Source organism: Triticum urartu, chromosome 7A, assembly GCF_056163025.1.
Source record: "Triticum urartu cultivar PI428250 chromosome 7A, HENAU_Tu73, whole genome shotgun sequence".
Taxonomy (NCBI): domain Eukaryota; kingdom Viridiplantae; phylum Streptophyta; class Magnoliopsida; order Poales; family Poaceae; genus Triticum; species Triticum urartu.
In genome coordinates, this window is record NC_141879.1 from 719,253,511 (window position 1) to 719,318,076 (window position 64,566).

The 64,566-nt window shown below is 44.6% G+C and overlaps 3 protein-coding genes and 2 pseudogenes across 3 annotated transcripts; 3 read left to right on the forward strand and 2 right to left on the reverse strand.

Annotated features, from left to right (window-relative positions):
* The first annotated feature begins 13,508 nt into the window (after positions 1-13,508).
* Positions 13,509-14,688, forward strand: LOC147962181 (uncharacterized; annotated as a pseudogene).
* A 10,157-nt stretch (positions 14,689-24,845) lies between these two features.
* Positions 24,846-32,073, reverse strand: LOC147962182 (uncharacterized; annotated as a pseudogene).
* Positions 32,074-34,742: 2,669 nt separating this feature from the next.
* On the reverse strand, positions 34,743-42,041 carry LOC147962183 (putative UPF0481 protein At3g02645). Its single transcript, XM_087534076.1, has 2 exons — positions 41,647-42,041; positions 34,743-36,063 (listed from the first exon to the last, which is right to left on the reverse strand). Exons 1-2 carry the CDS (start codon positions 42,039-42,041, stop codon positions 34,743-34,745), a joined length of 1,716 nt encoding a protein of 571 aa, XP_087390202.1.
* Positions 42,042-47,817: 5,776 nt separating this feature from the next.
* LOC147962184 (pentatricopeptide repeat-containing protein At4g15720-like) lies at positions 47,818-52,938 on the forward strand. Its single transcript, XM_087534077.1, is given in 4 exon segments — positions 47,818-48,016; positions 51,996-52,463; positions 52,466-52,595; positions 52,683-52,938. Coding segments are annotated over 4 exon segments (1,053 nt in total).
* Positions 52,939-55,487: 2,549 nt separating this feature from the next.
* On the forward strand, positions 55,488-63,124 carry LOC125517461 (putative UPF0481 protein At3g02645). Its single transcript, XM_087536672.1, has 2 exons — positions 55,488-55,870; positions 61,758-63,124. Exons 1-2 carry the CDS (start codon positions 55,488-55,490, stop codon positions 63,073-63,075), a joined length of 1,701 nt encoding a protein of 566 aa, XP_087392798.1. The 3' UTR covers positions 63,076-63,124.
* Positions 63,125-64,566: the final 1,442 nt, after the last annotated feature.

Below are 64,566 nucleotides of genomic sequence, written 5' to 3' on the forward strand. Positions count from 1 at the left end.
CACCTACTATGTGTTATGATCCGGCAACCCCGAAGTGACAATAATTGGGACCACTCCCGGTGATGACCATAGTTTGAGGAGTTCATGTATTCACTATGTGCTAATGCTTTGTTCCGGTTCTCTATTAAAAGGAGGCCCTAATATCCCTTAGTTTCCATTAGGACCCCGCTGCCACCGGAGGGTAGGACAAAAGATGTCATGCAAGTTATTTTCCATAAGCACGTATGACTATATTCAGAATACATGCCTACATTACATTGATGAATTGGAGCTAGTTCTGTGTCACCCTATGTTATGACGGTTACATGATGAACCGCATCCAGCATAATTATCCATCACCGATCCGATGCCTACGAGCTTTCCATATAGTGGTCTTCGCTTATTTACTTCCCCGTTGCTACTGTTACAATCACTACAAAACACCAAAAATATTGCTTTTACTTTCATTACTCTTTTGTTACCGTTACCACTACTATCATATTACTTTGCTACTAAATACTTTGCTGCAGATATTAAGTTATCCAGGTGTGGTTGAATTGACAACTCAACTACTAACACTTGAGAATATTCTTTGGCTCCCCTTGTGTCGAATCAATAAATTTGGGTTGAATACTCTACCCTCGAAAGTTGTTGCGATCCCCTACACTTGTGGGTTATCAGTTGTCATTCTGGTCGCGAACGTGTACGTAGTCGATGTAGAGGCACGCACGTGTCGTAGTAGAGGCGCGCACGTAGCATGTACATGTACGTACATCGGCCAGGGTGCAAGAAAGAAAATATGGCCACGTACATACATACGGGCGGGGTCTCAAATGCCTACCCGCACATACGTACGGCCAGGGCTCGTGTACATGGCTGGGTCAGAACAGAGAAGCTGCGCCGTCGTCGTGTTCATGGGGAGGCAACCGGCTGGGTCGGAACAGAATGCGTTGTCGTGTTCATCGTTAGCCAACCGGCTTGGACGGAACAACCATTGGAAACGAGGCCTGGCGTACCGTAGAACGGAGGAAACGGCCTTGTGTTCGACCGGCCACGATGGAAACGGGATCCTGTTCATCGGGAGGGGTCTGCTATACCGCAAAACGGAGGACACGGACCTCCTACGGTCGAAACGGGGTCCTATTGATCGGGAGGGGTGTGGCGTACCGCAAAACGGAGGAAACGGACTTGTGTTGGAGCGCTACGGTCGAAACGGGGGTCCTGTTCATCGGGAGGGGTGTGGCGTACCGCAAAATGAGACTCCACGGGATATTGTTCATCTCCACCGTCGACCTCCTCCAGCCTCCACGGGCTACTGTTCATCAACCGTCGACCTCCTCCAGCCTCCACCTGTGACTGCTCATCCACAGGCTCCTGTTCATCCAGCCTCCACCGCGCGCTCCTCCACCGGCTACTGTTCAACCAGCCCTCTCCACCGGTCCTGTTCAACCACCCCTCCCCGGGCTACTATTCATCCAACCCTCCACTGGCTACTGTTCAACCAGCCCTCTGCCGACTACTCTTCAACCAGCCCTCCACGGGTTCCTATTCATCCAGCCCTCCACGGGGTCATGTTCATCCATCGGCTCGATCGATCGGGGTACTGTTCATCCAGAGGCAACGACCGCTACTACCACTGGGTCCTATTCATCCAACCCCCCACCGGGAACTGTTCATCCAAGCCCCCTCAACAACGCTCACTGTTCATCAAGGAAAGGAGGCAGCAGTGTTAGATCGGCTTCAGTTAGCAGCAGTAGCGAAGAAATCACTCGGGTTCAGTTAAAAGCAAGGGATCGATCGATCGCTCGGGTTCAGTAACGCGTAGCCTGCAGTGCAATCGCTCGGGGTCAGTTAGAGCCCAACGCCTCGCACACACGCGCGTACGTACGAGAGAAACGCGCATCGCTCGGCCCCCGACCACCCACCGTAATCGGGAACTCCCTGATATTTTCCTCGCCCTCGCTTCTACCACGGTTTTTTTCTTCATGGATGGCCCAAAGAATGTCATGCAGCTGCGTCTCCGGCCCGCCCAAGACGAAAAGCCCATTTTATGTCATGATTTTTTGTCATAGAAGTAGGACCCCGCCACATCTATGATGATAGCGGGTTTTATCACAATTATCATCATAGAAGTGTCATAAGTATGACAAAGAAAAATTCCGTTCGGCCCAAAATGTCACGGATGTGTCTTTTTTTTGCAGTGTGGGGAAGGGGCTCCATGGCATCAATTGCACCATACTCAGCAAGCATCTCGCCATCCGCGTCTGCCATATCTTTGGAATAGGCCGCCACGAGGTAGGCGTGGGCGGCCGCGATCTGGGCTCTGGCAGGCTCCGTCGTGGCAAGGTATGCCACGCAGGAACGGACGGCTGCTCGAACTCTCTCGGTGATTGCCAACTCTTCGGCCGTGGGTTGCCGACCGTTGTCGAAGAAGTTTCGTTCGATTTGTGCGGTGACCGCCACGAGCTGGGCTTGGACGACCTCGACATGGTAGTGGGGGGCCTCCATTAGGGCTAAGGCCGCCGCTGCAGAACGGACAACTGTTGTGCCGCTCTCGCAAGTTGCTATCCCCGAGGCAGATGCTGCTACTGCCGCCTAAGAAGCAACAACGGTCGTTTGGGCTGCCTTGGCCGCCCGGACGCAGACTGCGGTCGCCCTCACGAAGCTTGTTAGCACGCGCCTGGCGGCTGCGGACGCGCTCTCGCCGGAGTGGGCCGCCGAAGTTGCCCTCACGACGTGGGTCCACGTCCCCATCTTTCACCGGCGATGAATGAACAGTGGAATTATATTTGGGGAGTGAGCTAGTGTGCTTGACACGCTGGCTGTGGGCTGTAGCCGATGCACCTTCTCGCGTAAACCATAGGTGTACTATACACCCACGGTGCTCCAAAATATTTTGTGTTGCATCTCACACGGTTGGTGATAATAAACTGTGTGCAATCTACTTGATTTATCATCTTGATTTGAATTGCGTAATGGGGTCACAGCTACAAAGGATGGTGTTTGAATTGCTAGAACTTTTATTTGCAGTGAACATGCAACTACAGGTGTGTCGCCAAAAAATTGGAATTATTCAGGGTTCGTTTGGACATTTTTATACATTAACTTGGTTTTGTAGGCATTTCAGGTGTATAATTCTAATATGAACTACATGCACATGCTCCAGTGCATATAAAACCGGTTGAAAAAACAAATCTGTGTCCTTGGTTGCATGATTAGGTCCCATGCAAGAAATGGGAATGAATGTCCCACACCCTGCCACCATCACTCAGCCGCACATATTGGGATACCTGGTTTTTAAATTCTATTAATCCAAAACTCATTTGAAATTCATGAAGCTTGCCATGCTATCATGGAGCGGCATCAACATATCGTGGTAAAATTTTTGTCCCATTTTGGGCAGGTTTGGGTACAAACTTCTCACAAACTAGAGCTTCTCACATCAAGCGTGATGGTTTCGGTTGGGAACGTGCCACCTTTGGGGACGAAACGATATCCATTGCCTCTTATTGCTTTCAAAAAATTTCGAGTGTCAACATAGAACAAAAGGAGTGTTGTGTTTAATTTTGGAATTTTTGGGGTTCGTTTGGACATTTTTATACATTAACTGGGTTTCCCAAGCATTTTATGCGCATAATTCAAATTTGAACTACATGCACATTCTCTAGTGCATATAAACTGGTTTGAAAATCAAATCTGTGTCCTTGGTTGCATGCTTAGGTACCATGCAAGAAATGGGAGTGAATTTCAAACACCCTACCACCGTCACTCGGCTGCAAACATTGATATACCTGGTTTTTAAATTCTAATAAATCCAATACTGGTTTGGAATTCATGAAACTTGGCATGCTATCATGGAGCGGCATCAACATGCCGTGGTAAAATTTTTGTCCCATTTGGTGCAGGTTTGGGTATAAGCTTCTCACAACAAGCGTGATGGTTTCGGTAGGGAACGTGCCACCTTTGGGGACGAAACGATATCCGTTGCCTCTTATTGCTTTTTAAAAAATTCGAGTGTCAACATAGAACAACAGGTCTGTTGTGTTTAATTTTGGAATTTTTCGGGGTTCGTTAGGACATTTTTATATATTAACTGGGTTCCCCAGGCATTTTATGCGCATAATTCAAATTTGAACTACATGCACATTCTCCAGTGCATATAAACTGGTTGAAAAATCAAATATGTGTCCTTGGTTGCATGCTTAGGCCCCATGCAAGAAATGGGATGAATTTCAAACACCCTGCCACCGTTACTCGGCCGCAAACATTGAGATACCTGGTTTTTAAATTCTAGTAAATCCAAAACTCGTCTATAATTCATGAAACTTGGCATGCTATCATGGAGCGACATCAACATGTCATGGTAAAAAATTTGTCCCATTTGGGGCAGGTTTGGGTATAAGCTTCTCACAAGCCAGAGCTTCTCACAATAAGCGTGATGGCTTCGGTAGGGAACGTGGCACCTTAGGGGATGAAAAGATATCCGTTGCCTCTTATTGCTTTCAAAAACTTTCGAGTGTCATCATAGAACAGGAGTGTTGTGTTTAATTTTGGAATTTTTTGGGGTTCATTTGGAAATTTTTATGCATTAACTGGGTTTCCCAGGCATTTTATGTGCATAATTCAAATTTGAACTACATGCACATTCTCTAGTGCATATAAACTGGTTGAAAAAACAAATATGTGTCCTTGGTTGCATGCTCAGGTCCCATGCAAGAAATGGGAATGAGTTTCAAATAGCCTGCCACCGTCACTCGGCCGCAAACATTGAGATACCTGGTTTTTAAATTCTAGTAAATCCAAAACTCGTATGAAATTCATGAAACTTGGCATGCTATCATGGAGCGGCATCAACATGCCGTTGTAAATTTTTTGTCCCATTTGAGGCAGGTTTGGGTATAAACTTCTCGCAAACCAGAGCTTCTCACAACAAGCGTGATGGTTTCGATAGGGAACGTGCCACCTTTGGGGACGAAACGATATCCATTGCCTCTTATTGCTTTCAAAAAAATTCGAGTGTCAACATAGAACAAAAGGAGTGTTGTGTTTAATTTTGGAATTTTTTGGGGTTCGTTTGGACATTTTTATACATTAACTGGGTTTCCCAGGCATTTTATGCGCATAATTCAAATTTGAACTACATGCACATTCTCCAGTGCATATAAACTGGTTGAAAAATCAAATATGTGTCCTTGGTTGCATGCTCAGGTCCCATGCAAGAAATGGGAATGAGTTTCAAATAGCCTGCCACCGTCACTCGGCCGCAAACATTGAGATACCTGGTTTTTAAATTCTAGTAAATTCAAAACTCGTCTGAAATTCATGAAACTTGGCATGCTATCATGGAGCGGCATCAACATGCCGTTGTAAATTTTTTGTCCCATTTGGTGCAGGTTTGGGTATAAGCTTCTCGCAAACCAGAGCTTCTCACAACAAGCGTGATGGTTTCGGTAGGGAACGTGTCACCTTTGGGGACGAAACGATATCCATTGCCTCTTATTGCTTTCAAAAAAATTCGAGTGTCAACATAGAACAAAAGGAGTGTTGTGTTTAATTTTGGAATTTTTCGGGGTTCGTTTGGACATTTTTATACATTAACTGGGTTTCCTAGGCATTTTATGCGCATAATTCGAATTTGCAACTACATGCACATTCTCCAATGCATATAAACTGGTAGAAAAATCAAATATGTGTCCTTGGTTGCATGCTTAGGTCGCATGCAAGAAATAAGAATGAATTTCAAACACCCTGCCACCGTCACTCGGCCGCAAACATTGAGATACCTAGTTTTTAAGTTCTAGTAAATCCAAAACTTGTCTGAAATTCATGAAACTTAGCATGCTATCATGGAGCAGCATCAACATGCCGTTGTAAATTTTTTATCCCATATGAGGCAAATTTGGGTATAAGCTTCTCGCAAACCAGAGTTTCTCACAACAAGCGTGATGGTTTCGGTAGGGAACGTGCCACCTTTTGGGACGAAACGATATCTGTTGCCTCTTATTGCTTTCAAAAATTTCGAGTGTTAACATAGAACAACAGGAGTGTTGTGTTTATTTTTGAAATTTTTCGGGGTTCGTTTGGACATATTTATACATTAACTGGGTTTCCCAGGCATTTTATGCGCATAATTCAAATTAGAACTACATGTACATTCTCTAGTGCATATAAACTGGTTGAAAAATCAACACCTCTCTTATAGTTGGATCATAAATCTTCAATCCTATTCTAGGTCTGGATGAACTGTAACTAGGAAAAGGAGGTCGCAAATGGGTGTTCGCAAGTATCAAAATGGGGAATGGTATATACTATTTGGAAGAAAAATATGAGACTATTTCTTGCCGTCTAGTGAACCTCAACTTCTTGCATTGATGACGTTCCTCGTATTTGCATTGCAGCTGCTCATTGCTTCGTGAATGTCAACTTATTTAAAGCAGGTAAAATCAAATGTATGGACAGAGAAATTAGAGATAGAATTATTATGATGTTTTACAGTAAGTCAATGAAAAAATCCCACTGAAATAGAAAGAAAATTATCATCTACTCCCTCCGTCCCATAATATAAGAACTTTTTGACACTACACTAGTCTAAAAAACGCTCTTATATTATGGGACAGAGGGAGTATTATATAATTAAGACAAGAGTCAAACAAGCCATCATGTTCATCCAAATATGCTAATATTATTACCACCGTTCGATGAGAATAATAACGGCTGAGATTTATAAGATTTTACGTAACATGTTAACATGTGCGTGCCAGCTTATTAAAATGTCACATCTGTATGCCTATGCATATGCATAAGATGGGAAACACCGGTTGACATTGACAGATTAAGAAAGTTACGTGACAATTATCAAACATGTGCAACCACCCATACGTACTCAGCTCAAAGGAAGAAAACCGTGTGCATTAATTAGGAAGGACGTCGATAACTGCCACACGTGTGGCAGGAAGGGAGACGCACCACACGTCTCTAATGCAAACAGATTGCCACGTCATCGCATGCATGCATGTAGGAATCTTTTTGGATTTTCAGTTTTTAAAATGTTTTATCTCTTAAACGAAAAATCCAATTGAAGATCCGTTTTCACCATTAAATCCCTCGCGATGAGATCTTCGAAACTAGATCCCATGTTGATATGTTTTGATGAATTTTTTTTTTGGATTAAAAGTTGCCATGTCTATTGCATATGAATTGCCATGGTGTTTACACTGAAGTTGCCATGATATGTTTCAGCTATTTTCTTCTACATTTAAAAGTAAATTTTGACATTTATAAAACAGAGAATTAAGACACTAGACTTGCCATGAACCATAAACTAAAATTGCCATGATACATGCACGTAAAATTGCCATGGTTCATACAAAAAATAATTTTTATGGTCAAAGTACTGGAGTTGCCATCTTCAAAATACTAAAATTGCCATGATCACAAACTAAAATTGCCACGTGGCAACTTTAGTTTAAGCCCTATGGCAACTGCAGTGTAAACATCATGGCAACTTTTGGGCAAAAAAAAATCGTCGAAACATATCAACATGGGATCTAGTTTTGAAGATCTCGTCGAGACGGATTTAATGGTGAAAACGGATTTTTACTTCGCTTTTTTATTTAGGAGATACAACATTTTTAAGCCGAAAACCAAAAAGATTCCTACTGGTGTCATCTATTCATACGTGGCAAAATGAGTGGTGATTGAGGTGTGTGGGCGATGTGCAAATGCCCACACATGTAGGCGTTAGCTTTTTTCATTAGGAAACAAACAACCATAATCTATCACGTCTCTATATCTACCCAGGACACTAAAAGTCTACACCCCCCACGACTTAACTTGGACAAAGACGCCAAGAGAACAAGCGGCCGGCGGCCAACACTCTAAGCACGTTGATGACTCTTGATGCATAAAGAGATGCTCCAGGGCTCTTCTTTCTTTAAAGAAAAACTGCGGACATGCCAGACTTACAAACTAGGTACAGAACTAAAAAATCTGTATATACTCTCCATGAAAAAAGTACTTACACGGCTTTACCTTTAAATATTTTTATATTTCCGAATGTAAATGTTGGACACAAACATACAGAAGTATATGCTGTGCATTGAAAATAATACTCCCTCGGTTCACTTTTATAAGACGTTGTATAAAATTCAGATAACGCCCAAAACAGTTCAATATCAGCTGTCTGAAACGTCTTATAAAAAAGAACGAAGGGAGTAATATACTTTTGAATATATGTTTCTTTTTACTAGGAACATACAGTCGTATTATGTCTTACAAAGAGAATGCAAGATCTCTTTGCATATCAAGAACTAGAAAATATGGCAACATGTACAGCACACAATTGATGCTGCGGGCTGTGAATTCCACAAGGATTTTATAACACACAAGGTTTGAAAGAGATGACTTAATTTGAACAGTGCACATGAAGTAAACACAAGTATTTTAGAGCGTTAGTGTGGAGAGTATAGAGAGAGTGCGTGCATGTGCATTACGCATCTAAAAGGAAACATAAAATGAAATTTTGGTTCATGGCGACATTCCTATGGAATGGATGGCAAAGAAATGTATTCCATAAGAATCTGGTAAGCGTAATTCTATCACCGAAAGGATTAGATGAATGACATTGTTTGTGGAAATTCAAAGTAAATAGAACTTTTATTTGGTGCACAAGGAGTACACTGTATGCTAGAAAATCCATAGTAGCAGATGAACATTCAAAATCTACATCTCTATTTTTCTAAAAATCCTTATACAAAATACACTATAAATAAAAAATAGCACTTGGATGTTTATGATAGGTATATCTCTACATTCCAAAATAAGTTCGAAGGAAATTAGGTGTTGTATATGTACATACAAACTGATACATAAATATGAAATGTGAAAACCTTAACAATATTAGGTAGAAACCTTGAATACACAGACTAATGATGATCATGGTGCAGTTGAGGTCATAAGACGAGTCAATATACGATGTCTAGGTAGTAGAAGATCATGTGTGAAAGGATATTTTGCATGTAATTTAGCAAGGCCGGACTAGCGGATGGTATAAGTATAGATGCCATGATCAGAGGGGTAGCTTCATTATGAGGCAGTAACGAACCACTTAGGTTTATATCACAGAGGCACTTAATTAGTAGTATCCTCACTGGGGTCATAAATACATAATCAAAGAACAATCTGGAATTGGAATTCAGGATGTATGCCCTGCCATTGCCAATGATAAGTGGCGTGGAAAATTTCTCAAGAAACTATTTAAAAGGATAAACAATAGATGACTTGGAGCAATATCCATAAAGTTAAGATTATCACATAATTAAATCTAAGATTTGCAATATAGCTCAAAAATTCATTAAATACTAATGCCATCATTAGAATATAGTAAAATAGCAACTTTAAAAAAAATCTCGAGCCGACCCATGTTTTCTTTAGTGAATTAGGGATGAATAAAATTTCATAAATGTTAAAAATCAAGGAAGAACTAAGTGCCAATAGAAGCCTTATGTAATACTAGCCGCGCATTGCGCGGGTCACTCAGCTAGTTTAGGCTAAAACAACATTACATGAAAATTATCGATAGTTATAGTTGTATCCAACCCATTCGTACGAAAATTCTGAGAACTAATTGAAACTCCACAAGTATTGTGTGTGTATGAAAACAATCATTGCACGTATGCATATGATCAATCGAGAAGGCATATTTTTTTTCTAATGATACTAAGCAATGTTAGTTGTATAAAAACATTGAGAGACAATATAAATAAAGTTTTACACAGTTTATAGATTTGAATGATGATCACTTAAGGATTTGGTGATGAAATTCGAGAGTTAGATTCAGACATTCAGTACTAGCTAGTTGAAGTTGTAACTAGGAGGAGATCAAACGTTGCCAAGTTTCGAATTTTGTGAGGCATGGTTTATACTAGCTAGTTTAACTTTCATAAAACAATGTGATTATAGCACTGTTGCAGCTAGATTTTATTGAGCTACTTTGCTTCTTAAGGGTTCATCTTAATTTCTTGCAAAAGTAAGGCAATTCTGCCTGTTTATATGAGCATATGATTATAGCTTTGTGGTGATGTACTGTGAGTTTAGAAATCCAAGATCAATTGTAGGCGGGCCCTTTTGAGTCAGTGTGTGTTGTGGGTTGAGTTTCGCCTAAAAAGGGTATTTTGTTTCTATTTTAATTTGTGTTGTGACTTAGTTATTATTTAAATATATGAATTTTACAAGTATACATTTTAATGTATGCAACTTTGGTACCTACAAAAAATTGTGTAACTGGAGTATGTAGGTAGCTTACAAACAATTTCTTGCGTTTTTATATGGCATATAGTTATTTCTTCTGTTTATAAAGCTTGAAATTATAGGTTCTGGTTTTCCCTCTTAACAAAAAAAGAAGGTAGAATCAATATGAAATAATTGTTATGTTTGAATTGTCATTGTTAGAAAGCAACTTAACTTTATTGAAGGCCCAAGGGGCATATATATATTACACATGACTTGAGGTGTAAGAAAACTAAACATAGACTAATAAGGACTCCTAGACCAATACTAATACTCCTTAACACCCCCCTCAAATGCAAAGCGTATACAATAGCATTGCATTTGAAGAAGCGTAATACTAGAAAAAAATGATAATCCAAATCCGTGTGTTGAGAGTGTCGTTGTAGCATGAAGAGTCTTCAAAACCTGTCGAGTTGCCAAAGGGGATACGAAGAGTTGGCACATTAGAGAAAGACCCCGCATCAATAGAAGATACAAGAGAAGTATCAAGAGAAGATGGGTTGTCGAAAGAAGATGCATCAAAAGAATGAAGCATTGCCTAAAGAATCATGGCCCATGAAAACCGACGGCGAAAGAAGCTCGACGGCAAGAGAATGGGTTTAGGATCAACAATGCAATGAGAGGCCACAGAAATCCTATACAAAGGACAATGACCAGAAAACAAAAGTTTAGACTCACATGGCACGGGAAACACGAAATATCAACGGATTTGATGGACGCAGTAGAAAACAAGGAAGGTAAAAGCTAGGAAGCATACACGACACAAAGATGCAAAATCCATCGTGTATGCGGAAGACATTGTACTTTTTTTCTTCTTGTTGAAAAAATCAAGATCGAAACGGAGCAGAAGCTAGCACGCGGCCACGTACGTGGCGAAAAGGCAGCAGCTAGCATGCAGGGGCAAACGCAGCAGCAAAGCAGTAGGTAGGAGCACGCCAGCAACACGTAGCAGAAGAAAGTAGCTAGCTACAGGTAGCACCACGTAGCAGCGGGCAGCACCAGCGGATATCATGGCGTGCATAAGAGAACGTACAAGCAGCAAGCACGTGAGCGGGCAGGCAACTATCGACTTCGATCGGACCGGCAGAGACGTCCTCCAGATTTGGGAGCAGCGGCCTGAGCAGCGCCAGATTCAGTAGGCTTGCCGGGCGGCTTGGAGCCGCAGGTGGAGTGACTTGGGCATCGATCTTGATGGCAACCAGTTGAGGCGGCAGACGGCGCACGTCTCGAGAGGGAGCAGTGGCGAGGCACAGATTGGATCGGAAGGGCGAGTTGCGGCGCCCGAAAATATTAATCTAAGCTTTAATACCATATTAGGAAAGCAACTTAAGTTTATTGAAGGCCTAAAGGGCATATATATATTACACATGACTTGAGGTGTAAAGAAAACTAAACATAGACTAAGAACTTCTAGACCAATACTAATACTCCTTAACAGTCATATGGTCTATAGTGTTAGTTATACATTCATGCAACACTTCAAACTGTTTTAGCAGGTAATCTGACTTTATTGATTGGCTAAATAAAGTACATTATATCAAAGAAAGTGAAACAAACACAAACATCAAGAGTCCTAATAAGACGATAATTCAAAGATTTGATAAGCCATGCAATTATAACAGTTTGAGTTTATTTTTCCTCTCTGATTCTCTGGAACCGGTGTCATCTTAGTACTACTAGTTAGCTTGCAAAAGTAATTGACAATCAATATTCTGTGTGTGTACTGTGTACATCTGCGATCAACTCAGTGTGTTCCTAAAAATAAAACATGATGGCCTAGTCTTATTAGTTCACATAGTATTTTTTTTCCATTGTATGGGGATGCAAGTAGAAATCATGTACAGTTAAATAACTCTCTTTTTTTTTATTTGCCTGTCAAAAGCAATGCTAGATTGCATAATTCTAATAAGAATAACCACATGGCACCGAATCGTTTTTTAACAGGAACGACAGGACTCTCCTGCATGTACTTATAATAATTCATTAATAAAATGTACAAATCATAGTAAAAAGAGAAAATAAAGTATACATGAAGCAGAACTAAAAAGAAACAAATGAAAGGGAATCTGAATCAATCTATCGAATGAGAACACCTACGAGGAGGATAAGGTAGAGGATGATTGTATCGCTTACTCGTGTATCTAGAGGGGTAGGAGGAGGAGCTACTTCATCTTCTCCGGTTCTGGCCATCGCTACCTTCGCCGCCGTCCGAAGACCGAAGGAGTTTAGTCTGGTTACCCTTTTATGGCGAGATTTGATCTGTTGACACACACATCTATGTTGGCACATTCATAACTGCCCTTTTTATCCGATTTGAGCCAATTTTCAAGTTTACACTAGAAAGTGAATGACCGAAATGTCCCTAGTGCCCACGTCGGATGAACCTAGCTCTCGGGATTCCAGATTTCTTTGCTGCAATCCATGGTTGGTTTCATATTACCTGGAAGGTGAGAAGATGATGAATTTTCATGGCAAGCACATTGGTTGAGAAAATCATGAGCATGAAGATGGTCATGGCCACTGAGGAACATGATCTGATCTGGGGCTCTGGGCTTAGAGCAACTCCAATGGGGCGACCCATTTCGTCCGCTGGCGTCCGTTTAGGTCAGCGCGGACACAAAAGGCGGCTCAATGCGCCGACCCAAATGAACGCGCGTCCGCTTGGCGTCCGCACGACCCATTCCCGACCCAATTTTGAGCCGGATTTGCCTCGGCGCGGACAAGAGACGGACGCGCGCGCGCCTACTCCTTTCCCCGGGTCCGCCGGTCGGTGGCAGCCACCACCATTTCCCCCAAAAACCCTCCCACCCGCGCGCTCCCTTCCCACACCCTCCATGGACGACGACCTCGACCTCGACGCCGCCGCCGGCCTCGCCTCCCTCGCCTCGTCCGGCAAGACGACCGCCCCCTCCGGCAAAGGCAAGCCTCATGCCCCGCACAAGACCACCGTCGCGCCCAAGCCAAAGAAGGCGCTGACGCCCGAACAGCGAACAAGGGAGTCGGCCAAGAGGAAGGGCCGGAGGGATGAGGCCACTGCGCACGCCGCTGTCGCCGCCGCCGCGCAGCAGGAGGTCACCAACGCCCGCGTCGTGGCGGCATCGAGGGAGGCGCTCTACATGCTAGGGTTAAACCCTAGCCAGCACGGCCTCGTCAACGTCGCCGTCGCCGCGGCCAGCACCGGCTCATCGGCGTTCCCTCGGATGGTGCTGCCCGACTCGCCCCGCTCGTCGGCTTGCACCCCGATGCCCGGCTTCCACGTGTACCCGCAGGCCTCCCGCCTCTCCGGGGAGTGCTCGCCCGACGTGAGCGTGGTCGCGCCTTCCACGCCCGCGCCCGCGCCCATCGACCTCAACGCCACCCCGGTGGCCGGTGGCTCGTCATCCGGAGGCGCGAGGAAACGCGCGTGGCAGATGCCGGCCGGCGTGCTCCCGGACGCCCGCAACCTGTTCGAGGACATGTCGTCCGCCGGCGACGAGGACTACATGCAGAACCTCATCTTCGAGGGCGGTGCGCCAGCCGCTGGCTATGATCCTGACGAGATACAAAGCAAGGACGGCCGCAGGGCGTTCACGCCGGCCGGTAGCTATGATACCGATCAGGCGCCCTTCATGCGTGATAAGGTCGGCATGGACCTGGACGGCTTCCCACTCGACCACGAGTTCCCCGACGACTACGGGCTAGAGGAAGAGGACGAGTCGAGTGCGACATCGAAGTGGAGCCTTTGTTCGAGGACGAGCTCGCCAACCAAGCCGCCGATCCGAAGCCGAAGTGCAAAAGCAAGCGCACGAAGGCATACACGGTTGCCGAGGACAAGCTCCTTTGCGAGTGTTGGCGAGACATTGGACAAGATCCCAAGACGGGCGCTATCAAAAGCATTCAACCTTTTGGATTCGTGTCCACCGAGAGTTTCATAAGCGCAAGAGGTTTCCGCCTTACCAAATTGTGAACACGGGCAGGTGGGTGTCCATTTCCAAGCGATGGAGGGTGACCCAACAAGAGTGCAACAATTTTTGTGCCACTCTTGAGAGCGTCAAGGCCTGCCCCGTGAGCGGCATCGGCATGCAAGACATGGTATGCTAGCAAGCCGCCCTCTTTTGTGTCATCAAGTTCATGCTTGCGTGCTCATTTGCATACCATTTGCTCATATGCTTGCATGGAAACATTTTGTAGGCATTTCAAGCTTTGGAGGCATCCAAGGTCCAACACAATGGCAAGTGCTTCAACCTCTCCCATTTCTTTCGGGTCATCAAGGACGAGGAGAAGTTCAAGGCGCAATATGCCGCCCTCAAGTCGCGTGGGGGGAAGCAAGCCGTGGAGGAGGTTGGGGACGGCGAGCCGGCATGGCCACGGGGGAAGACCAACTCCAAGAAGGAGGACAAGCGGGATGCGGCATCCAACGCCTTGATCGCCTCGCGAGCATGATTACCGGGGTGGAGATCATGAAGGTGGATCTCAACACCATGTCGCCAAGGAAGAGATCGTGGTTCGAGAAGATGCAGGCCGACATGCTCAAGTTCACTGACGAGTGATCTCGTAGCTGCGAGCGCCTTCCTTTTTTTATGCCGGCTTGTGAGCTGGCATGACCACGGGGCCGTGATGGCGTGGTCGAACTCGAGTCCCACCACTTTTTGTGCGCTGGCATCTGTGCCGGCCACTGGCGAGTGCACCAGCGCGAACTGTGTGGTGATATTTTTTGGAGCCGGCATGTATGCCGACACTGGTATGGTGTCGGCATGAGACATGGCCGCTGGCATGATCGCGTCGCGGGCCTTTTTTAAAATCTTAGGGCGGACATGAAAATGGGTCGGCGCGTTGGGCAGGCGGCCGACCCAAATGCTAAACCGGGCGAACGCCGGGCGGGCAGCCGACCCAAACGGATAAAAGCGTCGTCCGTTTGGGTTGGCCCATTGGAGTTGCTCTTATGCATTCTTGTTTGCATTATTGTCATCTGCGGCACTATTTGGGAGGACATTATGGATAACATAATCTGCTGGCGACCTTCTCCTTCCCCAACTCATCCCGTTGGAACCAGGGTTGTAGGCGGGGATGGCCGCATCAGGGTGCTTTGGCAGGCGGCGACGAGGAGGCTGGGGAGGCCAAGAAGGAAGGAGGGACGAACCTAGGGCCGCCGGAAACGCGTCGACGAAGCCCTGCCTGAAACCCTAGCCACGGGGGTGGGGTTGCGAGAGGGCGATAGAAGACGGGAGCGGAGTATCTGGGCGGAGGGAAGGGAGGCGAGGACTGTGGGGAGCTCGGGGCCGTGCTGCACGGCGCCGGAGGTCACCGGAAGCGGCCGGCATAGGTGGTGTTTTGTGCAAAACGAAGCATGGGTTGAATACACCAAGCAACGGGGTGTTTTGTGCAAAACGATGCGTTTTTTCAGACCCACTTAAAAAGAGACTGCGGGAGAAGGAGCAGGAGGGAGGCGTGGAGGAGGTGGTCATCGCCGGTGGTGGGGCCGGATAAGTCGGACGCATGCGCTCGCCCGCGGTCAACGCAGACGCAGCGGCCGTCCGTTGCGGCTCGGGTCGATGCAGGAAGACGAGGAGGAGCTCGCGGGGGCCGTTGTTGCTCGTCTCAACCCCAACCTGCTGCTGCGTCTTTTCTCCCTGCTACCCCAGTGCTGCTACTTCTCTGAACCTTCACAGCTGCTGCTCCTCTTCAACACTTCGACCAACTACAAGGACTCTCTCTCCAGCTATAATATATGAGATCCATCAGGATGCGCACATGTGGGCGAGGGACTGCCCCTGTTTGAAATTTGCATGCCAAGTTCTACGGCTCTTATGACCATCAGCATGGATGTTCAGGTATGGATTTCTTCAGGACCATCAACACTCAGAACAATATGTATGCATGCAGAGAACAATTATACAAGGATGTGTGTGTCAATTATACTGTTCTACCACTACATGCACGTATTTGTTTATGGATCATTTACAGTTCACAAGTTTTTATAGTTTCTAGGCACGCTTAACGTAATTTCACATGAGACAATCATCATGCACAGACAAAAAAAACAATTGTTTGGATGAGCATGAGACGATTGCACTGAATGCTTGGCACCGTATCAATTGTGAGACAAGATAAGCTATCAAAGGAACATTCTGCTTGATCTGTTTGGAATATACTCCCTCTGTTCCTAAATACAAGTCTTTTTAGAGATTCCAGTATGGACTAAAATGAGTGAATCTATGCTCTAAAACATGTCCATATACATCCGTATGTAGTTCGTATTAAAATCACTAAAAAGACTTATATTTAGTAACGGAGGGAGTAGGAAGTATGTGTACCTTCTGTCTTCTTATGAACCTACATTTGGTAAGCTAATTAATTGCTTGATAAGAAACTTCCACTTGTACTTGGACTGCATTTGGCACTGCACTGCGGTGTCTGAAGCATTTAGGCAGTGTACTGAGTATTTCTTCGTTTAAGCACTGTATTCATTTTGTCTGAACATGTAGTAAATTTGTCTGAATTTTACACTGCACTAGTGGCTGGACAATGCCACCACGGTGAGCTCCCTGCCAAGAAAGCTTAGAGGAAGAACAAGAAGAAGAAGGTTGGGCACGCAAGGAGGGCAAATTATTGCATGGAAGACATGTTCGTTTTACGCCCCAGTTTCTCCATGAATTCTATTGTTTGATATCACATCTGATCACACACCCATGCATGTGATGTAAAACTTACGTGCAAGAGCTAGTACTAATATCTGTCATCTCCGCTCCTTAATGCACAGCCTTAACCCTCCTCCTTCATGGCCATCTTTCTAGTAATACCGATGAACTGAAGAGACTCTCAGCCAAGTTTGTTGTGTCTGGGTGGAAGACACTCTGAGAAGGTATTCCATTTTTCGCCCGGAGACCAACCAAAAAAGATAAATAGTTTTAAATTCTTTCATAGAAGTAGGAAAAGGTAAATGAATATAAAGAGATCTACAATTCCATTCAAGCTTTTACACTACTATGTCAGAGACAGACAAAATAACCTCTCATAATAAGTTTGAAGAGGCATGGATGATGGGATGATCACTCTGAAGGGTCATCTAAGACGGTGATCGTCTTACCGAAGTGCTTTGAGATAATCTATAGCCATTCGTGAACCTCTGGTAAAAATCTTCCTCTGACGCCCATATTCGATAGGATAGCATAACACCATATCCTGGTCGAGACCCATGGCGGTATTCTCACGTGCTCTGTTAGAATAAATCCGAGGTATACCGTCAATCATCAGAGGACCAAGCAATCACACGAGCACGACACCAAAATTTGTTAACGAGGTTCACCATCATGGCTACATCCTCGGGGCCTGACTACGGGCGCTCCTCCCCATGACACCGTGACAATACCGCATCCTGGCCGCCCGGGCGCCGGCACACGCCGCCGGCTCCCCCGCATGCCCGTGCTATTATGTTGGCATAGGTTACATCGTGTGTCTACCCCCGCTATATATGAGAGGCCTAGGATATAAGTGTCCTACTAGGACACGACTCCATATCCTATCTAAACACAATGCAACTACAAGTCCAACTGTAACCTACCTTGTACAATAATATTTGACACAACTCTAACAAACTCCACCTTGGCGAATATTCTTCACCACCTTGAATTCGTCCGTGCGTCGAACCTCCATGTACATTGGACTTGAGATACACCATGAGCACCGCTGCTACTCCCAGACTCCATGTGACTCCACCTGCAACTGTAGTCCCTTCTCGTCTTCTTCACAGTCAATACTTGAGCAAAATTAAGTTCCTCATTACTCTACGTTGTACTCCCAACTTCCGAAGAATCCGTTCAACGCCATCACACACCGATCATTAACCTGCGTGAAAGTAAACAACTCACATATTGGACGCCACACATAAGAGTTACCTGAACTCAACATCACCGTTCTTTCTTGATCGTTTGTCTGAAACTTGAAGGAATTTCACCGTCGCCCTGTGTCACCCTGAGTCAAATTCGCAGTTGTCTCACCCTTCTTCCGGATAGTCTCTGACATGTCCCACCGCTATAGCACTGCGCCTCCTTCTGCCTTGTCATCCGCACTTTGCCATGTGCACTGAACACCACAAAATATACGGCCATGTACTCTCTCAGCTTTTGACAATTTTAGACTTCCCGCCACTTTCTCAGATTCTCCACGGTCAACTCTTGTCCATCAACTAGCACCGATAGACCCAGTCACCAACTTGAATCCGGTACTCGTCAACACTGCTTCAGCACCCCCTGCACAATTTGTCTGACCACATGTCTGACCACCAGTGCATTGGCCTGTCGCTGTGTCCCATGCTTACCGCACGCCTCGCCGCTATCACCGCGTCGAGCCTCTACTGTCCTGGTCGAGTCTCCCGGGTAGCTAGCCCACACTGCCTCAACCCCCACTGCAGAGAACCACCGATCATCACCGACCGATGCCGAGTATCACGCCTCCATCAGGCCACTGGTACCCAGTCCGATCCACGTGTCTCTCGCTATCCCACTGAAATAGGCTTCGATTCTCCGATATCTTACACCGTAGCCCCTCCATCAGCTCAGAGTGAAGTCACCCATCAGACTCCAACTCCACCTTCAACATGACTCCATGATGGTTGTACATGCCACCCCCGCGCTCTGTTGACTTCAAGCTCTTATGTGTACACTGCCTTGAATCAACCCTGCGTCATAGTCCGTTGAAGTCGCACAAGCCCTCAGGCCTGCACCACGTGTTTCCACGCCCCAGAAGTCGGCCACCATCAGCATCACCCTCCTATGTCGTCGTCGCTGAAATCACCGCCATCTTCTGCTTTAACCAACATCCATGTCGGTCTGTCAGACAGTCCAGTCCGACCCAGCCGAAATTATCCGACTGCAACCATGCTCCACCTTGCGCCATGGCCAGCCCCGCACATCTCAATGCATTGCTAGACACCCTGTGTTTGCATGATCCTGTCACGACGCGCTCCAGACTCCTCCGAGCCTTATACGCATGTCGCCAGCATCGCCATCTGCACCATAGACCATCACACTACCATCCACATACACAACCTGTGTACAAAGAAATAGAGCCAAAAGTCCACCACATGAGCCTTCCTTTATACACTTGTCCGTGAAGATCAATGGAATAAACTCCCCACTCCACATGTGTTCCTGTAGGCTGTAGTTCTAGCTTTTCCTATCTCCTCTTCCGATGGATAGCACCGGTCTCCGTTGCGTAGCTCTTTTTTATAAACAAATCCCATGCACCTGTACGCAAGCGCCTCCACGTTTCAACTTGCATCGTTCGGCCAGCTCCACCTTGGCCTGCCAGCGCTGACCCATATGGTCCAGTCCACGTCTTGACCACGCTGGCCCCGCCTGGGCTTCAGCCCACCTGCGCTCACGTCTGCACAGCTCGTACCGAAACCGATCTCGATCGACTTGATCGATGATCTCGCCAAGACTCCGCTGCCTGGACGCTCCGCCACCGCTGATTCCGATCGATCTGGACTTGCACCAACGCCTCGCGCTGCCACGTGCGCATGCGCCTCGGTTGTATGCTCGCCCGTCGATCCACCGATCGATCGCCGCAAGTCCCGTCTGCCGCTTGCATGATTCTGATTGCTTATTTTTTCGATCTCGTCGATAGCTTCCGTGCTCCACGACTTCCGCCGAAGGAATTTTCTCCCATCGATCAGCCTAGGCTTCAACCATTAATTCTTTCGCATGTCGTCACCGAAGCTTCATGACTCATCCACCTCTAGATCAATCTTCCACAACCTCAAATCAAACCTTGCTCATGATACCACTTGTTTGGTCAGAGATGGAGGGATATGATATCTATAATATTTGCGTCTTCTTCCTCTAGAGTGCTGCTGAATGGATCACAAGGTTCTCCATTTGTGCATAGACGAGGGCTGCGGCAGGGAGACTCCATGTCGCCTCTGCTTTTTATTCTTGCTATGAAGCCCCTGCAACGGATGCTTTTGATGGCCACAGAGAGGGCGGTGCTTACACCTTTGAGAATCAGGGCTGCTCGTTTGCGATCCAGTTTCTACGCCGATGATGCAGCTTTGTTCATCAACCCGGTTGCCCAAGATTTTGCTGCTGTTCATGCCATCCTAAAAGTCTTTGGGGACGCTTCTGGGCTGCGGGCCAACATCGGCAAGACCGTGGCATATCCTATCTCCTGCGCTGAAATTAATGTTGAGAATATATTGTATGATTTTGGTGGGATACTGGGCTCTCTCCCATGTCAATATTTGGGACTACCACTTGGGTTTCGTAAACCGCGGAGGGCAGAGCTTCAACCGGTCCTCGACAAAGTTGCGGGGAAGCTTGCTCCTAGGAAGGGGAGGTTATTAAACAGGATGGGAAGGCTGGTGTACATCAATTTTGTGGTTACGGCAACCGCCACTTTCTTCTTGACGGTCTTCCCGCCTGACAAGTGGCTCACCAAAAAGGTGGACAAGCTGAGGAGAAATTTCCTATGGTGTGCGGAGGATGAATCAGTAGGGAGGAAAAGCCTTGTAAATTGGAAACGAGTGTGTGCCCCCAAGCGTTTTGGTGGCCTAGGAGTGAAGGATATAGATTGTTTCAGTAGGGCCTTGCGCATTCGATGGGAATGGTTCGGGTGGGCTGAAGAGGATAGGCCATGGAAGGGTACAGCGACTCCATGTGATGACACTGATCGGCAACTCTTCTCCAGCTGCACTTGCATCGAGTTGGGAGATGGTAGTGTTGCAACCTTCTGGAAAGATTGGTGGCTCAATGGCGAGGCCCCACAGCACCTAGCACCGGATATCTTCAAGCTGGCTAGGTGTAAACGGCTCACGGTCAAAGAGGCTATAAGCACTGGGCGATGGGTGCAAGGTATACAACGAATGGACAGCCACGAGCAGCTATGTCAATTTGTTGGCCTGTGGGAAAAATTGCAGCCGGTGAACTTGTCAACTCAAAGGGACAAAATCAACTGGAATATCTCTGCCAATGGAATATACTCGGCGAGTTCTGCTTATGGGGTCCAATTCTCTGCCAGGATTGAGCAGCCTGAGATTGCCCGGGTGTGGAGAAGCAAGCTAGAAGGGAAGGTGAAATTCTACATGTGGCTTCTGCTGCAGAACAGAAACTGGACTGCCGACCGGCTACAGGCGAGAGGATGGCCACATAACGCCTCTTGCAAATTTTGTGACCAGGAGCAGGAGACCGCGATGCATCTCACGCTTCAATGCTGTTATGCGAGAGAGGTCTGGCATCTCTCCCTTGGTGCCAACAGCAGGATGTACAATGGTGTGTCTTCGGCAAGTTCAGTTTCAGATTGGTGGAAGATGCTTTGTACGCAAAGAGGAGCACCAGCAAGGACGGAGGAAGAGATAACTCTGTCGGCGTACATCGCCTGGCATCTATGGAAGGAGAGAAACCATCGAGTTTTTGAGGATAAGGACCTGACACCGAGGGCGTTGGTAAACATGATTCGTAATAACGTTACATTGCTCAGTGAGGCTTTGAGACCTACCCATACGGCAGAGGGGTAGTGCATGTTCTTCAGGAGTGCTTTCCGATAGGCAACTGTATATGTTTGTGTTCGTTTTATGCTCGGGGTGCTTAACACCCCTCCCCTATACTTTGTACTTTTTCCCTTCACTATAATGCAAAAGCAGAGCTCCTGCTATTCCCGTCAAAAAAAGATACCACTTGTTAGAATAAATCCGAGGTATACCGTCGATCATCCGAGGACCAAGCAATCACACGAGCACGACACCGAGATTTGTTAACGAGGTTCACCATCATGGCTACATCCCCGGGGCCTGACTACGGGCGCTCCTCCCCATGACACCGTCACAATACCGCACCCTGGCCGCCCAGGCGCCGGCACACGCCGCCGGCTCCCCCGCGTGCCCGTGCTATTATGTTGGCATAGGTTACATCGTGTGTCTACCCCCGCTATATATGAGAGGCCTAGGATATAAGTGTCCTACTAGGACACGACTCCATATCCTATCTAAACACAATACAACTACAAGTCCAACTGTAACCTATCTTGTACAATAATATTTGACACAACTCTAACATGCTCAAGAACACAAGCATTTTCCAGGATACAACACGCGAGCTTAGTCTGAGCCGTGTAGCACCGGAACCCGCTGATGTCGACAGTCTTAAGGTGGTCGTGGTGGCGCATATGGAGGTCTTCCTCCTCCACCAAATCATCATGCACCCAAACCATGTTGCGTGAATACTTCATCATCATTTGGAAGTTAGCAGACAGTCGGTCAGAAACAATCCAATATTTCCCTAAGAATAATGGGTGCAAGCATGCATATAAATAACTAAATATTCCCCGCAAAAAAATATACTAGCGGCCTGTCTATTTATCTAACTATACGAATAAAATGGCACTCGCATCCAAGTGCATCTCCAGTTGAGGTGCAACATCCAAACAGCGGGCCAGTTGAAGAACACCATTGTCGGAATTTGGTAGGTTAAGAGACATGACAGTTAATTGACAAGTCATATGCCTCAAATGTATAAACATGTGGTCTGGCCTTGGTGTCAGTTTCTGCACGGACGACGACATCGACATAAGCGACATGGGCTGCATGGAGGAGTATTTCGTAAGATATTTCCGCTCCTAGGGTTGAGTTAAATTATCTGGAAATTTCTTCAATTTGAGATCCCGTTGGTCTGATTCTTTGTCTGGTGCTGTTTTGCATCGCTGTAGGAGACCCCGGTGTGGAGCTTACCTAGTGTGGTGACATGCTGGATTCGGATCCAAAGTGCAAGCCGCACTGCTTGCGGCCACCGAAATTTATGGCTTTTGAAGGCGTGGACACTGGGAGGCGCTTCTAAGGTTGTCATGTGCACGTGAGTCTAAGCATTGGAAGCTAACTTCTAGTCATATGGTCAGCCAATTAACTGCTTGTTAAGAAACTTCCACTTGTTTTTGGACTGCACTTTGCACTGCGCTGCAGTGTCTTTTTTTTAAAAAAAAGGAGGAAGACCCCTAGCCTCTGCATCTGGATGATGCATGCAACCACTTTATTAAATGTTCACACAAGACCATACAAAGTAATATAACCATAGCTATTCCTCTATGTAACACGGGGAGGTCGAAGAAACCCTGTACAATATTAATATAACCATAGCTATTCCTGCTGCACTACCCCTTCTGCAGAACCTGTAAGTAACCTGATCGACAATAGCCATTAAACATATTTATCTAATTAATATGTCCATTTCTCTCAGAAATTTTATTCACCTGCTTAGTGATGCATGATTAATATTCTCGTGTACCTAGCTTTCTAGAAATGTATGATATATGAATATTTACCATCTGCGATCTTTTGGCACATAAGTAAATCTTTATGTTTAAGAAAATCACAACATCGAAACCATGGAATCTTTATATTGTTATTATTAGAAAAGAGAATATCAAAGCTAAGTGACAAAGAAGAAGGGAAGAATGCAAGCGTCGGTGAGCCACGCGAGGATGAACATGAATTATGCATGGAACAAATCTGGATCCATGGTCATGACACGGCATGTCGGGCGTCCGCCACGATATCAGGTTTGCTAGCTCTGCTCTTTAATCTCTAATTATCAATGCGTATATAATTTCACCAGACTAAGATTATCATGGTTACGAAACTTGTTGAACCTTGGTACTACACCAGAACGTATACTAATGCTCCAAGATCCTAGCTTTCTTTACCAATTTTTGCAGCATGACCATGGTAATGTTTGTCTCATCAGGAGTAACTAGAGTAGCTGGGAAGAGCATAAGGATATATATACTACTATCAACACTTGCACCGTGAGGTAGAGTGGCACACACAACACACGAGGCATATTTTAATTCTCTCATGCAAATTTTTTTTTTTGCTTTTCTTCAAAATGTGAGGTGGCCAAAGGTACTTGGGTAAAAAGTATAATATGCACAATCCATGGCTATGTGTTTAAGAAAGTAATTTAGCGGATAACTGACATTCATTTCTATTTTCAACTGAACAAATATTATGTTGCTACCGGTGAACGCAAGGTAACATTCATCTCCATTTGTTTCCTACATATCCCTATTGTATTGTGTGTTGAACTACTTATTGCATATCCCATGAACTCTCAGCATTCTTCGACATGTTGTTTCGGCAGGGGCACGAACATTCCCTTTGTAGCCTGCAGGTAGCTAGGATGCATTTGTAAGATATCTGTGCATATCGCTTTAGTCTCCTTTTAAAGAGCAGCAAAAAAAAGGTAAAATTTAATTGTCCCCAATAAGAAACTATAGAAACAAGATGATCATTCCTATGTTTTATTGTGAAGAACAAATTTCAGGTCTTCCTACATCATATTCATCATAAAAACGAAATACTCAAAACAAGTATATGGCCATTATATTCACAGAAGGCATACTTACTTGAAGGATATAGATCTATATTGTAGTCCAATCAAAATATGCACATGAACTGTTTATAATAATCAATAAGTGTTGATCTCTTGCTTGCTGCTCCCTCTAGCCGATCCTTATGACAGTGGCACGGTGCCATATATTTGAAAAGAGAGGGGTCGCCCCCCGCCCCAACTTTTATAAGCCAAGGCAACGGCAGAGACCAGACTGTTGAACAGCTCTCGGCGACAACCAAAAGTAGCTGCCACAGAACAAACATACATCAGGGTTTTTAGGCTACTACCTATTACATCCCATAAGAGAGTCATACTCATGCAGACCACATAGCAGACGATAAGTCACTCATGACATACACTAAACCCAAGCAATTCTAAGCAGTTCCCCTCTTCGACGCTCCAAAAGCCTTAAGCACCGGAGAAGTAGAGCACCCTGGGCCTCTGAAGATAAGATTTTCCACTGCCTGATTGTTGCCGCCACCTGTCCCAGCACACAGCGTATATCTCGCCATCTTCCCCCCTGAAAGACAAAGTCATTGCGTAACCGCCATAAGCACCACAAGGTAGCAGAGGTAACCATATTCACAGCTTCACATTGTTTTTTCCTCTTCCAAAAAGAAGTCAAGGATAAAAATGAAACAGGAGGGGGAATGCCAAGTGCTTCGGCAACCACAGACCAGACATTAGATGCAACAATGCAGTCAAACAGAAGATGTTGGATAGATTCAACTCAGCACAGAAAACACAAGTTTTGTCCTCAACATGTCTTCTTTTGGCCAAATTGTCTCTAGTAAGGCTTTTATTATTGTACATCAGCCACAAAAAGACATGGATATTTGGAGGGACTTTGATTTTCCAAATAAAATCTCTAATATCAGAAGAAACCCCCCCAAAGTTGATCAGTTTATAGAATGACTTAACAGAGTATTGACCATTTGATTCTAGGGCCCAGATAGGGCTGTCTGGATGATCTGAAAGGGTAGTTTGTGAAACCAAGCTAACTAAACATCCCCATTTCTGCATCATGGCCTCATCCACACAGCGCCTGAAAGTGAGACATAAGTTCACACCATCCCATACCTGGGACAAAGTGGCATCCTGTTGATGACAGATATCAAATAATTCCCAAAAAGCAGTTTTTAGGGAGCACCCCCCAATCCAGTTATCATGCTAGAAGGCAATGTTATCCCCATTCCCAGGATTCCATTTCCAAAAAAAATTTGCAGCAGCAAAAGCCCAAGAGATGCTTTTCCAGAAGGGAGACCCAGAGGCAGGCTTAGCATGGAAAATATTAGGTTTATCAGTAGCATATTTGAAGCAAAGAAGTTTTTTCCAGTCCCCCTCCCTCCCATCATAGAACCTTTTCCCCCAAGAGGCCAGGAGAGCCATGTTAAATTCCCTGAGATTAGGAACACCCAGGCCACCAAACTCCTTCTTTCTAGCCACAAGGCCCCAGTTAGCTAAGTGGTATTTGTGAACCTCACCCACATTGCCCCAGAAGAAATGAGACATTTGGGAGGTGATCATATCAATAGCCCACTTTGGGAATTTAACCATAGCCATAAGATATGAGGGAATGCTGGCAATACAAGTAGTTAATAAAATCAGCTTGCCTCTGTAAGATAAAAGTTTGCCTAGCCAACCAACAATATTTTTTATAATCCTATCAATGATAGGTTGCAAGTCTTCCCTCCTCGGTTTTTTGAAGTGAAGTGGGACACCAAGATATTTAAAAGGAAAGTCACCAAATTGACAACAAAACTTTGGGCAAATTCTCTAGACATTTGATCAGATACATGAATGGTATGTAAATCACTTTTATGAAAATTGATTTTTAAGCCCGACAGCTTCTCAAAACAAGTCAGGATCCACTTTAAATTTTTAGCACATTCCACAGATTCTTGAATGAACAGAATGGTATCATCAGCATACTGTAAACTAACTACTCCACCAGGGATGGCATGTGGGAGAAGCCCACCAATCAAGCCATTATTAACAACTTTAGCCAGCATTTTAGAAAAGACATCAGCCACCAGGTTAAAAAGAAGGGGGGAGTGGGGGTACCCTTGTTTCAACCCTTTACCTCCAACAAAGTGTGGCCCATTTGTGTCATTGATTCTAACCTGAAATGCCCCATGTTTCAAGGTGCTAAGCACCCAACTAACTGTTGGGGAACGTTGCAGAAAACAAAAAATTTCCTACGGTTTCACCAAGATCCATCTATGAGTTCATCTAGCAACGAGTGATCGGATGCATCTACATACCTTTGTAGATCGCGAGCGGAAGCGTTCACTAGAATGTGGATGATGGAGTCGTACTCGCCGTGATCCAAATCACCGATGACCAAGCGCCGAACGGACGGCACCTCCGCGTTCAACACACGTACGGAGCGAATGACGTCTCCTCCTTCTTGATCCAGTAAGGGGGAAGGAGAGGTTGATAAAGATCCAGCAGCACGACGGCGTGGTGGTGGATGCAGTTGTCACCGCAGCAGGGCTTCGCCGAGCGTCTGCGTGAGAGGGAGAGGTGTAGCAGGGGAGAGGGAGGCGCCAAGGCTGTAGGGTGCGGCTGCCCCCCCCTTTATATAGGCCCCTGGGGGGCGCCGGCCCTTGGAGATTGGATCTCCCAAGGGGGGCGGCGGCCAAGGGGGGGTGGAGTACCCCCCAAGGCAAGTGGGGCGCCCCCCCACCCTAGGGTTTCAACCCTAGGCGCACGGGGTGGGCTAAGGGGGGCGCACCAGCCCACTATGGGCTGGTTCCCCTCCCCACTTCAGCCCATGGGGCCCTCCGGGATAGGTGGCCCCACCCGGTGGACCCCCGGGACCCATCCGGTGGTCCCGGTACAATACCGGTGACCCCCGAATCTCTCCTGATGGCCGAAACTGCACTTCCTATATATAATTCTTTACCTCCGGACCATTCCGGAACTCCTCGTGACATCCGGGATCTCATCCGGGACTCCGAACAACTTTCGGATTACTGCATACTCATATCTCTACAACCCTAGTGTCACCGAACCTTAAGTGTGTAGACCCTACGGGTTCGGGAGATATGCAGACATGACCGAGACGCCTCTCCAGTCAATAACCAACAGCGGGATCTGGATACCCATGTTGGTTCCCACATGCTCCTCGATGATCTCATCGGATGAACCACGATGTCGAGGACTTAATCAATCCCGTATTCAATTCCCTTTGTCAATCGGTACGTTACTTGCCCGAGACTCGATCGTCGGTATCCCAATACCTTGTTCAATCTCGTTACCGGCAAGTCACTTTACTCGTACCGTAATGCATGATCCCGTGACCAACCCCTTGGTCACATTGAGCTCATTATGATGATGCATTACCGAGTGGGCCCAAGAGATACCTCTCCGTCATACGGAGTGACAAATCCCAGTCTCGGTTCGTGCCAACCCAATAGACACTTTCGGAGATACTCGTAGTGTACCTTTATAGCCACCCAGTTACGTTGTGACGTTTAGCACACCCAAAGCACTCATACGGTATCCGGGAGTTGCACAACCTCATGGTCTAAGGAAATGATACTTGACATTGCAAAAGCTCTAGCAAACGAACTACACGATCTTTATGCTATGCTTAGGTTTGGGTCTTGTCCATCACATCATTCTCCTAATGATGTGATCCCGTTATCAATGACATCCCCATGTCCATAGCCAGGAAACCATGACTATCTGTTGATCAACGAGCTAGTCAACTAGAGGCTCACTAGGGACACATTGTGGTCTATGTATTCACACATGTATTACGATTTCCGGACAATACAATTATAGCATGAACAATAGACAATTATCATGAACAAGGAAATATAATAATCTTTTATTATTGCCTCTAGGGCATATTTCCAACACTAACCCATTTAACCCCAAAGCCTCTAGAAAGAAGCATTTCCTCCAGGAATTTCCAGCTGACCCTATCATAAGCTTTCTCATAATCCAGTTTAAGAATCAGCCCACTAGTGTTAGACCTATGGACCTCATGAATCACTTCATGGGCCATAACAACACTTTCCAAAATAAATCTCCCTTTAATAAAGGCAGTTTGGTTATGTGAAATGAGTTTATCACAGATAGGGGAGGCCCTAGTATTCATAGTTTTGGAAAAGATTTTAACAGCACAATTGCTAAGACTAATAGGTCTGAAATTCTTCATCTCTCTAGCTAGGGGGACCTTAGGAATGAGAGTAATGATAGCATAGTTCAGTTTGTAAATATCTAACACCCCATTCTCAAAGTCCCTGACCATCCACATAAAGTCATTCTTAATGAGATCCCAGAAGTTCTGATAAAAGAGGAATGATAAACCATCAGGGCCAGGGGCCCCACTGGCATATGAGCTCATAATTGCTTCCTTGATCTCATCCTTAGAAAAGGATCTCTCTAGGTCTCTCTGCATTTCCTCACTAATCATTTCTGTTTCAGACCAAAAACCATTCCCTAGGTGTAGATCAGGTTTAGGTTCATAAGCAAACAGGGTTTTATAGAAATCAGTAGCTACTTCCAGCATATCAGCAGTGGATGTCACAGGTCCAAAAGGACCTACCAACTCAGACAAATGATTTTTCCTATGCCTGTGGTTAGCTAAGGATTGGAAATAAGCATTATTGCGGTCCCCTTCAAGAATTTTCCTATCCCTAGATTTCTGCCAGAAGGCAGTCTCCTCTTTTTTCCAGATCTCCTCCAATTCTTTTTTCACAGCTTTCATTCTGTCATGATCAGCAGAAGACAATTGTTGGGATTCAGATAAAACATCTAGCAGGTCAAACTCCATAAGGAGAGATTTTTTCTTTTTCTTCATCGCAGCCTCAATATTAATAGCCCACCCTTTTGTTTTTTTATGAAGGAGTCTGGTTTTAGATAACCAATTATCCACCAAAGAAGTGGATGATGAAACAGAAGACCAAGTTTCATGAACTAACTGACTAAACCCAGGTTGAGAAAGCCACCACTTCTCAAACCTGAACATTTTAGGGCTAGACGATCGACGTCCCCCAGTGTCTAACACCAAAGGAGTGTGATCACTCCCCACTCTAGGGAGAGCAGTTAGTGAAGACAGTGGGAAATGAGCATCCCAATCCACAGAAGTAAAAACCCTATCCAACACAGCAAAAACAGGGTCATCCTAATTATTAGACCAAGTGAACCCCCTGTTGGAGATAGAAATCTCCAGCAGCCCCCATCTGTTAATCCAATCATTAAACATAAAAGTGGTATGATGATTAACAAGCCCACTACTCTTCTCACTCTCATTTCTGACTAAGTTGAAGTCTCCACATATCAAAATAGGATATGAGGTGGACTCAACAATACTATGCAATTCAGCTACAAATCTACCTTGAATTCTGGGTAAGCAAAACCATAAACAATAACAAGGTGCCACATAAAACCATCACCCTTATTTTTAACTGTGGCAATAACTGAAAATTCATGGTTAATAAAATCAACAGTATCAAACAAAATTTTCCTAAGACCCAAAAGGATCCCCTAGCAGTATTAACAGCAGGTAAATAATGCCAATCAAAACTGCCACTTCTGTCTATGGCTTTGAGGAAACCCTCAGAAATAACCTCTTTCTTAGTTTCTTGGAATCCAATAAAATCAGGGTTAGCTCTAGCAATGGTGTCACAAAGGCACTGAACTTTACCAGGTTTACCAAGCCCTCTAATATTCCAAATGAGACCTATCATATCTAAGCAACTTTAAAAGGATGAGACAAGCCACAAGGCCTAGCTTTGGTTGGGACATTTGGAGTTCTCCTCAAAGCATCAGCAGTGCCAACTGGCTTGAGAGGGTGAGCATCCAAAGGTGTCCCAACCAATTCATCATGGTTTAATTCTAAGTTATCTGGCAGAACAATTTCAGGGTTATTATTGGCAAAAGCCAAACACCTCTCTTTCTCCCCATCAACCAAAATGTCAATGGTTTCAAGTCTATTAACATCACCCCCCCCCCAATACAAATATCAATTTTATTCATCTGATCAAGCAAGGTGTCATGACCAGTGTTAGTGAATGATTTACCTTTAAAGCTTTTTGGAATTTCCAGATTCTGCTTCCTCTTATAAGCAGCAGCCTTCTCCATGATGTTTAAGTTGTCATGCCCCCTTGTATTAGGTTTCTGAACCAATACGGGCCCCCACTTGGATTTTTCAACCTCTGATGAGCCATGAGCTTGTTCAAGAGATTCCATCAGAGATCTTGTTAGAGAAATGGTCTGAATAGCCTGTACAGCTTCAGCAGGAAGAGTTTCAAGGTCATCATCATTGGGGTCCTCTTCCTCAGACTCAGAAAAGTCAACAGATTTAAGGATACTCTCACAATATTCCATGTTCTCAAGCTTCCTCCCAGAACTAGTGTTTCCCGCAACAAACTTCACCACAGACTTAGATGGAGTGGAATCCACCAGGACAGAAGGACAAAAATCCTCAAGGTCTGTTCTCTTATCAGTTACCAGGTGTTTCTTTTCACCAGTGTTAACACACTCTAGGATAAAGGTTTCATGATCAGAATCAGAGCAGAACAAACCAGCCTGTACCCCTTTCTGTGTATTCTTACCCATACTAGTAATATTAGCCTTATCTAACTCATCAATTGCCTCCTCACTATCATGTAAGTCCTCCAGACCATCCTTATGACCATCTCCACCCTCATCCTCCTGTCTCTCAGCAGCACCATCACCTTCAAACTCCTCATCATCCTCAATGTCAATAACAGAATCAACCCCACCCACTTGTTCAAATCCCTCCACAGTAAAACCCAGCAGAAATAACTTCTTCTTCATCTCAATGAGCCTTTCAAAAGGAATTTTTGTAGGGTCTCTACAAGAAATTTTGATCCTAACATTCTCAAAGAAGGTCCTAAACATCCCATTCCAGTCTACACCAGTCAGAACCCCAAACAGGGAAGCAATTTGGGCGAAAACCTTCCAGGTACACCATTTAGGTGGGATTCCCTCAATCAAAACCCAAGCCTCAATAAGTTCTCCAAATGGGTCACAAGCCCCCTTCCATTCAGTAAGTGTGATAGAAACATCTTGAGGCAAAGAAAATCCAGGCAATTCAATGAGATCCTCCACTTTCTTCCATGGTGGAAATCTCACCAGAAATGTTTTACTGGACAGGCCACTGTCTGGTTTTGCAAAAGGTAGCAGTCAAAAGACTTAACAGCAACTCCTTATCCACATCACCTTTGAGAATATTAACCACATCACAGTTTTGGAAGTTCAACCAGTTGGATTCATTAGCAACAGAAACATCCACATGGTAAAAACCAAGACCACTTGCTCCACTACCAAAAAAGGCAGCAGTTGGTTGTACCTTAGTCCAGGCAGCACAGTTGTTCACATTGTGATTTTGCTGACATATGAAGCATGATTTTGGCTTAATGCAATTCCCAACATAATGCCATGGACCACCGCAGTTGAAACAGATCATATCTTTGTACCTAGGATCTAAAACTTGCTCCATCTCTACCTCAATCGATTGAGAAGACTGCACCTGGGATGATGCAGCTGTAGAGGCCGTGGATCTGGTGGGTCTAGCTGCTGGCATTAGTTCCTTCGAGGTGTGGCAGATGGCTGCCTCCTCCCCCCTTGTGGGTTAGCTCTCTGGTTAGCAGTCTTCGAGGGGCCGCCTACCCCAGATCCCGTACCAGCACCCCTCCGGTCAGCCATCGCACTCCCTTGCTTCACAACAGCCGCAAACGAAAGAGATCCAGGGCCCAAACCCTCCCTCGACACCTTGATGGTTCTAGGAATTGGATCAAAAGATCGACGCGGTGCCGGATGACAGTCAGCAGCCGTGAACGAGTGGTTGGAAATCAAATCCTTCCGGATCCAGCAAGTGAACCCAAAAGAGGAGGTATGGAAACGAGTGGAAGTTTGTGGAGAAGGTAGGCGGCGGCGGGGAGGGGACGGAATGACCCAAAGTTGGCCAAAATGCTCTTCTATAGTTTCAAGGTCACCCTGCTCACGCGAACGCGCCCCCTGAGAATACGTTTTCCTCCCTTGCTCACAAATTTTGAAACTGGGGCCTGTCGCAATCTGAGTAGGTACAGAGGGTGACTTTTTGCAAGATTCCCCCGTGCTATGGAGTAGGCTATCACCTAAATTCAAATTATTCATAGTTTTTCTGACCGTAGAAACGGCAACATCATTTGTAGAAGCATTCGTCGCATCTGGTTTACCCCTAATCCCATCTAGATTTGAGTTGATCGCATGTCCAGAAGCCATAGAAATGGCAGCAGCATCAGTTTGTATATCGCACAAAATAGGAAGAATCCTATCCACATTTGATTCAACTAATTGAGGTGGAAAGCACCCCGTCGGCCTCATGAGCTGGGTTCTCCGCAAACGCAGAGCCAAAATTCGCGAACGAAATGTACGGGGAAGGCGAAAATTATACATACCTTTCTCACCAGGCCAAGGAGGGGGGTCGATGGCGCGGTGATGGGACAGGCGGGGCAAGGGATCCATTACTGACGACGGCGGGGCAGCTCCACCCTCGGGGGGAGGAACTCCGGCGGAATGCGGGCAATCCCCTCCACCGACGGTGGCCTGATGTTGAGACGAGAGGGATTCGCCGTCTTGAAGAACGCCCACTTCGCCGCCTGCGCAGGGTCCGGCGACTCGGCTTCCTGAATCGCCTAGAAGAGGAGCTCCACATCCATGCAGCCGTCGTCGCCGATGAAGCGCACGCGCTCGGTGAAGAATGTCGAGGTGGATGTCCCCCCACGCCTCCCGGTTGGGGAACCGCTCCCACACCACCCGTCGCATCTCCCGTTGAGCCTCCGGTGAGTTGGGATCGATCTCGGGGAGGAGCACCGCCCCCGGAGTTGGGAGCGCCCGTGGCTCCGCCACCCGAGACGACGGCATAAGCCGCCGGATCCGCAACCCGCGACGGCGCGCCCCTACCATGAGAGTTGGTAGGTGGAAGCTGGGGGTGGGGAGAGCTCGTATTGATGCGAGGTAGGTGCGGCGGGTGAGTAATTTGTGGATTTATCCTTGTTTCACGCTCGTCGCCCGAGGAAGGGGAAGGGGGAGGGTGGGAGCGACACGCCATCTCATGTCTTCTCGTTGAAACTTTCGTTCACGAGTGCCCTGTGGCCCGGTGCCCGTCCGACGGTCCGAGGCATCCGGTGCCATATATTTGTTTAATTTTTAGATTCAAATGGTTCTTTTTTTACAAGACTTTATTTTCCCATGCTTTTAATCTCTAGCAATATCTATATCCCTCTCTCTACTGCTATCAAACATGCTGTCATGGCGACACATAATATGCATCTTACAAAGAAAACAGGAGTATAGTAATATGTTTGATTTCTCTCCACTCCTTTCCTGTATGGATTATTTGTAATTGTTCTTATGTGTTGTATTAATGTAATTGTGCTTCTCCCATACAAGGTTTCGAGCAACATGGTCCGATTAAGAAGTATGCTTATATTTCACATCCTTACTCTGTACTGTGATCAAGGCATGTAGCATCATATGTGATGGATGTGAACTATACAGATGGTTGTTTATTTGGCCTTCCAGCAATATGTAATGCAGGACATGAGTTGCAAGCAAAAAAACCCGCAAGGATGTAGTTGTTTTTGGTCTGAATAAGATTGAATTTAATCACCACAACAAGTTATCAATGTTAGTTTGTGCTTTGCAGAAGGTGCTTGACATGTAATTTAATCATTAATATTTGTGACTGTCATGGAGTAAAAACAGAAATTCAACAGTTGCTCTTAGTGTATTTATTCAGCTCCTAACTTGTTGTCCATTGAATTTCAGGTAAAAATTGGTTCCATAAGAAAGATTTTGTTTAGCACAACCATTTGGATAAGTTTTTACACTGAACATGTTTAATTCTTCAAAAACAAATATGTTGCTAACGATAAACTTTAGTAATTTGAACCATTCAAATAGAATCAAATGTTCTAGCCATCTTGATTATATCATTCTTTTCCCAAGATGGACGGGTGCGTATTCTTTGTCTTCATGTTCTAGTATACATATATATAGTAGCACTAGCACGGGACATAAGGGAAATGTAGTCTGTTTGACACTGCAGAGCGGCACCATTGGGCGGGGAAAGGGAAGAAACGAGTTAGCTGGCTACTGCCCTCCTCCTCCGCCGGCCGTTAGCTGCGCTATGCGGCCGCCGAACCAGCGCTTGCAGTCGTAGACGGTGCAGAAGGTCTGCAGTGCCGTCATGAGCAGCAGCACCACCGTGGCCAGCAGCGTGAGCATCTTCCACGACCTGAACACGTACCGCTTGAGCATCCTCCTCGCTCTAACGGCTGCGCTCCGGTTCCGGTGCGCGTTCACCTCCGTGATCACGCAGTCGAGCAGCGGCGCCTTGCTCGGCCGCACCGCCCGGCACATCCCGTTCCACATGTCGGCGGCCTCCTTGTTGCTCTTCATGCCGTTCACGATGATCCCGCACCCCGTCAGGATCTTCACGTCCCTGGGGGTGTCGATGATGCCGTTCATCAGCTCCGTGTACCGCGCCAGCACCAGCGGCCCGCGCACGGCGGCCGTCTCGTACGCCACCAGGTTGCGGAGGATCACGTCCGTGTTGCTGTCCAGGTGGAGCACCGGCAGGGTCAGCGTCGCCGTGGCCGCGTCGAAGGCGATCCCGGCCACGCCCTCCGGGGCCGGCAAGAACCGCACGCCGCACGCGGCCAGCTGCGCCACCGACGGGATCATGATCTCCTGCGCCAGCGGCGACTTGATGATGGTGGCCAGGTTCACGCCCTTGAGCAGCGCCGCCACGTCCGTCGACGCCATCAACTTCCCGAGCAGCTGCGCGACACCCGACAGCTGCGGCACCTTGCCCACAATCCACCCCGGGAGGCTCGAAACCGCGGTCATCGGCTTGGAGATCAGGTTCTTCACGAACCGCACAGGCGGCACGTCGAGGCTGGACACCTGCATGCACGCCTGCTTCACCTTGTCGGTGTCCGGGACCTGCTGCTCCTCGACCGCACCGTGCGCGTCAAGGGAGATGGCCACCTCTGGGACCAGGGGCGGAAGCTTCGCCGCATTTTGCTGGGCGGAGACGGCCGAGGCGGGCACGAGGAAATGGTAGAGAAGCTCCAGCAGGTGCCCGTGCTCGGCGATGTCGCCGGTGAGGGCCGGCGTGTTGGTCTTGATGGGGCACACGTCCCTGATGAAGCGGTCCAAGACGGCGCGCATGGCATCGGCGGCGGCTTCCTCGGAGCCGTGGCGGAGCTGGAGCGCGGCGGTGAAGAGGAAGAGCGGGATCTGGTTCTCGAGCATCATGGCGTCCCGCACCGTGGCGTTGATCCAGTTGGGCGAGGAGGACACCAGGTCTGTGGCTTTGTCCACGTGGTACTTCTCAAGGAAGTCCAGGAGGAAGCACGTGTCGATGGCCATCATCCATGACAGCGTCTGCTCGTTCACCTCAAGGAACCTACATTCATTCATTGCACGTATGCTCGATGAGGCTTGTATTTTTTTTCTTCTAATGATAATAAAATAATTTCTTATATTTTAATGACACTAAGCAATCTTAGTTTTATGAAAGCATTGACACAATATAGATAAATTTTTACACAGCTTATAGATTTGAATGATGACCACTTAAGGATTGATGATGAAATTCGAGAGTTAGATTCAGACATTCAGTGCTAGTCAAAGCTATAACTAGTAGGAGATCAAACGTTGCCAAGTTTCGAAATTTGTGATGGGCATGGTTTATACTAGCTAGTTTAACTTTCATAAAACAATGTGTTATAGCACTGTTTCAGCTAGATTTTATTGAGCTACTTTGCTTCTTGAGGGTTCATCTTAATTTCTTGCAAAAGTAATGCAATTCTGCTTGTTTACATGAGCATATGATTATGGTTTTGTGGTGATGTACTTTGAGTTTAGAAATCCAAGATCAATTGTAGGAGGGCCCTTTTGAGTTGGTATGTGTTGTGGGTTGAGTTTCGCCTAAAAAGGGCATTTTGTTTCTAATTTAATTTGTGTTGTGACTTGGTTATTTTTAAATATATGAGTTTTACAAGTGTACATTTTTAATGTATGCAACTTTGGTACCTACAAGATTGTGTAACTGGAGTATGTAGGTAGCTTCCAAACAAATTCTCGTGTTTGTATATGGCATATAGTTATTTCTTCTATTTATAAAGCTTGCAATTGTACATATGTTCTGGTTTTCCTCTTAACAAAAAAAGAAGGTAGAATCAATATGATATAATTTTATATTCGAGTTTTCATATGGTCTATAGTGTTAGTTATACATTCATGCAACAGCTCAAAAAAAGTAGGTAATCTGACTTTATTGATTGTCTAAATAAAGTACATTATATCATAGGAAGTGAAACAAACACAAACATCAAGATCCCTGATGAGACGATAATTCAAAGATTTGATAAGCCATGCAACTATAATAGTTTGAGTTTATTTTTCTTCTCCGACTCTCAGTGGTACCGGTGTCATCTTAGTACTACTAATTAGCTTGCAAAAGTAATTGACAATCAAATTTGTGTGCGTGTACATCTGCGATCAACTCAGTGTGTTCCTAAAAATAGTAAAAAAAAGGGGGGGGGATGCAAGTAAAATCATCTACAGTTAAATAACTCTCTATTTTTTATTTTCCTGTCAAAAGCAATGCTAGATTGCATAATCCTAATAAGAATAACCACATGGCACGAAATTATTTTTTAACGGGAAACAACACGACTCTCCTGGATGTACTTATAATAAATCATTAATAAAATGTACAAATCAGAGTGAAAAGAGAAAAGAAAGTATACATGAAGCAGAACTAAAAAGAAACAAATGAAAAAAGAAACAAATATGTACAACCCAGGTAAGAAATAATCCAATGAGTTACTGGTAAGATTTAACCCAGGCTTAGAACTAATGATATCTTTCCCTTATCTAGCCAGCTTAGTCCATCCTTCTTATTCCTAATAAGGGTAACGATAAGACACCAATTTGTGACCGTGCGCTTGCCAAACATTTCAAATATCTTATTGTAATCCAGTAACCAATTAATGTGAAATCTTAATATATCTGCATTCTCAACTGCCTTTAAAATGCTCTCAAGGCAAAGCTAATAAAAAGAACAGAAGAGAAGAAAAACACTGGTGTGTGTGAAGTACGTTTATGATGAAGAAAGACGGCTACTCTCCCGGAACCGATGGTAGTGTCAAGTTGTTGCCAATTGTATTTTATTGGCAACTCGACAAACAACCCTGTGTCGAGTTTGCCAGAAAAACACTTGGCCTGGTTTTAAATAGCCGGCTATAGCCCCGCTATAGCTCCGCTATAGCTGTTTGAGCATGTTGCCGCTAAATGATTTCATGTACAATTTGCCGCTATAGCCTCGCTATAGCCCGCTATAGCCCAGCTATAGCTGTTTTTAAGGGTCGCCGCTATATGCCATAGTCCGCTATTTAAAACATTGCAAACAGGTGGTTTGCCTAGTGCTAAGACTTTGCAAAGATTTTTCCATGTGTACATTACAACCGCGGTTAATGGTAGACTGACGGTGGAACCAGCTTGGCCGAGTATTTTTTTTTTTTGGAAAACACTCGGCAGACATGTAAAAAAAAAGGGTTGCATATGTACATTTAGATTCTCAACATCAAACTTGTGAATTTTGTGTTTATTGTTGGAGGGATATAGAAATATATATATAAGTACTCCAAGATATTTTTTGTTGAATTTATGGCCCTTCTTTTATAGACATGTAATGCAAAATTGAATATTATCTGGTAAATTGCTAGTAATGTAATTAATGTATTAAAAGTAGCAAATGATTCCAGAAAAATGTCTGCCTTTTGTGATAGCATTGTATTGTCATATGTTCCATGTGGAAAATTTTAGGGATGTTTTAGATGATAAACCTAAAGGTACTACAGAAGGTACTTATCTTGGTATTTCAAAAATAAAAAATGAAAAATATTTCACAACATGATGGAAAAGGGAGTCTCATTTGTGCATACTGGTGTAAAAAAGTTCTATAACAAATGGGTTGATCAATATTTTAGGTCTTCTCCACGAAATGAAAAGAAATGTTAAACATCCGTGTGGCATAACTAGACCACTAACAATGAGCTTATCAGGTTTTAATACTAAAACATGCGAACAAAGCCTGAAAAACATGAAACTTGGCATGGTGTCAAGATGTGACCTCAATAGGCTATGGTAACAATTTAAGAAGGTTTCATATATGTTGTGATGTACGCTGCTTAGAAATTCAAGCATCTCCAATGAAGAATCTTTGATTTGAAAGAGAATATGTCAAGTTTGAAAGCGAAGCGGCAATTGCTTCATCGTTTGACCTTGAATTGTTTTCTACAGTTAACATACACCATTATATTTACTATGTTGAAATTTATCATTTTTAGGCTTTGTTTTCTTGACGAAACAAATTAAATTGGATCGAAAAAAGTGAAACAAACACAAACATCAAGAATACTGATGATACAATGATGAGTAGATTAGTTAAGCAATACAACTACAGTAGGTTCTTCTCCTCTTTGATCTTTTATATCCGAATAGCTAGCCCGGACTACTAGATTTCTCTGCACTTGGGTGCTTCCACGTCACCTCAATTATTGATAGCCGCCCGATCAAAATAACATGTCATGTGTACTCGTAAGTTAAATCTTTTTTATTAATCTGTTGATGAAAACAATGCCACATCATAAGTCATGCATGTTATATTTTAAGCATTAATATATTATTGTAATAGATGCGATCCCATCAACGCATGCATGTCTTTTTTTTGTCCAGCGAAATCAAATCATGCATGCCAGTCACAAGTTAAAAAATATTGCGTTAATTTTGTGTGGTCATGGACAGTATATGCGTTCGATGCTCCGAGCAAAAAATATATTTTCATATCTTTTAAAGATGTTGTGTTTAGTTAATTTCAAAAGTTTTCCTATTTTTATATTTTTTATCACATGCTTCTTTTTTAAATGTAAACTGAGAACAACCTTACATTTGTTTCTCTATTAATTTTATATATTTAAAAGTATCTATTTATGCATTTTCTTCACACGTTTCATCCGGCAATGCGCGGGGCATCACCTAGTTCTGCCGATGTCATCTTAGTATCTAGCTTGTAGAAGGACTGGACAATATATCACTTAAATATTGAAGGCATTGTGCCTCGTTAACAACAATGGATGTTGTCTATATATGTCTACGATGTAGACAAGTGTGTTTGTAAAAGGAAAACATGACGATGCCCGTCATCTTCAGTTCGAACTTTTTTTTTTACTTTTTTATGTCAGGGGTGCAAGTAGCAATCGTTCACAATTAGATAACTCTCCCGTTTTCTTTTCCTTAACAACGCTAGATTACAAAATCGTCATAAGGACAGCCACATGACACCAATTTAATAGTGACCACGCCTGCCAGAAATGTCAAATTGTTGTGCTCATCTTTGTGTTCTCAACTGCCTTTAAAAACATCACAAGGCCAAAATAAGAAAGACTTTGGACAGCAAGCAAAAGAAAAGAAGAGCACTGACTTGTGAAATACGTTTATGAGGAAGAGAGAGGGCATGTTATTCATGATTTTAGAATAACACAAATTAAATTATTGTTTAGCGTCTACATTAATAGTAACTAGTGTGTGGTGGTCCACACACTTGTACGGCTTGATTTTACTATGCAGATTTGATAAATCTAAGCCGACATGGCCGTCTGTGTAACTTAATTATGTAATCCTTTCATCCATATTTTTCAATGTGGAGACATCAAACTAGTTTGCAACTATTCTCTCTTATGGCCCCTCTCCACAAATATATTTTGGAGGAAGTTTCTAAGATCAATAGATCTAACAAACAAAAGCTCAGATGTAATTTTATGTATAGTTCCTTCACCTGCCTTAACACTGCTTGTATTTTATGTAATTTATTAAAAGGAAACTTTAAACAGAACACAGGTACATTGAATTTATCTTTATTAATCCATGTCTCTTGTCGTCCCTTAAAACGATTTCTTATATGATCCATTGCCTCTTAAATCATACACAAACAGATTTTTGCATTGTGAGTGAAATATATAGATGGCTCTCATAATAAACTTGTGTCCTAAGTTGAGTGTCCATCTATCAGTGTGTATTACATCTGTATGTATTTATTGAAAAGTTGATAAAAAAATCTCACACTCGCTCACCATGTATAGCTTGTCCTTTCTAATAATGTTGGCAATGCCTATTATTAAGTTATATATTTTTAAGTACAGCTAAAATTATTTATTAAATTAATTATCAGCAAAATAAAATAAAAATACTTATTAGATACATCTAACTAAACCTCATCATACCATTTTTGCATCATTTGTTAACTAATAGTACTGATTTCCCAGAAAAAAACTTCCGAACAAAGATATTTTTTTGAGGTTATAAGCCTATTTTGAGAGCTTAATTAGATGGATGACTAAGTATATCTCTACTATATACTAGTAATCGTGTATGTGTAACACTTGCTAATATTAGACAATATATTAATTGCATTGCACACTAATATTCGGCAAAATCATATTTAGAATTGATACTACGTAGGACATAACTAATTTCTTTGCGCTGGCTTTCATAGGTGTGCTATTAATTAGGCAAGGATGCTAATCTTTGTTTGGTGCTAAACACGTTTAGTGCTAAAGACTGGGAGAGTATAGAACTTTTTTGTGGGGGGACAATATAGATCATTGGATAGACATGGTTGAAAACATGAGATGTGTTGGATCTCCGCAACTCACTCTTTTTATATTGGTATAGATATATTTAAAAATAACACAAACACATTAGACAAAATACGTTTGCCCTTACGTTCATCGTCCGTTCCTGCGTCCCCTCCTCATTTACGTTTTTTCTCCCATCTCTCGATTTTTCACATCAATTTTTCCTTTGGTTTATTGACTTATCAATTAAACATGATTTTATTTAGTAAGCCAAATAAGAACTTATCAATTTTTTAAAAATATTATGCAGTAGAAAGAATAAAATGCAGTAGGGCCGGCGCCGGTACCTGTGGTATGGGGCCCTGATCTTGTCCTGCATGCCGACGAAGTTTTGCACGAGATGGTCGAAGGTGTGGTGAGGGGCGAAGAGCTGCTCGGCGCGCTTGGCCGCCGCGAGCTTGTAGCGCTCCATGTCCCTCAGCCCGGGCCGCTGGTAGTGGTATGGCCCCAGGGCGAAGTGCTGCGGCGTGTAGGCCTCGGGCCTCGTCGCCCGCAGCAACCGCGGCACGTCGAACACCATGGCCACGGCGCCCAGTTCGTCTGCCCCGGCCTCCATGCGCCGCCGCACCTCGCTCACCCACCGCGATTCGTCCAGCTCCACGCCGGCGTTTGCCGCGGCCGCCCGCACGAACCGCGCCTGCGCCTGGAGCTGCGGCTGCGCCAACGCCGGCTCCGACGCCATGGCCGATCTAGCTAGTCTAGCTATATCTCCGGCCTCGTCCTGGCTTAGCTTAGTGCGTACGTACGTAGTTAGCTACTTGCTGCTGTTGGCTGGCTTCTTACGCGAGCTGTATATATGGACTACTAGCTAGATACCTACTTGGCATTACCTCCAATGGCTTCTATAATTAATTGACCAGACCAAGTTAACTAGGGAGGTCAATATATATCGCCCCCAATGGTGTTGCTCCTCTTGGTATGTACACATAGAGCATGCATGCAAGTGGCTGTGGGTGGTTAATCATCATATATGGAGTAGTTGCGTAGTTAAAAACGAAGCTTATCAAAAGTGTGGAACATGCACCACACCAGCAAGGCAGTTAATTACTAAAATAGTATGGTTGTGACCTGGAAGCCAGTGCTATTCTAATGCCACGGTGAACAAGTTGTTACGTATAGGTACGTAAGTGTGTGTTGGCTGTATGCACGTGGGCGTGACGTGATGAATGACCAGATGCATGGTGCGTGGTGAACGTTAAGCAAACGGACATGAAACATATGCATTGCCAAGGTTGGTCGTCCTTACTACGTCGTTATGCGTTTGTACCACTGTATATATTGTATGTATATATGTATGCGAGTGTAATTAATACATAGTACTTGTCAGTTGTCACAGTGCCACCATCTATTGGTGTATCCATGCAACTAGATAGGCCATGTACAAGTCAACCAATCGCAGCATTCTTGCCCCGCATAAACGTTTTCCTACCCTAGCCGCCGCCAGGAGGCGACTAGGAGGCGATCTCTTTTTCCACCGATCTCCACTACGAGGGCGCTGGCCCCCTTTCCCTCCGGCTGCTGCTCCGGCGGCAGGAGGGAGAGGGACCGAAGGCGAAACCAGGATTTCACAAAGCCTAGGGCTAAAACTAACTGACTAAATATAATGTTAAATATCACACACATCAATGTGCGTTATAAGTATGCCACAAAATCACATTCAAAACAAAATATAAATTCATTATTTTCACGAGAGGAAATTCCATAAAACAAATAGTCTAACAAAGTGCATCATTTCAAACATGGTTTGGTACCAAATTAGTGAAGACTTGCTTAATTCAAGGCCACTGTTTCTTCACCAGCAATAGTAGAAGGACCTGAATCTGCAAACATAAAATCAAGAATTTCAAATCAAGACATTGGACATAGACTAAATCAATTGTTCATATGAAAGTTTGCAAAAAAAAAAGAACATATTATACCATTAACACGAAGTCCTAAAGATTCAATTGTACGGGTCCTCTTCTTCATCTTGTATTCTAATTTGCTGACAACAAATGAAATAAAATTGACCAAGTAAATATATAACTCGCTGGGTTTGGCCGATAAAGGAATTAGGGAAAACAAAATTAGATGATACAGGATTACAGGTTACACATTACAGATTACCTGTGCGGCACAGTGTGCGTTGCGTGGCCTCAGTGTGTGCACTGCAGTTCAGAATCAGGTGGAGAAGATCAGAAGAACAAGAGGCGGACGGATTGTCACTTGTAGGACGCTGGACCCGGCGGCCGGCGCAGCGGATCGCCAGTAGCCGGTTGAGGAGGGCGGCGGCGCAGCGCTTGGGTTTCTCTGTTGCCGCGATCAGGCGAGGGATGTTTTTCTCTTTCTTGATTGACTTGATGACTTGATTGACGAACGACCAGGCCACAGATCAGAGATCGAAGGGTCAATCGAAGGGTCGATCAATTGAGTTGACGATTGATTGAGTTGCGCTAATGGGCTTGTACATGAGTACGTGAAGCCTGGGGTTGGGCTTCTATGTATCCCATATTCTGATTTTTTTTCCTACTATGCATATAGATGCTAGTTGGGCCACGCCTGGAGCTACAGCCCCAGTTGCCCCTGGCCCAATTTCGCCCCTGGGGGACCCTGTTCCTCCGCTCTATAGTTAGATTTGGATTTGTAGGTTGTGTGTGCGTCGTTGGGGTGGTGGGAGCGGCGCCCAGACAAATAAATCTGCCTCAACTTCACTCCCATACCGATGGTATCCTTCATGGCGGTGTCTCGGAGTTGATGGCATCCTGTATTTGCCGTTCCTTCAGATCGGCGGCGTTAGGGTTCATGGATGGTGTCAATGAGGCGGCGGCGGCGACTCCATCAGGTGTATCTCTCTTTCTGCTCTGTCCCCATTGCTGCGGCGTTGTCTCCGACGTCATGGCGGAGCAGGGAGGTTTTGTCATGCAGGAGTACGTGCAGACGGTTATCTACGCGAGTGACAGTTGGAAGATGGTGCATCTTGTGCTGGGTCTGCGGTTGGAGGCTGACAGTTCTGTTTTCCTTCTCCGACGCCGTAGTCCCGCGGGGGTGTCAGTTCTGAAGTTCGATGGCGTGTCCGGGGACACGTTGCCCCGGTCTGATTCTTTCAACGGCAATGGTTTTGCTTCAGGCAAACTACTTTGGAGGTCCGTAAAGCTGGTGGTCAGCGATGGAGTCGCGTCGAGTTCGGATCAAGAGGTGATCTATCTCATTTTCCTTAGTGGAGAGGGACATGCGATGGTTTTTTGGATAGGATTATCCTATCTTTTCAGTTGTGTAATGTCAATGTTTACGTGGCTTGTAAGTAAATCTTTATTTTATTAATAAGACATGTATTACTAAAAAAAAATAGGCCATGTACAAATAGTTTAACGAACCACGGTTGTAAGGGATAACCGAGCTGATGTGGCAAGCGAATTAACTAGGACCGGACCGGACCGGACGTCACCGCCGCAATATGGCTTTCTTTTCCTTGGCAGATCAGGGGTCCACCAGAGCCGTGCGTGGAAGTTTCCCTCGATTCGGTTTTGTCTTAATCTGTCAGTGGGTCAAGTAACTACTTCCTCTGTTTTATAATATACTTGTTGTGGTATCAGTTTACATTGTAGGAGTATCATTCAAGTTAATAAACTTCGTCATGATTCTCAACATCTGAGACCTAGTTTCTTTTGGCAGATCGGAAGTCCGTGGCAGCATTCTTTTGTAGAAACAAACTTTCCCCATCATGTCCCCCGTAAAGAGGAAAATTTCCCCATCACACTCTTTCTCGCAGCGTTGCATCTCATGCTGACATTCCCGCCACCCCCACCATCTTGTGGCACGACGACCGTACTCTCCGTACCGCCGTCTCAGTGCTTACAGCAGGGCCGCCCCGTCGTGGTGGCCATCATCGCCGAGCCTAACCTTGCAGTACCTAGCCTCTTTGTTGCAGCAGTTACCGTCTCCGTCGCAGTAGCGCGCTCCTCTCTGCACACAATCGCTGATAAAGCTGGTAGCACCTATATGCCGTCAACAATGGCAGCATGGCCATGGCTGCTTGTAGCATAGTCGTCGCTGCTTGCAGCACCACTGTCAATGGTGACAACAACGCTCGATCGGTTGTCATTGTAGTCTCGCTGGTCATCATTTGTAGTACTTCTCAGTTGAGGTCGAATAACTGTCATGTGCCCGTCCTAGCCTTCGGCATTGCATCTCTCAGCACCAACGGGAGCTCGTCGCAACATCCGCCCCTCCTGTGTGCGTGCTTCCTAGCAGCATCCACTAGTGCAGAACCGGGCTGTAGCACCGGTTCGTAAGGACCTTTAGTGTTGGTTCTGTAACCAGCACTAAAGGGTGGGGACTAAAGGTCCCCCCTTTTAGTACAGGTTCAGCACGAACCGCCGCTAAAGGGCCACCCACGTGGCACGAGCCAGCGTTGGGGGCGGGGAGACCTTTAATACCGGTTGGTAATGTTAGAAGGGAGAGAGAGGGATTGGTGGAATAGTTCGTTGTATTGCTTGAGCCTCGTGGGCATATATATAGGAATACATGATCTACTTGGAGTACAAGGCAAGCCAGAATATTTCCTAGTCTAACCTATATTTCCTAATATAATCGTGTTACTCAACATGTTAGAAGGGAGAGAGAGGGATTGGTGAAATAGTTTGTTGTATTGCTTGAGCCCGATGGGCATATATATAGGAGTACATGATCTACTTGGAGTACAAGGCAAGCCAAAATATTTCCTAGTCTAACCTATGTTTCCTAATACAATCGTGTTACTCAACATCCCCCAGCAGTCACAACGGTAGCGATGCAGACGGTGAGACTGGAGAAGAATCCGAAGGCAAGCCGACGGACACCCCCCCCCCCCCCCACAGTCGTAACGGTCGACGCATCGCGGAGACGTGGCTGGAGTGGCAACCAACGAGGTTACTCAAGCAAGGCGGTAGCCCTTTGTGTCGTTCGTCAAGGTAGCCGAGAGCATGGGTGGTGGAGCCGTGGTCGAGGTAGCCGTGCGAAGAATGCCATGGTCAATGTCGAGTCGGAATAGCCGGTGTCGAGGAAGTCGCCGCGGAGCCGCGGGCACAAGGGGGCACCGAGTTAGGCATGGGCGCAGTGGTGTCGAAGTAGTGGTGCGCCGGGGAGAAAGTGATGTTGACGATGCGTCGCATCGGGTGTGCCAAACCAAGGGACACGTCGTAGATGAAGGCACGCTCCGGTGTTGCTAGCACCGAGCATGCGTAGACGGATGAAGACGAAGTTGACGAAGCGTCGACCAGGCTTGCCAGGCCCGGGTACACATCGTGGATGAAGGCACGCATCGGTGTTGCCAGCACCGAGCATGCGTAGACGAGGGACCTGCACGAGCTGTACGCCATGTCGGAGAAGTCGGAGGGGCCAGCAGAGAAGAACTCGGCGACGATTGCGGCGTCCATCAGCTTGGGGCCGATGTCACCAATGGTGGTCGGAGTAGATGACGGCGACGCTGGCGACGGGCTGGTGCTTGGACAAAGACGAAGGGGGTGGACGGGCGGCGGCGGCGGCCAAAGAAGAGGAGCGGCGGCGGCCTGACGGCGGCGGCGGCTAGGTTAGGAGTGCGGCGGCGGTGCTCGAAGTAGGTGAAGAACTCTGACAGTGTGACGAAGACCGGCGCGGACGATGGCGTTCCCGCGCCAAGATAGACGGTGCAGCGCATACCACGGGAGGTCGACGCGCGGTGACGGCGAAGCGGACCGCGGGCCACGGCGCTACGGCCCGAAGGGGTGACGCAGCGGCAGCAGGCGGGTCGGGGCGACGGCGGGAAGACCTCTGGGCGGCGGCGGGGACTGCGGGCCGCGACGCTGCGTCCCGAAGGGGCGACACAACAGTGGTTCACGAGTCGGTGCAACCGCGGGGACGACCTCGGGGCGGCGACGGGGACCGCGTATCGCGACACTACGGCCCGAAGGGGCGACGCATCGACGACGCACGAGTCGATGCAGCCGCGAGGAGAACCACGGGGTGGCGGCCCGACGGGGCGACGCAGCGGCGGCCTGATGCTCGATCGGTGGAGAGGCGCGCTGAACTCGAGGACGATCTTCACAGGACCTGCGAAGGCGCGCGTCACCGACGGGCCAAGTCGGCCGCGTGGCGTAGATGAGGTGGATTGCGGCGGCGAGCGGGTGATCAAGCCGATCGCGCGTGAGGTCGGGGACGCCGCTCGGTGGAGGTGTGGTGGCGGCGGAGTCCAAGATGAAGCCGGCGACGACGGACGGCGTGGGACGTCGTGCGGATGAGCTTGTCAGCACTGGCACCCGGGCTGCCAAAGCAACGCTGGCGCCCGGGCAGTGAGGCCCGAGTGACCAACAGAGCAGAGGCGTCCGAGTTGAGACAGCCGACGAGCCTGACACAGCCGTCCCGACGCAGCAGAGGATGAGGCCGGCGAGGTAGACCGTCGAGCCGCCGTGCAGACGCGGCGGAGGCCGGTGATGTGGATCAATGGGCGGGCCGGCGCGCGAGCGATGGCTATGATTGGCCGTCGCATGGCGCTAGGCCGCCGGGTCGGGGCGATGCAGGTGTCCCGGTCGGAGCAGGGCGGTGACGGCCGGCGCAGGGCGACGGGCGGACCGACGCGCGGACGGCGGCTGGCCCTGACGGGCCGCCTCGGCGCGCGTGGCCGCCGGGTCAAAGAAGAGGCCGGCTGGTCGCGCAGGGATCGGAGTAGATGCGCTCGGGGTCGACGACGGCGGTGGGCGACGCAAACCGATCAAGAATAGATCGGAAAATCAAAAAGAAACCGTGCGATCAAGATGACCGGCAGGAGAGAGAAAACCCCAGAGCAAGGCTCGGGGAAAAGACTCTCTAGGGCAGCCGGCCAACACGGCCGGCGAACGAACCCTAGGTACGGGCGGCGCGGCCCCTGACGGCGGTCATGGAAGCCGACCAACCCGGGGGCGGCGCGCGGGTGCGGAAGCGGCGGCGGCTAGGGTTTGAATCGTGATTAGGCTGATACCATGTTAGAAGGGAGAGAGAGGGATTGGTGCAATAGTTCGTTGTATTGCTTGAGCCTCGTGGGCATATATATAGGAGTACATGATCTACTTGGAGCACAAGGCAAACGAGAATATTTCCTAGTTTAACCTATGTTTCCTAATACAATCGTGTTACTCAACAGATAACACCAACCGGTACTACAAGGTTTGAGTGGTTTTGGGTTCAGGATTTCTTTTTTCTTTAATTTTGTGTTTTCCATTTAATTTTTTTCTTTTGCTGGTATTTTACGATACTGCATATTGTACATGTTATGCATATATATAAATAGAATTTCTCGTAGAACCGATCATATATATATATCATCGAATGTTTCGCACCACCATTCACACATACACATGTATGTGTGTATATATATATATATATATATAACACACAATTTCTCCTACATGAAGGCATTACTGCGGTAGCGGGTAATGAAATTCTCCGTGGCCTCTATGACATGGTCGACCAAAAATCCCACTATTTTCTCTGCAATTGCTCGTACGTGATCCGTTGGTAGGATCTTGTCCCACACCTCATCAAACTTTTAAGAAGTAGATCAATATGCATGTATTAGTTGTTTTGTGTAATTAAATATCGATAATTATGTAAATATTATGAATAGTGTTCTAGCAAACGTACCTATAGTTGTTTATCAGATGTGCTACTTCGTGTGGTGCTACTTTGTGTGCGTGTGCGTGTTAACTTGTGTTAACTTTGTGTGCGTGTGTGAAAGCCTTTTTCAGCAAAGCTAAGTCATTTCCCAAGGGAGCCCCAAGGAAAACATAATCATGTTGCTAACACCATGGAGCAAGAAATAATCATGATATATCTCGTACACTATTTAGACAAATCATACTACTTTTTGTAGAGATAATCTAAAAATATTCAACTGGTCAATATTACAAATTACCAAACTTTGTATTTATAGACACTCGTGCATGTTAGACATTGCATACACACTAGAATCATCTATTTATTTGCATCTAAACTTTGTCGGTCTTGACCTTAGCAATATCTATCAAGCTGCTTGATTGATACACTATAAAACACTCTACCTGGTTCTCTTGATATTTTGGAATACAATGGGAAAGGATACATACAAATACAAAATAATCATTAAATGTGTATTTTATTTCTCGAATACTGTGCTAGTATGAATTGCTCGAATTTATGATGAAATCCATTCTGACGAAAAAAAACCTTTCTTAGGCATATTTTTTTGAAAATGACGCGTTTCACATGGCACTAAAAATGTATTTCTAATGATAAATATTTGAAATGTACACATTTTTTATAATAATAATAGATAAGTTTGTTTACATTCTTAATGTTGATAGTTACTCCTAAAAATAGTATTAATATAGTACGTCAAAAGCAATATACATTTGATGAAAAGATAGTTAGGTAGTAGAAATGTTCAGTATAAATAGATGATTACATATTATTGGACCGGTGAAAGTGTGAACTACAACATCTGAGTAAAATTTGTATCACACTCCAATTTTGTCACCATCGGCTGGATGTTAGTGCAGTCAGATACCGAGATGCCGCTTCACGAGGTCGACGTGTGACGAAAATCCAACAAACAGGATTGAGTGTGGTGGATTAATCTTTAATTTAATGGGCTTAAGTCATGTGTGATAGACCAGCAGGTGCACAAATGTGCGTGAATTATGAGTTATGTGCCCATCCTTAGGTTTTGTCTAACTGCTGAGCTGTAATGAATCAAATGTTCACACTTTTTGTCTGAATCTTACATACAGTTCGTTTTATTTCTCATTTATTGTTGCCAATTTATCCCTAGTGCCGATCTTTGATCGCCTCTTCTAGGTGACTTGTCCTAATTACTTTCTAGAGCCATCTAATCATTCCGCTCATGCTAGATTCCTCTCAGTTGAACCTATAAAATTCCACCGTAAAAGGTGCTTGATCACTTTGATGAACTAGCACAAAATCCTTAGGAGGGCTAGTATTGGCTCAGAGATGAACAACAAACGGGATGAAAATTTAATTATGTAACCATGTTTTAATTTCATGAGTTTAATATACAAATTATTTATGAAATTACACAAACATTAAAAAAATACTTTCAATCTTACAAACATTTTTAGACACATTAATAGTTTTCTTAATTGCATGAAACACTTCATAAAACTAGATTAAAAAATTGAAAACCCCATGAACACCTTTTGTTCATTTCATGAATGTTTTTTAAGATGTGTATTTAGTTTTTTTAATATGTGAAAAAAATTAAACTATATGAAATATATTTTTAGAAGCACATGAGATACTTAACACATGGATTTTTTTTATAACACACGAGAATTTTGTATTTATGTTAATATGTATAAATTAGGGAGATAAATATATTTTTTGGAATTTCTTTGTGACAACATGTGAGATTTATTAAAAGCAATTAAAAAGTAGACTTTTTAACGGGTCGCGCCCGAAGACTGGCCCAACTGACTCCGTTGGAAGCGACGCGGGGTAAGCACTCCATGGCGGCGGCGCGCTCACCTCTGGGGCCAGTCCTCCATCTGGCGCTTAAAGTAGCTGCATAGCCACTACTATGACCCTGCTTGTATGTCCGGCGCTCAATGGCCCTACATCGCCACACCTCTGAGGTGCCGCTATGCCCTCCGGCAATCAACCTCGCTGCGTCGCCATGCGTCCGATGCCGCTCCATCATCCGGCGGGCAGCATGCTCAGCTCCTCATTCATCTGAAGCCCCACCCACTATCCCTCGTAGCCTCCCGATGTTCTCCATCCCCAGCTCCAAGCACAACACACGACCTAAAAAACTACAACCTACATACAATTCTATCGAAACTATTTTGGTTTTGGAACAATAGCGACTCTATCGATATCACACATTCCTTTTGAATTATTTATTAACGCATATCCAGCGGTTGCCCGCTAAGAAAAGTTGTTAACACAACTATCTATGATGGTGAAGACGATGAGGAAGAATACAAATTTGAAGATGTAGGGACATGAAGTTTGTCGAGAAGAAGGTGAAGAGCTGGTATGTGTGATTCAGCGTCTCCTATGTTCCACAACATAACCTAACGACACACAATGGAAGAAAATATTTGAGAGCAAATGCATGATGAATGGCAAGGCATGCAAATTAGTGATTGATAGTTGCAGCTACGAGAATCTCATCTCCCAGAAGTTGGTAAACCATTTAAAGCTTGAGACTCATGATCATCCAAACCCCTGCATTATTGGGTGGTTCAATAAAGGAGTGAATATGAGGATCACAAAACAATACAACACTAAAGTTGAAGGAACTACTTTGACGTGTTGTGCTAGATATCACTCTAGAGGAGGAGATAGGGACGATATGGAAGCAGGAGTTCAATGCAAAACTCCTAGAGCACAAGATCTAGTACAAGATCTTAGATACGAACGACAAGTTCTATTATAGGTAGTGGGTACATATTCCAGTTAAAAACTAGAGGGGAGGACCTCTATTTATATGGCTTTGGAAAGTCATCACATACTTCTACTTATAGCTAGAACATTCTAGAAAATATTATTTTTGATTCACCATTCTACTCACAGCTACTTATAACTAGAGAACTCTAGAAATAACAGGTAGGATAAAGAAAAGAAAAGAAATACTACACTAGAGTGGAAGTATCTAGAAGTAGCCAAACAGATCTAGCATGTGATTTCCTTTTTTTTCTCATCTATTGTTCCTCATCAATCTCCCTCCTCCGTGACATGTCTCACAACGGTGTGCCCCCGAATGCCTTCACCTTCTCGACAGCCGCCAGCTCGTGCGCACACCTTGCCGATGCCAGACTTGGGCGGAAAGTGCATGCTCGTGCTGAGGTCGAGGGATACATGTCTGACACCTTCATTGCCGCCGTACTCATTGACATGTATGGCAAGAATGGAAAAGTGGAGGATGCATGTGCATTCTTTGACGGAATGGCTGCTCCGGCAAGGAATGAGGTGTCATGGGGCTCGATGTTGTCTATATACGCACATAATGCACTTGTGTGCGAGGCCATCCAACTTTTCAACGAGTTCATAACCAAAAGCAATTTCATGATGCCCAACCACTTCACATTATCAAGCGTTGTGAATGCGTGTGCCGGCATTGGGTGGCTTTGAGCTGGCAATCTGTGCATGGAACAATCCTTTGGTTTGGGCACATATGCGATATCATGATTGTTGTAGCTTTGGTTGACATGTACTCCAAGTGTGGATTCTACGAGTACTCGAGAAAGTTGTTTGACAGGATTGAGCATCCGTTAAATATGAGTCCGTGAGGCATAAAGAAAGATCATGGGTGCAGCTGGATCTAGATAAAGGACATACCCTTTGTGTTCTACGTCAGATTGGTATCGCCACTGGTGCAAGGCCAGGTTAACAGAGTCTTTGATGCTCATGAAGAGGATGGAGAAGACGGGAAAGGTGAGATGGTTGGAGTGCAAAATGAGTTGTTGGCATTGGGGTTTGGTTTGCTAGTTATTCCCAATGGGATGACCATTAGGGTGACGAAGAACCTGAGGAAGTGTTGCGACTACCACGACGCCTTCAAGCTTATAAGTGGCATTGTGGAGTGCGAGTTTTTTTGTAAGGGGTCTGAATAGGTTCCATCACTTCAAGATGGGGTCATGTTCGTGCAATGACTACTGGTGATCCAAGGCGGAAACCAAAGTGACTGTCAATTTTGTGATACAGAAGCAAAACAACATTGGCAATTCCTCTTCATAAAGATACTTAGGTGACACGATACGAGAGCATCCATGTGCTTGTAGAAACTTACCCAATTATTGCGTTGAGTTTCCTATTAAATATAATCAACTTAGATGGATCAATCTTCCATTCATCGATGAATATTTGTCGTTGACTGAAAAATAACATGCAAAATGTCTTACATGGATGAATGGAGCACTAATGCATGGTAATCAGATGAGATTTTAAAGGTAATCACCAATTATGAAGTGTAGTATGTTTCTAACTGTTTGGTCATCTTGCACAAGTTTCCTGGGGGAAATGCTGAAATCCAACCAGCTAGAGCTTTTTTTTGATAAGAATTTCTCAGTTTTCAAATAGATATACTTCACAAGAAAGCCAAAGGGCAATATCAAGATGTTGGGGCGCACAACAGATCTTGACAAAATATTGTTTGCATATGGCTGAACTATTCGGTGATCCCTGTATTTGTACTTCAACTTATCTCCCTTAACATTGATGCTATTTGGTCTTCTTGTTATGATTGGCAGAATGAGCATTGATTACTTCAATTTTCTGGACAAATATCAAGGCGCATCTGTTTGATTGGGTGATGATGCTGACACAATCGACGTTGCAATTCTCGCAAAGCATAGCAATGTTTGTGGAGTCATCTCTTTATCAGTTACTTTTTTCTGCTAGTTCACAACTCTGCTGTTAGATTTTTTTCGTGTATGTGCAAAAATCTGGCGAGGAAATAATTCCTATGTTTCTTTTTGATACACCCAAGTAGTCCAACTTTATTCTTTATGGTTATGTGTATATGCAATAGCTATCAGCTACAGACCATATCATCATGGTGTAATCGGCAAGTGATGAATGCGATTTTTTTAGCCTAGTTCATTCTATTTAATCTGAAATAATGTGTATATTCTCTTTAGCTGCTACTGAATTATCGAATTTTCGTGTAGCATTTTCCGTGTCATCGTATATTTCACAGCTTAGTTCCATGCATTATATATTTCACAGCTTAGTTCCGTGCATTAAATTTCTTTGCCTCTGTGGCTTGCTATGTGCCATATCAGTTGCTATGCTTGTATTAGGGGATATTTGAATAATTTTAGATATGCGCATAAACAACTGAAAATACTGTTTCGTTCATGTGACTTTCAACATGGTTTGACTGGTTAAACTATGCTTATTTTGTCAATAAATCTGTTTGCTTTTAAAGTAATTATGTTGCCAAAAATTGCTGAATATTCAAACATATTTAGATGGAACCAAGATCATTCACCTAAGATTATCCATATAGTATTTATTCACCGTGATCATCCAGTGTCGTATACATTGCTGAAGTTCAAGAACATGATTTTTTGGCCTGTGGCAGCTTAACTTTATCGGTTGACTCCACTCGCCGCAAAAAATATATCTTTTGTTCGTGAAAAGAACCAAATTTATTATGAAAATATTTCAAAGTACAAACCACATCAAACATAATTATAATTACAATGGAGGTCAATAGACCATTGAACGGCTACTCTTGCCTCTGACTTCCGATCGGGCTGAAGAAACCAGTTCCCAGACGTTACTCTTGACGAACTTTAACAGTAACTTGATCCACTGACAAAGACAAAACCGAATCAGGGAAACTTGCAGCCACGGCTCCGATGGATCTCTGAAGAAAAGAAAACCAGATTGCGGATGTTAATCCTGCGCGGAGACGTCGGGTCCGGTCCGGTCCGGTCCTAGTTAATTCGCTTGCCACATCAGCTCGGTTATCCCTTGCAACCGTGGTTCGTTAAACTACTTCTACATGGCCTAGCTAGTTGCATGGACGCACCAATGGCGGCACTGGTTGTACATGATGATTCATCACGTCACGCCCACGTGCATACAGAGCCAACACACACGTACGTAGACGCAATAACAACTTGTTCACCGTGGCATTAAATTAAAATAGCACTGGTTTCCAGGTCACGACCCTACTAATTTAATTACCTGTTTGGTGTGTTGCATGTTTCACACTTTTGATAATCTTCGTTTTTAACTACGCAGCTGCTCCATGTATGATGATTAACCACCCACAGCCACTTGCATGCATACTTTATGTATACTTCATCCATTCCAAAATATTTGTCTTTCCAGAAATTTCAACAGACTACATACAGAGCAAAACGAGTGAATCTACACTCTAAAATATGTCTATAATATATTTATATGTGGTAGTCCATTTGGAATATCTGAAAGAACAAATATTTAGGAACGGAGAGAGTACATACCAAGAGGAGCAACATCATTGGAGGCGACATATATTGACCTCGAGTGTTAACTTGGTCTAGTCAATATGTATAATTAGAAGCCATTGGAGGCGATATATACAGCTCGCCTAAGAAGCAAGTAGCACGAGGAACTATACCTACCAACGTACGCGCGCACTAAGCTAAGGTAAGCTAAGCCAAGGGCCATGGCGTTGGCGCAGCCGCAGCTAGAGGCACAGGCGCGGTTCGTGCGGGCGGCCGCGGCAAACGCCGGCGTGGAGCTGGACGAGTCGCGGTGGGTGAGCGAGGTGCGGCGGAGGATGGAGGCCGGGGCGGAGGAGCTGGGCGCCGTGGCCATGGTCTTCCACGTGCCGCGGCTGCTGCGGGCGACGAGGCCCGAGGCCTACACGCCGCAGCACTTCGCCCTGGGGCCATACCACTACCAGCGGCCCGGGCTGAGGGACATGGAGCGCTACAAGCTCGCGGCGGCCAAGCGCGCCGAGCAGCTCTTCGCCCCTCACCACACCTTCGACCATCTCGTGCAAAACTTCGTCGGCATGCAGGACAAGATCAGGGCCCCATACCACAGGTACCACCGGCCCTACTGCATTTTCTTTTTTCTACTACACAATTTTATTTGATAAATTCTTCTTTGGCTTACTAAATAAAATCATGTTTATTTGACAAGTAAAAAAACAAAGGAAAAATTGATGGGAAAATCCAGAGATGGGAGAGAAAACGTAAATAGGGAGGGAACGTAGGAACGGACGATTAACGTAAGGGCAAACATATTTTTTATAATGTTTGTGTTATGTTTAAATATATCTATATACCAATATCAAAAGAGTGAGTTGCGGAGATCCAACACATCTCATGTGTTCAACCATGTCTATCCGGCCAATTATCTATATTGTCTCCCCACAAAAAAAGATCTACATTCTCCCAATCTTTGGCGCTAAATGTATTTAGCACCAATCAATATTAGCATCCTCGCGTAATTAATAGCATACCTATGAAAGCCAGCGCAAAGCAATTAGTTATATCCTACCTAATATCAATATGTAATTATGATTTTGCCGAATATTAGTGTGCAGTGCAATTAATATATTGTCTGATATTAACATGTGTTGCACATACACGATTACTAGTATATAGTAGAGATATACTTAGTCATCCATCTAATTAAACTCTCAAAATAGCCTACCTCAAAAAAATATCTCATGTTCAGATTTTTTTCTGGGAAATCAGTATTAGTTAACAAATGAAGCAAAAATGGTATGATGAGGTTCAGTTTGATGTATCTAATAACTATTTTTATTTTGTTTTGCTGATAATAAATTTAATAAAGAATTTTTAAGTTTTACTTATAAATATATAACTTAATAATAGGCATTGCCAACATTATTAGAAAGGACAAGCTATACATGGCGAGCGAGTGTGAGAATATTTTTATCAACTTTTCCATAAATACGTACAAATGTAATACACAATGATAGATGGACACTCAACAAAACTAGGACACATGTTTATTATGAGGGCCTTCTATATATTTCACTCAGGATGCAAAATTCTCTTTGAGTATGATTTAATAGGCAATGGATCATATAAGAAATCACTTTAAGGGAGGACAAGAGACATGGAGTAACACAGATAAATTCAATATACATGTGTTCTGTTTAAAGTTTCCTTTTAATAAATTACATAAAATACAAGTAGTGTTAAGGCAGGTGAAGGAACTAAACATAAAATTACATCCGAGCTTTTGTTTGTTAGATCTATTTTTTTGTAGAAACTTCCTCCAAAATATATTTGTGGAGAGGGGCCACAAGAGAGAATAGTTGCAACCTAGCTTGATGTCCCCACATTGAAAAAAGAATAGATGAAAGGGCTGCATAGTTAAGTTACATAGGTAGCCATGTCGGCTTAGATTTATCAAATCCGCATAGTAAAATCAAGCCGCACAAGTGTGTGGGCCACCACACTAGGTAGAATTAATGTAGACGCTAAACAATAATTTAATTTATGTTATTCTAAATCACGAATAACATGCCCTCTCTCTTCCTCATAAACGTATTGACAAGCCAGTGCTCTTTTTTCTCTTGCTTCCTGTCCAAAGTCTTTCTATTTTGGCCTTGTGATGTTTTTAAAGGCAGTGGAGAACGTAGAGATGAGCACAACAATTTGACATTTCTGGCCGGCGTGGTCACAATTAAATTGGTGTCATGTGGCTATCCTTATGAAGATTTTGTAATCTAGCATTGCTGAGGCAAAGAAAATGGGAGAGTTATTTAATCGTGAACGATTGCTACTTGCACCCCCTAACATAAAAAGGAAAAAAATACCGTTTGAACTGAAGATGACGGGGATCGTCATGTTCTCCTTTTTGAAACACACTTGTCTACTTCGCAGACAAATACACACAACATCTATTGTTCTTAACGAGGCACAATGCCTTCAATATTTAAGTAATATATTGTCCAGTTCTTCTGCAAGCTAGATACTAAGATGACATCGGCACATAGAGAACTAGGTGATGCCCCGCGCGTTGCCGGATGAACCGTGTGAAAGAAAATACATAAATAGATAATTTAAAATATATAAAATAAATAGAGAAACAAATGTAAGGGTGTTCTCGGTTTACATTTAAAAAAGAAGAAGCATGTGATAAAAATATAAAAAGAGGAATTTTTTTGAACTGAACTAAACACAACATCTTTAAAAAAATGAAGCATGAACTATAGTTTTTGCTCCAAGCATCAAACGCATATACTGTCCATGACCACACAAAATTAACGCAGTTTTTTAACTTGTGACTAGCATGCATGATTTGATTTCCTTGAAAACAAAGACATACATGCGCTGATGGGGTGGCATTTATTACAATAATATATTAATGCTAAAAATATAAAAATGCATGACTTGTTGAGGTGGCATTGTTTTCATCAACGGATTAATAGAGAAGATGTAACTTATGAGTACACATGACATGTTGTCACACAATTTTGATCAGACGGCTATCAATAATTGAGGTGACATGGAAGCACCCAAGTGCACAGAAATCTAGTAATATGGGCTACCTATTTAGATATAAAAGATCAAAGAGGAGAAGTCAACCTACTGTAGTTGTGTTGCTTAACTAATCTACTCATCGTTGTATCACCAGTATTCTTGATATTTGTGTTTGCTTCACTTTTTTTGATCCAATTTAATTTGATTAGTCAAGAAACAAAGCCTAAAATGACAAATTTCAACATAGTAAATATGATGGTGTATGTTGAGAGTGTAGAAAACAATTCAAGGTCAAACACTGATGCAACTGCCGCTTCACATTCAAAGTTGACACATTCTCTTTCAAATCGAAGATTCTTCATTGGAGCTGCTTCAATTTCTAAGCAGTGTACATCACAGCATTTATGAAACCTTCTCAAATTTTTACCATAGCCTATTGAGGTCATATCTTGACACCATGGCAAGTTTCATGTTTTTCGGACTTTGTTCGCGCATGTTTTAGTATTAAAACCGGATAAGATCATTGTTAGCGGTCTAGTTATGCCACACAGATGTTTAACATTTTTTTTCATTTCTTGGAGACGACCTAAAATATAGATCAATCCATTTTTTATAGAACTTTTTTACACTAGTATGCACAAATGAGACGCCCTTTTCCATCATGTTCTGAAATATTTTTAATTTTTTTCGAAATACCAAGTAAGGTACCTTCTGTAGTATCTTTAGTTTCTTCATCTAAAACATCCCTAAATTTTCCACATGGAACATATGACATTACAATGCTATCACAAAATTTTGATATTTTTCTGAATCATTTGCTACTTTTAATACGTTGAGTACATTACTAGCAATTTACCAGATAATATTCAATTTTGCATTAGAAATATAAACAAGAAAAGCCATAAATTCAACAAAAAAATATCTTGGGGTACTTATATGTATTTCTAGGCTCCTCCAATTATAAACACAAAATTCAAAAGTTTGATGTTAAAAATCTAAATGTACACATGCAATCCAGTTTTTTACCTGTCTGTACAGTGTTTTTCAAAAAAAAATACTCGGCCAAGATGGTTCCACCGTCAGTCTACCATTAACCGCGGTTGTAATGTACACGAATATTTGCAAAGGCTTAATAACACTAGGCAAACCACCTATTTGCCATGTGTTTTTCTAGCACACTCGATAAAGGGTTGTTTATCGAGTTGTCAATAAAATACACTTGGCAAACAACTTGACACTAGGCGTTACATTGATTCTGGGATGGTAGCCGTCTTTCCTCACCATAAACGTACTTCACACACACCAGTGTTTTTCTTCTCTTATGTTCTTTTGCTTAGGTTTGCTTTGAGAGCATTTTAAAGGCAGTTGAGAATGCAGATCTATTAAGATTTCACATTAATTGGTTACGGGATTACAATAAGCAATTTGAAATGTCTGGCCGGCACACGGTCACAAATTGGTGTCTTATCGTTACCCTTATTAGGAATATGAAGGATGAGCTAAGCTGGCTAGATAAGGGAAAGATATCATTAGTTCTAAGTCTGGGTTAAATCTTTCCAGCAACTCATTGGATTATTTCTTAACTGAGTTGTACATATTTGTTCTTTTTTTCCTTCTTCGTTTGTTTTCTTCTAGTTCTGCTTCATGTATGCTTTCTTTTCTCTTCTCACTATGATTTGTATATTTTATTAATGAATTATTATAAGCACATGCAGGAGACTCCTGTCATTTCCCGTTAAAATACAATTCCGTGCCATGTGATTATTCTGATTAGGATTATGCAATCTAGCATTGCTTTTGACAGGCAAATAAAAAATGGACAGTTATTTAACTGCAGATGATTTTACTAGCATCCCCATATAGTGGAAAATATATATAAAAAAAATACTATTTTTAGGAACACACTGAGTTGATCACAGATGTACACACACTCAATATTGATTGTCAATTACTTTTGCAAGCTAACTAGATAGTACTAAGATGATACCGGTACCAGAAAATCAGAGAGGAAAGATAGACTCAAACTGTTATTGTTGCATGGCTTATCAAATCTTCGAATTATCGTCTTATCAGGACTCTTGATGTTTGTGTTTGCTTCACTTTCTTTGATATAATGTACTTTATTTAGCCAATCAATCAAGTCGGATTACCTACTAAAAATGTCTGAACTGTTGCATGAATGTATTACTAACACTATAGACCATATGACAGTTCAAACATAAAAAATATTTCATATTAATTCTACCTTCTTTTTTTGTTAAGAGGGAAAACCAGAACATACAATTGCAAGCTTTATAAACAGAAGAAATAACTATATGCCATATACAAACACAAGAAATTTTTTGTAAGCTACCTACATACTCGAGTTACACAATCTTGTTGGGTACCAAAGTTGCATACATTAAAAATGTATACTTGTAGAACTCATATAATTAAAAATAACTAAGGCACAAAAAATTAAAATAGAAAATATACCCCCTTTTAGGCGAAACTCAGCCCACAACACACACTGACTCAAGAGGGCCCACCTACAATTGATCTTGTATTTCTAAACTCAAAGTACAGCACCACAAAATCATAATCATATGCTCGCGTAAACAAGCAGAATTGCCTTACTTTTGCAAGAAACTAAGATGAACCCTCAAGAAGCTAAGTAGCTCAATAAAAACTAGCTGAGACAGTGCTATAATCACATTGTTTAATGAAAGTTAAAGTAGCTAGTATAAACCATGCCCATCACAAATTTCAAAACTTGGCAATGTTTGATCTCCTCCTAGTTATAACTTTGACTAGTACTGAATGTCTGAATCTAACTATCAAATTTCATAATCAATCCTTAAGTGGTCATTATTAAATCTAATTTATCTATATTGTGTCAATGTTTTCATAAAACTAAGATTGCTTAGTATCACTAGAAAAAAATATGCCTTCTCGATCGATCATATGCACACTTGCAATTATTGTTTTCATAGATGTGCACAGACACACACACAATATTTATTGTCAATTACTTCTGCAAGCTAGCTAAGATGACACCGGTACCTAGATAATCAAAGAAAAAAATAAAAGTCAAACTGTTATAGTTGCATGGCTTATCAAATCTTTGAATTATCGTCCCATCTGGATTCTTGATATTTGTGTTTCTTTCACTGTCTTCGATCTAACGTACTTTCTTTAGACAATTTATAAAGTCAGATTACCTACTAAAAAAGTTTGAACCGTTACATGAATGTAGAACTAACACTATAGACCATATAACAATTCAAAACTAAAAAATATTTCATATTGAATCTACCTTGTTTTTTCTTTAAGAGGCAAACATAGAACATACAATGCAATTTTATATATAATAGGGAGAAATAATTATATGATTTATATAAACATAAAAAAATTGTTTTATTATCATCAGAAAAAAAAATCAAGCCTCATCGATCGATCATGTGTATACGTGCAATGAATGAATGTAGGTTCCTTGAGGTGAACGAGCAGACGCTGTCATGGATGATGGCCATCGACACGTGCTTCCTCCTGGACTTCCTTGAGAAGTACCACGTGGACAAAGCCACAGACCTGGTGTCCTCCTCGCCCAACTGGATCAACGCCACGGTGCGGGACGCCATGATGCTCGAGAACCAGATCCCGCTCTTCCTCTTCACCGCCGCGCTCCAGCTCCGCCACGGCTCCGAGGAAGCCGCCGCCGATGCCATGCGCGCCGTCTTGGACCGCTTCATCAGGGACGTGTGCCCCATCAAGACCAACACGCCGGCCCTCACCGGCGACATCGCCGAGCACGGGCACCTGCTGGAGCTTCTCTACCATTTCCTCGTGCCCGCCTCGGCCGTCTCCGCCCAGCAAAATGCGGCGAAGCTTCCGCCCCTGGTCCCAGAGGTGGCCATCTCCCTTGACGCGCACGGTGCGGTCGAGGAGCAGCAGGTCCCGGACACCGACAAGGTGAAGCAGGCGTGCATGCAGGTGTCCAGCCTCGACGTGCCGCCTGTGCGGTTCGTGAAGAACCTGATCTCCAAGCCGATGACCGCGGTTTCGAGCCTCCCGGGGTGGATTGTGGGCAAGGTGCCGCAGCTGTCGGGTGTCGCGCAGCTGCTCGGGAAGTTGATGGCGTCGACGGACGTGGCGGCGCTGCTCAAGGGCGTGAACCTGGCCACCATCATCAAGTCGCCGCTGGCGCAGGAGATCATGATCCCGTCGGTGGCGCAGCTGGCCGCGTGCGGCGTGCGGTTCTTGCCGGCCCCGGAGGGCGTGGCCGGGATCGCCTTCGACGCGGCCACGGCGACGCTGACCCTGCCGGTGCTCCACCTGGACAGCAACACGGACGTGATCCTCCGCAACCTGGTGGCGTACGAGACGGCCGCCGTGCGCGGGCCGCTGGTGCTGGCGCGGTACACGGAGCTGATGAACGGCATCATCGACACCCCCAGGGACGTGAAGATCCTGACGGGGTGCGGGATCATCGTGAACGGCATGAAGAGCAACAAGGAGGCCGCCGACATGTGGAACGGGATGTGCCGGGCGGTGCGGCCGAGCAAGGCGCCGCTGCTCGACTGCGTGATCACGGAGGTCAACGCTCACCGGGACCGGAGCGCGGCCGTGAGAGCGAGGAGGATGCTGAAGCGGTACGTGTTCAGGTCGTGGAAGATGCTCACGCTGCTGGCCACGGTGGTGCTGCTGCTCATGACGGCGCTGCAGACCTTCTGCACCGTCTACGACTGCAAGCGCTGGTTCGCCGGACGCATACCGCAGCTGACGGCCGGCGGAGGAGGGCAGTAGCTAGCAAGCTCGCTTCATCCCTTCCACGTCCCCGGCCTACCTACAGAGCTCCGTGATGCAGTGTCAACTGTCAAACATACTCCGCATTATACATTTCCACTATGTTGTGTGCTACTATGACACGGGCATTGTTGTCAAATTCAAAGACGTTCTATTATTTTTTTATTATGTTGGTCCTTACGTGACTTGTACTTTGATATTTATGATATGAATAAGACACGTGTTACCATGCAAAATAAGAAAAAGTCTCGAACAAACTTTAAATATATTTTGGTAACGGTTACAGATTTTTGTAAATCCTTCGCAGACTGTGGGCAGGACATTGTAATCCTGTTTGAGTTCACGGTTGTGACCAATTCGCTATCGCCGGCGCGGACCGGTGTCCTCCGCCATGGCGCCGATGGCGTCGGCGTGGTGGAGGCAGCGGTGTGGTTGCGGTCCTAGTGCTCTTATCGCATCACGGCAACGATCTGCATGATTGGTCCTTGATATGGTCATCGACGTGTTTCGGAACTCCTACCGGAGATCTTGCCCAAGGATATCTGGATCGGATAGAATCTGGTCGTGAGCATCCATATCAGCCTACGTGGCATCATGATGGTGCGGCGCGAAGCTCTGTTGTTTGTTGACATCATGAGACATGTCGGTATCTCGATTTTCATGGCGTAGATAGCGGTGGAGCAACTCATGGTGGCTGAGACGGGAGGATCATAAGGCGGAGGGGCCTTGGAGGCGATGAAGTCAGCTAGATGTTTGTTAACTTTCGGAAGCAGTAGTGACAAGTGGGGGCGGTAGCACAGGGAGGATTTCATTTTTGGCGGTGCTCCTCGGGTGTCGAGTTATCACTTTCAGGTTGAAAACCTCATATCTGACCTTCATTGGTTGTGACTGGCAATTGCCTTGCTGAACGTATTGTTTTGAGAGATCGGACTTTCTCAAGGATGAAAACCAAAGATTTTGGGTCGAACAACGACGGTGCTTGTGCATTGTTTTCTTCTTGAAGGCGTCGCTTTTGAAGACCTTTTATGTTTTTTAGGTGTTGTCTTTGATGGTGATTTGTGTGTTGCTGCTGAGAGGAGTTGATCACTGTGATAAGGCCTTTTTTTTCCTTTTTGGGTTATGTGCATCTTGAATGTCTTTGTGATATCTTGTTGGTGTAAAGGCAGAGTGTAATTGATATCTTCACGATATTAATATATTATTTTATTCAAAGAAAAAATATAGCGCCCGCTCGCTTTTTTCTCCTCCCTTCTCTCCCCTCAAGCTATGATTTTTCTGACGTGGAACGGCTTTCAGCCGGCTGACTAGGCTCTATTATTCTTGCTTTTATGTCTAGCTATATATGCGTTGGTTGTATACACGTGGGCTAGACGTGATGAATTCTGGATTCGGATCCAAAGTGCAAGCTGCACCGATTGAGGCCGCTGAAATTTGTGGCTTTTGAAGGCATTGACACTGGGAGCCGCTTCTATGGCTGTCATGTGCACGTGA

Bases quoted from the DNA above. Each gene is read 5' to 3' on its own strand.
- LOC147962183 (XM_087534076.1), bottom strand. From the start codon at position 42,041: ATGGCGTCGGAGCCGGCGTTGGCGCAGCCGCAGCTCCAGGCGCAGGCG. The intron at 36,064-41,646 runs GTACCGGCGCCG...GAATGAATGTAG, and splicing joins ATCAGGGCCCCATACCACAG to GTTCCTTGAGGTGAACGAGC.
- LOC125517461 (XM_087536672.1), top strand. From the start codon at position 55,488: ATGGCGTTGGCGCAGCCGCAGCTAGAGGCACAGGCGCGGTTCGTGCGG. The intron at 55,871-61,757 runs GTACCACCGGCC...GAATGAATGTAG, and splicing joins ATCAGGGCCCCATACCACAG to GTTCCTTGAGGTGAACGAGC.